This window comes from Mixophyes fleayi, chromosome 8, assembly GCF_038048845.1.
Source record: "Mixophyes fleayi isolate aMixFle1 chromosome 8, aMixFle1.hap1, whole genome shotgun sequence".
Classification (NCBI taxonomy): Eukaryota; Metazoa; Chordata; class Amphibia; order Anura; family Limnodynastidae; genus Mixophyes; species Mixophyes fleayi.
The window spans coordinates 70,486,676-70,558,764 of NC_134409.1; the positions used below are offsets into that span (position 1 = coordinate 70,486,676).

At 43.5% G+C, this 72,089-nt stretch overlaps 1 protein-coding gene across 1 annotated transcript; it reads right to left on the bottom strand.

The window, feature by feature from the left end:
• Positions 1 to 12,705: 12,705 nt before the first annotated feature.
• Positions 12,706 to 58,857, bottom strand: LOC142100244 (volume-regulated anion channel subunit LRRC8C-like). The gene is made up of 5 exons (XM_075184177.1): positions 57,661 to 58,857; positions 57,177 to 57,285; positions 49,139 to 49,278; positions 13,913 to 16,201; positions 12,706 to 12,711 (listed from the first exon to the last, which is right to left on the bottom strand). Exons 1-5 carry the CDS (start codon positions 58,855 to 58,857, stop codon positions 12,706 to 12,708), a joined length of 3,741 nt encoding a protein of 1,246 aa, XP_075040278.1.
• Positions 58,858 to 72,089: the final 13,232 nt, after the last annotated feature.

Here is a 72,089-nt window from a genome sequence, read left to right on the forward strand (position 1 = left end):
CATTTATTATATATATATACACATATATATATATATATATATATATATATATATATATGTAAATATATATATATATATATGGAAAATATGCATTTAAATGGTTATCGAATAATTATAAATTATGCTGTTTAGGAAGAGTGGTTACTCAGTTTTATACAGTGTTGTACGATGAGTTGAAAGAGATATTATTAATAAAAATATGTTCTACTCATTAATAAGTCAGTAAGACATAAAGTGTGTATAAGTATTGATAGTATGTTTACTTATGGAAATTATGGATTTATGAAATTGAACGTTTGTCAAGATTTAATTGATATTGATAATTAATAATAAATAATTGATAATGTGACTGAAATTTATCATGATATCTTTCATTATGTTGGACTTGAATTACAGGTATTTAAATATGAACTTTTACAACATTGAGTAGTTTTGGACTATTTAACGACTCATACAGGAGGATAAAGTTTAATCCTTGAGGCTGAACTTGGAGTCCATTGTTTATTACCTAATCAACGACACTTTCGATCCAGAAGCTATAATTACACGTTATATAAACAACGCCCATAATATGAAGAAGGATTTTGATGACAAAATTATTATAAAGACTTTCAAAATGATTCATTATGGACATGTTTAAATCCAAGCATATGGTTCTTTGGACTTGGAAAGTGGCTATCTAACCTAATGTATATTTACATGAAGTTTATTGTGATAATAATTGTGGCAATATTGTTTCTGTATTCTTGTTTAAAGTATGGATTGTATTGTATACAAATATTTGCGAAAGCCAAACCAATCTGAGAACATCAGTGCTAACAGAAATATATACTCCCATCCAATTAATTATAGTCACATGAAAAAGTACCTTTTTATGTGTATATAAAAGGGTGGAAACTGTCAAAGTAATTATTAACAAAAACCCTATATTACCAATTGGTTCAATAGAATGAACCAATGAATTTGAATTTTGTGTTTGTGCTTTTAAGAGAACGGAAAAACACATATTGCACAATACAGAAATTATATAACAAGAGACATGGTTTTAGTAAGTTTCCAGTAATTCACAATAGCCGGATATGGCCAAAGAAATATTGGCTCCATATAAGGTCAAGATGACCCATCCAAAATGAACATGTCACTTTAATTATAGAGACTTAAAGTGACAGCATTGATGTAAGCTGGGAAGGCGTGTTTCAAAGAAATAAGGAGCAACATTCTATAAAAGAATGAATTAATCAAATATAGTCAATTGGCATTTAATACCCTGGGCGTATGTCTGATTCGTCCAGTATGGCTGTATCTATGTATAATATAATTTTAATAATAAACTATACAAATGTTATATTTTGGAAACCTGCTCGTCTCATTTATTATTTAAAGAGAAGAAAAGAGAAAATCTTACACAAGCAATTGATTAAGGCCTATTGGTATGCTCCATTATTCTTTATACTAGCTACAAAATTCTGTGCTAGCTGTTTAACCTGTTAATAGGCAAATCCTGGACGCACTGTTGTCACAGAGCCGGCACAACTCCCAGCTACAGAGGGACCATACAAGGTAATCCAGACTGATTTTATTTAACTCCCAATGATAAGAAGGTTGCAATATGTTTTGGTTTGCAAGGATTTATTTTCTGGGTGGGTGGAGGCATGGCCCATGACCACAGCCACAGCAAATATAAGTAGACACTCGTGGAGGATTTAAGTGATATAGAATCTTCTGAGTAATGACTACTGCATTTTGGAAAGTGACTTTAGACTTTAAAGGCTATACACATAACAAATGCATGACCTAGGTGGTTTTTCAGTGTGTCATAGAAGGTCAGAAGGTATGTTTTTGAAGAAAGAAACAGAATTGGAACATAACTTAAAAAAATAATTTACATACTGGTACGGGTTACCACAAGTGATACCCTCAGGCCAAGAAACGCATTTCATAGGTAAAGTGTTTAAAATAATGTGGATTTGATGGGTATAAAAAAAAACGTTACACAGCAGGAGGATCACACCCAGAGGACCCTTGCAAATTTCAACTTATGAAGCTCGTTTTGGGAAAATCCCTAATGTTGCAATGAGCTTTTTACTAGACTGACCTACAGGGAATTACTTGACTGTAAAATACTTGGCTCAAGTGATCAGATAAATAAGACAGATCCATGATTCACTGCTTTCTATTCATCCACTTGATATTGATAAATGTCATGATCTAGTTCCAGGTGACTGTGCGATGATAAAGGTGTTTGTAAGAAAAGGGGGACTGTCTGATCAGTGGGAAGGTTCTTATCAAGTTCTCCTGACATCTTCATCTTTGGTTAAGGTGGGAAAGAAGTCAGCATGGATACAAGCCTCACACTGCAAGAAGGTAACTTCTTCCCCCAATACTACTGGAAAAAGAAGACACTTCCCCCAGTCTTTTTGTGACATCAACTCCAGGTACACCAGTTTAGACAGGCATAATAAAACCTAGCCTAGAGTTGCATCAGTCAGCACCAGGTAGATCTGGGGGAACCAAAAAGGTCCCTGTTGTGAAAAAAAGTAAGACAAGGAAACTGACAATAAATTTGTTAGGACCTAATCCAGATAAAATTCTTTGGGCATTCACAATAGCCACAACCATCTTTGTTGGAGGAATCATCTTTTTTTGGATGCATGTTGTCTGTTTCCTGACTCTTGCAAAACAAGTATTTTGACAGACCCACTTTTAAATATCAGAAAAATGGGTCTGGGGAGAAAAGTTGTTGCTATGCACACACTTAATTGCTGCTCAGGTAACCAATGAAACAAATTGTTTGGTATGTTCACATATACCTCCGGCAGAAGGGAAGATACCTTTGTAGGCAGTACCAGTCTCTTGTTCTGAAGTAACAGAGCCCGGTGGGTAAGAAAATGTATTTCACAGACTCAGAAAAAAGGTAATTTAATTTCAAATAAGATTGTAGTTGTTTCTGATTGTAGCTATGCTAATGTATCAGTAATTTTATAAAAACAAAGTGACACAAAGAAATTCATCATACTTAATGTAAATATGACATGCCTCAAACTCCATTGTAACACCTCTTACAAAATTGAATATTTCAAATGGTACAAAGTTGCCCAGACCATAAGTTAAGGGGTCACTTTCCATCATTCATGAATAATTGGCTCAATTCTTCATGAAAAAACGAGAAGCCCTGTGTTGTTAGTAGAGAGAGAGGAGTATGCAAATTAATAGGCCAAGAGTGTTGTACTTTTATTTCAGATCAACAGGATATTGATAAAGGGCATTTAACAACATTAGCAAATTACAGAGACAAAGGAAATTAGCAGACAGACATGGGATCCTCTATCATGGTTAGGTACAGGTTTATCCCAATGGAGATATAGTTACAATATATAGTAATAGGGCTTGTGTTACTATTGATCATTTATATCATTATGAGATGCTTTCCTATACTACTTAGTGCATTGTGCAAGCAAGCAAGGAAAAAGATTAAAATCCAGGTGAGAAAAAATTCGTCCTGAATATCCAGCATTTTATGAGAATTTTGGAAGAGGCGACATACGAACGTAAGCAAATTAGATGAATTGTTTCAATATTCAGTTTGGATAACAAAATGGAGTCTAGCAGCCATGATTGTATTTATATGCGTTTAATGAAACGATGTTTTGCAAGAAATGTTTATGACTTTTATGCTTCGTGAAATGTATGCTTTCCAAGGCCGTACTATTTTGTCTTTGTGCTTATTTAGAAAAACAGTTTTAGTGTCTCCAAAACTCAGAGGCAAGGCTTTATATTTTAACACATTGTGGTTAAGGAGGCAAATTCTTTGAGTAGAGGTGTCAGATCAGAGTCATGTTTGATTCCAGTGCCAAGTTTAAAGGTATCTCCTTAAATGATGTCGTCTTGACAGGACCAGATCTTAACAACAAACTGGAAGGACGCTATTGCCTTCACTGCTGACATTAAACAAATGTTCCATTACTTTCTCGTGAAGGAAAAAGGCAGGAATTTTTTAAGATTCTTTTGGTTTAGAGGCAATGACCCTTCTAAAGACATTGCAGAGTACCGTATGAGGGTACATATCTTTGGTAACAGCTCTTCTGCAGTTGCCATCTACCTACTCAGACGTTCAGCTCAAGAGGTTGCGCTAGAGTATGGTTTAGATGCAACACAATGCATAGAAAAAGATTTCTATGTGGATGACTGTTTTTTACCAACAGATGAGACTGCAATCAGCCTTCTCAAGAGGGCTCAGAAAATGCTTGTCTGCTCAAATCTCAGGCTTCACAAAATTGCTTCTAACAGTAGAGAAGTGATGGAGGTCTTCCCTTCCCAAGATCTCTTCATTTAAGATCCTTAATGAATCGGGCCCTGGGTGTCCGGGACCGGGGAGCCAGTTTAATTACAGAAAGTTGAGTGGTGTCCTTCTAAGAGGCTCTCTCTCTGAAGCGGGTATCCACTCGGTGACAAAGAGAAATTAGAGCGTCAAGAGAGGTAGGCAGCTCTTGGGTGCCAAGAACATCCTTAATATGGTCTGTGAGGCCTTGCCAAAAGGCAGCAGTCAGGGCTTCGTTGTTCCATTGGAGTTCCGAAGAAAGAGTACGGAATTGGATAACATATCGGGAAACGGATTGTGAGCCCTGACAAAGTCTGAGTAGACTTGAGGCCGAAAATGTGACTCGGCCTGGCTCATCAAAGATCTTCCGGAAGGCCGAAATAAAAGCTTTGCTGTCCCGGTGGATGGGGTCTTTTTTTTCCCAGAGCGGGGATGCCCAACTCAATGCTTGTCCAGATAGTAGGGCGATTATATATATAAGCCACTTTGGCATAATCCAAAGGAAAGTTCTGTGGGAGTAGCTCAAAATGGATTAAGCACTGATTGAGGAAGCCCCTGCACAGTTTTGGATCTCCATCAAACTTTTGAGGAGCCAGTAGTCTCAAGGATGAAACGACTGCCGCCGCTATGGGAGATTCTGGAACTTAAGCTGCAGCTTGCGGAGGATGGGGGGCAGTGACTTGTAAATTAACCACTCGACAATCAATGCTTGAAGGCCTTGGAGTAACTGTACCTGAGCGGCGTCTTGCTGCTCAACTCTTGCTACCAGATGTTGCAGCATGTCCCATGCAGAAGGTTCTTGGTCGGGATCCATTTTATGGCCAGATCTCACTGTCACTGAGTTAGAGTCAGAGGACTGCCCATACAGCCGGCTCACGTGATAATACCTACCGAGAGGCGCGGAGTCTAACAGTGAGGGAGGTGTTTGCTAGGGACTCCCGCAAGGGAGTTTGGAGTTAGCTGCTCGTCGCGACCCTACTAGGGGGTGATGAGCGAGGCTGTATTGAGAACCAAGATAATAACTGAAGATACCACGGATGAGAAGTAGTTTAATGACTGAGAGACTAAGAGGCAGTTTTCCAGGGCAATGGTAGAGCCAATGTACTGAGAGTAAGGAACAGCAGGCGAGTATTCAGGTTATACAGGAGACTGGTAGCCATGATCTGCAGGTAGATGTGCTGGAGACTCTTAGAACAGGTAGCAATAGTCTGCAGAGTGTTACCACAGGATAGTGGAGTAGATACAGGAGGACACCTGGAGCACACCAACAGTTTATTGAGGATTTCTTTGCATGGCTCCCTCACTTCTTATCTTCAGACATCCCCACCCTCATCCTAGGTGATTTCAACATCCCCATTGATAACCCACCTTCCAAAGCTGCTTCCAAACTACTCTCTCTAACCTCCTCATTTACACATTTAAATCTCTTCTCAATCCACCCATCCCAAACCCTCAGTCTACTATCAGTGCCCAGGATATTGATTCCTACTTCAAGGACAAGATTGATAACATCAGACTAGAAATGGTATCCTCGTCCTTGACAAGCAATCAGCTCAATTCCTTCCCACTACCCTCTGACACCCTCTCTTCATTTGACCCAACAAATTTCTGCTCTCTTCTTATCTTCTTACTCTACCTCCTGTCCTGTTGATCCTATTCCCTCACAAATTGGTAGATTCCTGTCTCCTGTGCTTATTTCGTCTCTAGCTAAAATCTGTAATCTCTCGCTCTCTACTGGCATCTTTCCATCGCTATGCAAGCATGCAGTGATTACTCCTATTCTAAAAAAAACAGGATTCCGACCCAAACTCTCTCTCAAATTACCGTCCCATCTCTCAGCTCCCGTGCCTCTCCAAGCTTCTAGAGAGATTTGCCTACACTCGCCTGACATGCTTCCTTTCCACAAACAACCTGTTGTATCCACTTCAGTCTGGCTTTCGTTCTCAACACTCCACAGAGACTGCGCTGACTAAGGTTGTCAATGATCTGATCACTGCAAAAAGTAAATGCCATTATTTTCTCCTAATTCTCCTGGATCTCTCGGCTGCATTTGGCACCATTGACCACTCTCTTGTCATACAAACGCTGCAATCCCTAGGTCTTCAAGACACTGTTCTATCCTGGTTCTCATCCTACCTTTCTTACTACTCTTTCACTGTTAATTTCTCTGGGGCCACCTCTGCTCCGCTTCCTTTATCAGTTGGAGTACCGAAAAGCTCAGTGCTAGGTCCTCTGCTGTTCTCTATCCATACCACTTCTCTTGGATATCTAATAAGTTCCTTTGGATTTCAGTATTATCTCTATTCGGATGATACCCAAGTTTATCTAACCTCTCCTGATCTTTCAACATCTGTGTTGTCCCGTGTAACTGACAGTCTTTCTGCCATTTCATCTTGGATGTCCTCTCGAAAACTCAAACTTAATCTTTCTAAAACAGAGATAATAATATTCCCACCCACCAACAAGAGCATACCTGACATTTCTATTTCTGTTGATAACATGACCAGCACGGTGGCGTAGTGGTTAACACATCTGCCTTACAGCACTGGGGTCATGAGTTCAATTCCCGACCATGGCCTTATCTGTGAGGAGTTTGTATGTTCTCCCCGTGTTTGCGTGGGTTTCCTCCGGGTGCTCCGGTTTCCTCCCACACTCCAAAAAACATACCGGTAGGTTAATTGGCTGCTAACAAATTGACCCGTGTCTGTGTGTCTGTGTGTGTGTGTTTGTTAGGGAATTTATACTGTAAGCCCCAATGGGGCAGGGACTGATGTGAGTGAGTTCTCTGTACAGCGCTGCGGAATTAGTGCCGCTATATAAAAAAATGATGATGATGATGATGATAAATCCCACCCGCTGCCTAGGTGTAATCCTCGAATTACACCAATCCTTTGTTCCCCACATTGACTCTATATCTAAATCATGTTACATACATCTAAAAATCATTTCCAGAATCCGCACATATCTCACACAAGACACTGCAAAAACCTTAATTCATGCACTTATCATCTCCCACATTGACTATTGCAATTCCCTCCTTACTGGTCTTCCGCAAAACAGACTCAAACCCCTACAATCTATTTTGCACGCAGCGGCAAGATTGATTTTCCTTGCAAATCGTTATTCCTCTGCTGAATCACTCTGTATGTCTCTACACTTTTACTAACCTACAAGGCCATCAACAAAGCTGCACCTTCATACATTTCCTCTCTTGTCTCAAAATATCTCCCAATTCTGCAACTCCATTCTGTACAAGATGTGCGTCTCTCATCCACACTCACTACATCCTCCCATTCCCGGTTACAGGACTTTTTTCGGGCTGCACTCACTCTATGGAATTCTCTCCCTCGCACAAAAAGACTCTCCTTTGGTCTACAAGATTTCAAGCGTTCTCTGAAAACCCACCTCTTCAGACAAGCTTATAATATTCTTCAACCACCCTCTTAACCTCACTACATTACCCTATTACCACCTGTTACACAATTTCACATAAGACAACTACCCCCTGACCAACATTGTTGTGTGACAGGATCATTTAGCTTATGAGTCACTTTTACCTTTGCAGTCTGGCTGGGCCGAAATGCAAAATGTAGACTTAACCTCATGTATCAAACTCCCATTGTCCCATAGATTGTAAGCTTGCGAGCAGGGCCTTCTCACTTCTTTGTCTGTTTTACCCAGTTTGTTTATTAGTTTACTGTGTTTGTCTCCAATTGTAAAGCACTATATAAATAAATGATGATGGTGATGATGATGACAAGTTGATCCATGCTTCATCTTTCTTTTAGTATTAATTAGTATTAAGGCAATTTACATCCATTAGCACTGGGCTTTATTTTGTGTTTTTGTGATATTCAAAAAATATTTGGACTACCTATAGATCTTGAATAGTTTAATAAAAGAAGGGCTGAATAGATGCACTAATGCTCTAAATTATAGAGGAAGTATGAATCACTTAAAACATAACTTTTATTACTGACATATCAGCGAAATATAAAATAAATTGAAAATCTTAAAACGTGATGTGTAGTTAAAAATTCGCTGGATGCTCTACTGAATCCTATTAATCAATAATAACATCCTTATGCTGGATCCTTATAATATCTCATGCAATATGAACTAGCCCAATGGATCAATTATCTCACCACGTCTGGTTTCGATAATATAAAGTAAATCGTCCTTAGGTAAGATCAGAGGTCACAATAATATAGCCATCGGTTCATTCACTTCCCTCCTGGCTGACTTGATAATACCCTTGGCTGTCTAGCTATCAATGGATCTATGAGGCACGGTAATCTAGCAAGTAATCTCCGTTTTTCTATATAAGGTGTATTGCTAGCTACCTAACATTAACTCCATCTATCTTTGGATCTAATAGGAGCAATGATAAGGATCTGAAATTTTTTAAATAGGTAAGTAGAAGAACCCAGCGAAACGCCGACGCGCGTTTCGCTATGTGTGCTTAGTCGTGGCTGACGGAGGACGCAACTGACAGCTCTTTTATACTGTCAGTATGGGGCTACGTGAATGTCACGTGAGGATTAGTTCCAATCATGTGGCGGGAATAAGATTGATGTCGTTAGCTGCCTATCACAGGTCTCACAAGGTACAAGTCAGTCTTATAAAGATTATCCAATAGAATCCTGCCACGTTCTTGCTCTATGACGATAACTCTTCCCATAGGATATTCTAAAATGACAGGGCAGATAGCATATCGCATCGGTACGTGGTAGTCATGGTAATCATATTGTAAACATATGTCCTCTGATCGGACTGCGATCCTGAAGATTACCCCATTCGGAATTATGGATACCTATCAGATATAATTTATATGAAGATTAGTTATGGCTGCTGATACATTTTAGCGTGATTATTGACCAATTGCAGTGTCGGAACTGACTTCTCGTGTGGCAAGTTCAAACGGCTGGAGAACCTTGCACAACACGGAAATCAGTCTCCACTGCGCTTGACTCAGGCGCATCCCCACTCCTTTGCCTATGTCGTAGGTGGCTGTGTAGGCTTAAATGGCCTTTTGCTGCTCCTCCATCCTCTGCAGCATATAGAGGGTGGTTCCAGAGCGTCACAACCTCTTGTTTGAGGTGATGGCAGGGCAGGTTCAGGCTTTTCTGATGTTGCTCGAGTCTTCGGTAGGCAGTGGCAGAATGCAAAAAGTGTCCAGCAATTTTGCGGGCCACCGCAAGCATATCCTGCACACCCCTGTCACTTTTCAGGTAATGCTGCACCACCAAATTTATTGTGTGGGCAAAACATGGCACGTGCTGGAAATTGCCCATATGTAATGCCCGCACAATGTTACTGGCGTTGTCCGACACCACAAATCCCCAGGAGAGTGTAAGTGGGGTAAGCCACTGACAAATGATTTCCCTCAGTTTCTCTAAGAGGTTGTCAGCGTTGTGCCTCTTACTAAAACCGGTAATACACAACATTGCCTGCCTTGGAATGAGCAGGCCTTTTTAGAGATGCTGCTACTGATGCAGCTGCTGCTGTTGCTGCGGAAGGGGATGCATCTACCCAGTGGGCTGTCACAGTCATATAGTCCTTAGTTTGCCCTGAATCACTTGTCCACATGTCCGTGGTTAAGTGGATAGTGGGTACAACCGCATTTTTCAGAGCACTAGCGTAGCGGTCAGAGCACTGACGTAGCGGTCTTGCAACTTCCCCTCTGGGAAGATGACCGACTCCCAGCAGCAACAGCAGTAGTAGGCGTACCGCTGCAGGATCCTCCGGAAGAATCCCGGATTGAAGAGGACTCAGTCATGCCGGTGACATGGCCTGCAGGACTATCTCTGATCGAGATCGTGGAGGAAATTGACGAGGAGGGTGTTGCTGGTGTAGATACAACAGGACCAAGGGATTTAGGTGTCCCTGGACTGCTGACGGTCCTAGCCACAGTTCCTGAACTAAACACTGAATTATGAAGGGTCTTCAGATGACGTAGAAGGGAGGATGTCCCTAGGTGGCCAAGATCCTTACCCCTGCTTATTGCAGCTTTACATAAACTACATATGGCAATACAATTGTTGTCCAGATTGGGATAGAAATAATTCCAGACCGAAGAGGTGGATTTTTTGGTCTTCTGCCCAGGCATGACGATGGGCTTTTTCATCCCATGGACAACAACTGTTTTCCCCCCTGGTGCCTCATTTAAGATAACCACATCAGCATCCTCCCCGTCAAGTTCCTCCTCAGTGCCAGCTACATCAATATCCTCCTCCCGGTGTACAACATTGACACCTTCATTATCCAAATCTGTAACTGCACTGTGGGTGATCCTTCCAGCATATGCAGAGGGCGTGCTGGAAATGGTGGAAGGAGCCACCTCTTCCCGTACAGTGATGGGAAGGTCAGGCTTCGCAACCACCAACACCCTTGGACTCGCCTTGGGGATTTGTGATGACATCTCTTTAGAAGGCAGAGTTGTTTGCTGTGTTGTTGATGACAGCTTAACTCTCTTAAATTTTTCAGAGGGGGGGGAGGAGGAGGGCTTAGATCCTTGGGTGAAGCTGAACCACTAGTCATGAACACGGGCAAGGGCCTAAGCCGTTCCTTGCCACTCCGTGTCGCAAATGGCATATTGGCAAGTTTCCGTTTCTCCTCAGATGATTTCAATTATTTTTTTTTGATCATTTTAGTGACCTTTGACTTTTTGGATTTTACATGCCCTCTACTATGAAATTGGGCAGCGGCCTTGGCAGACGACGTTGATGGCATTTCATTGTCTATGTCATGACTAGTGGCAGCAGCTTCAGCAGTAGGAGGAAGTGGTTCTTGATCTTTCCCTACTTTATCCTCCAAATTTTGGTTCTCCATTATATGCAGCACAAGAGAGCGTACCCCTAAACCACACACACTCGGCAAAGCCTTTAAAAATTATATGCGGCACAAGGGAGTACCACTGGACTGGAGTTATACAGCAGTACCAATGGACTTATACTGCAGGATCAGTGAACGTAGTTATTATATTGCAGTACACTACCAATGGATTTATACTGCAGGATCAGTGAACGTAGTTATTATATTGCAGTACACTACCAATGGAATTATACTGCAGGATCAGTGAACGTAGTTATTATATTGCAGTGCACTACCAATGGATTTATACTGCAGGATCAGTGAAATCCTATAGCAGTACCACTGTACTGGACACAGGACAGCACCACTGGATTAATGGCTGCACCACCACTGGACTGAGCAGGACAAAGCACAGGACACCACCACTGGACTGAGCAGGACAGAGTACAGGGCACCACCACTGGACTGGCCAGGACAGAACCACCGGAATGACCAGGACAGAGGACACCTAACCTAACACACCCTCCCTCTTCCCTGATCAATGACCGAGTGAAGATGGCGGCGGCAAGCGGGGAATATAAAGAATCCGAATCTCGCGAGATCCGACGGCGAGATTATGATGAAATGCCTCGTTTTCAGTTTGGAGTCCGCCGGGAATACCCGAACAGTCCTCGGATCGGGCTCGGATCCGCACTGTTCGGGGGTGCTCGGATTTACAAAATCCGAGCCCGCTCATCTTTACTTTATTATGTGGTGAGTATATGTATTAACTTTGTAAGGAGATGCAAGTGGAAAGGATTGGATTTGACCATTAAATCATTTCTACCATTGGCTGGAAAGAAACTGTATAGAAAAATACTGTTGAGGAAAAAAAGAGTTGTGTACAAATCAACTACTGTGAACCACTGGTAAAAATAAATAGGTGATCATTCTATTAGTATGTAAATGAGCTTAGAAGCTTTTTTTTTTGCACATCTCCCCACCAGAAACAACTATAATAAACATGTAAAGAGATACAAAAAAAACTAACTTTTCTATTTGACTTTATTAAATATTATTTGGTGTCATACATTAAGGATTAGAAATGTATTTTACACTGTGAAAATATCAGCACCGACTAGTGACATCTATGGGAATGTACACATTAAATTACTTTTAAAAAAAATCAAACTGATGAACGTGTGTGTGTGTGTGTAAAACTTTGAAAAGATGTTGATGGAGCACTTATCTGTTCTCTGGCTTGAGTATAAAGGACTGGAAATGCATTTTATATTGTGGAAATATCAGCTCTAACTAACATGACCTATAGGAACATAAATATCTCTGTAATTTAAAAATATAGACTGCAATTGATGTGTGATGTATAATGTGGCAAATCACACAGCATCATATAGCTTATTTTAACTTTGTAGTACATTTGTAAAGCACCACATTGCTCCACAGCACAGTACAGCAGGGAAAACAGGACATACATAAAACAGGGAAATGCAAGGTAGACAAAATAAATGCAACCATGAAAACAAAGGGTATGGAGGGCTCTGCTCATGAGATAGCATATTCTAAGTGGTAGAGGTCTACACCTGAAAAATGAGAAGCAACTGTGGTTCAGAATAGAGATTGGGAGTTGTAAGGCTGCATTAGTGTGAGTAGAATCATAGGAGATAAGGCATGCTCCATTAAAGAGATGTTTTTTCAGAGCGCATGTAAAGATTTGAAGAGTGTGAGAACGCCTGATTGGGTGTGGTAGGAAATTCCATAAGTGGGGAGCAGCATGGGAGGAGTAGGCATGAGTGAGAAGTTGTTATCATGGATGAGACAAGGCGCGGTCAGAGGGAGTTAGAGTATTATGTTATGACATTTAAAATGCATGACTGGATTCTGGAGGTCACAGGGATTTGTAAAGTGGTGCAGCAGATGTTGAGTGAGGATTAGGATTAGCCTTGCAGCAGCATTTAAAATGGATTTAAGTGGAGATACATGGGTGAGGGAAATGCCAGATGATAGGATGTTACAGTAGTCAAGATAGGAGATGATGGGAGAATGGATAAAAGTTTTGGGAGCATGTTGAGTAAGAAAAGGAAGATGATAAGTTCTGTTTTGGACATGTTGAGCTTTAGGTAGCATTGGGACATCTAAGTGGAGATAGCAGAAATACAGTTGGTTACATGAGATACAGAAGGAGAGAAGTCAGGAGAAGAGATATAGGGGTATATTTACTAAACTGCGGGTTTGAAAAAGTGGAGATGTTGCCTATAGCAACCAATCAGATTCTAGCTGTCATTTTGTAGAATGCACTAAATAAATGATAGCTATAATCTGATTGGTTGCTGTAGGCAACATCTCCACTTTTTCAAACCTGCAGTTTAGTACTAGCCCATGGAATTGGGTGTCATCAGAGTAGAGGTGGTACTGAAGGCTGAATGAACAATGATGAATGTGAAGAAGCATGCAGTTAGAAAAGTAAAGATCCGTGAACAGAATCTTGTGGGACCCTAACATCTCATCCTTAATTGTCACACATCATATACTTGTCAATTAATGATATTTGAGTATGACAAATTATTATGCCCAGCCTTATTCTGATTTGACCTTTTTATACTGACAAGGATTAAGTAATAAAAAGTACACTGTAAAATTGATAAAAGTTTTAAGTGGCGTAACTCACAGAACAGGATTTAACATGACAGACATAATTGAACTTTAATAAATAATTATTATATTTGAACTGCACAACAAATTAAATCATTGAATAATATAAATATAATAAATCAGGATACCTACCTCTTCTGATTGTTTCTGCAATATTTCTCTGACATTATGTGGTAATGTGTTATAGAGTTCCTCTTCAACAACAATTTGACTTCTTTTGAGGAATGGGCAATTGCCTATATCAGCAGGAAGATTATCAAGCTTATTATCAGACAGCTCAAATTGTCTAAGTTGTATTAAGTTTCCAATTGCTAATGGGATCTTTTGTATAAGGTTGTATGATATAATAAGTACACGTAATTTAGTGCAGCAAAACAGCTCTGCTGGTAATACTGATACTTTGTTGTGTTCGATGCTGAAAACTAATAGTTCTTGAAGTTTGGAAATCTCTTCAGGAATGACTGAAATACAATTATATGCAAGAGCAAGATGCTTTAGTCTTCGAAGATGAAACAAACCTGATGGCATTTCACTTATCAGATTTTTATTGAAGTTTAAGTATTCTAAGGATGTTACCTTTGATATGTAAGGCGATATGACTGTAACTGTATTACAGTGTAACTTAAGAGACGTAAATTTCTTGTGATTCTGGAAGCTTGCTACTTCACTCATACCAGTCAAATTATTTTCTTTAAGATCTAATTCCTGTAGGTGGCTTAAACTGAATGCCACACTTGGAATCCTATCTAGTCCACACTGCACAAGTTTCAGAGTATGTAGCACAGAAAGTTTTCTGATATTATTTAAGTATGTTAGTTTATTTTTTTGGTTATGTATACTAAGATGTTGAAGATGATTAGCAATATCGAGTATAGCAATGGGTACTTTAGCAAAGTTTGATCTAAAATGAAGAGACTTAAGATTTTCCAGTTCATGAAATGACTGCAGTGTGATAGCAGTTTTGCTATTCAGCTGAAAACTACCTTCAAAGAAAAGCTCTCTGACATTTTTTAAACTATAGATCCAATTTGGTATCTCTTTCAGTCTTTCAAATCGGACACGTACCAATTGCAAGTTGTTTTTCAAAAATTGCAGAGCTGCTTCTTCTACTTTAACAGTGCTGTTCAAAATCCACATTTCTTTTAATAGTACTAATTTAGAGATTAGTGGTTCTACATGTGCATCACTTATCAGCTCCAATTTGAGAACTTCTATATTCTGTAACTCATAAACAGCAGAAGGTAATCCAGGTAACATGAAAAGATGTAACTCACATTTATTTTGCACATTTCTAATCATACGTTGTAAAAGCTTTTCTTCTGTCCATTCATAATTCAAATTTAATTGGAGCAGCTTATTTTCACTAATGTCTGAAAGAAATATGGCAAAGTTTTTGGCATATAAGCTATCATACTGATCTATCAAATGCAACAAAAATGCAAAATCATTCTTAATGTCAGGAATGTCATTAATGTTTGTTTCTTCACGAACTTTTGAAAAGCAATATTCTTTCAAATTGAAAAGGTAGATCCAACCGAGTGAGTATACACAAGTGGAGCTGTATAATATAATGACTGCAATATAAGCATATGATAACATTGCAAATAATCGCAGTAATCCATGAATGCAGAAGAAATCAGCACATCCTGTTGAGTGAGAGGCATCTATGCAATGGATTATGTAGTGCATCTTTGGTATTAACATTGAAACATAACACAAGATACAAAGTGCTTGAAAGCAGCGTATGACCGTTTGGCGAATGTACATATTATAAAGTATATCTCCATCTTCAGTATGAAGCCGAAATTTCTTTACCTTCTCAAACAAAGCCTTAGCTTGCTCAGCTTCTTTCTTATCCAAGAGAGTAAGAGTTTGATTTCCTGAAATGCCACTGGACTCATGTGTCTGGGTCTTTAAGCCAGATTTGTCAATGGACATTGAATTTACAGGCAAATTGTGTTTTGTCAGCGACATCACTGAAGTAGCAGGATTTACCGTATCTGTTAATGAGGTTTCTAGCCTTGATGAAGCAATGCTACCGAGATATTTGTTATCAGAATGTTCATACATTGTTTGAGATAGGGCCTTTGTTGTCCATGGAGAATCTAAGCATTTATAAAGGACAGCTACAAAGTGTTCAATTTTGGAACTAGTTCCTGGAAATTTAAACCAAAAATTTGCGCATACCATGAAGATCATTGAATGGATAAGTACCAAGTATGGAAAATATTTTGAGTACCACAATGTGGCTGTGTCATAACACCATTGGTCAATCATGACATACTGTTTTCTATCCAAATAAAATCTTATGATTTGTTTTTGCTCATCAAAAGCTTTGGTAATTGTTGCATTCCACTTTAAAGTCTTTATATCAAGTCCATTTGGAACTGGAATACAAAGTATTTTGGCTGCAGATGAAATCTGGAATATAAACAACAAATAAACATATTCAGTTAGACAATTTCATATAAAATTGGAATAATAAAAACCAGCATGCATCTATAATAATGTTTTTTTTTACATTTACAACTCATTTTTAACACTTTTTAACACTTAACTTCTTAATATATTAAAGTACAACTCAGTCATATCCCAGAATTGATAATAAAATAATTTGTTAACAATGAAAAAAATAGCATAAAAGGATAATTCTTTGGCCAATGTAACATCATTTTTGTAAAAAACAAATATGTACAGTAAGATTAGCTGACCTTATGTTTATTAGCTATTGAATCACCTAACTGCACTTGACATGACACAGTGAACTATTTTAATTCTGTTCTGCAGTTCACACAATACATGTGCCTATATGCATCATCTGTCACTGGATTAGGAATCCCATTCTTTCATTTCTGATCCATTTTAATAGGATTTTGGATTGGATAAGAGGGCCACTTAGTTGAAACTGACCAAACTGTCCAACAATATACAGTGCATACAGCTTAACAGTAATATCAAAGAGAAAAGGATGTCAGATACAAGAAAGTGTAGCTTAACCTTCCGCATTAGAGAGTAGTGTTACTATTGTTATGACCCTAAAGACAATGGGCCTGATTCATTAAGGAAAGTAAAGCAAAAAAAAAATTAGTAAACTTTGCATCTTGGCAGAACCATGTTGCATTGGAGGGGGATACAAATTTAAAATGTGATGGCATATTTATAGTTGGAGTAAGGCAAGTTATAGATCAACTTTAAAATTCAGCTATCAAGTGTGTGCTACATGAAAAAACAGCCAGTATTTATCTTATGTGCAAAATAATAAACTAATTTGCACTCCTTGCATTGTAATATGGTTTTGTCCAGGAAAAAACTCATTTTTTTGCCTTACTTTCCTCAGCATTATATAAATTTAATACACATTTCACCAAGAATGTCTTATATGATGTTCCCATATAGCTCTCATTATCTGTCAAAATGATAGCACTGTTCCCACAATCATATATTCCGGTGCATATCAAAGTACATTATCAGGCCAACCAGCTTTGTTTACCTAGCCACCAGAACAGCTCCAGAGACACAAACCAGTCCGGGTACAGACAAATCCCCAGGTGTGACAACCCATCTTATTTTATTCATGTGAATGCTTTCATCGGGATTCTGGTGGTATAGCAACACATATATGCATTAAAACACCTCATGAAAGATCCAAACTATTAGCTTTTCAAAGTCACTTGATACAAGAGACATGATTGACCAGTAAAATACATAATTGTGTGGTATATGTAACTAAATGTTTGTCCTTCTGCAATAGAGGTAATCTGAGCTAATAAGTATAAGCACCGTTCCATTATTCTTACCATCGGATTGCAATTACCGAGGTTGTAAAAATTATATCAACTTTTTTTAATTGTGCCATGTGGGACAGAAACCCCAATCTGCACAGTGCACTTTTCAAACGCATAAATTAAATGTGCATTTATGTGTACTCTACATGGTCAAATAGTCTCAGATGATACCTGGCTTAATGTATCACTCTGTGCTGCACAGCTGGCCTGCCTGTATGCCGTCTATTCAAACTTCTCCTGGGATGCATACCCACTCCTATTTTAGGCTTCCAGCAAGGAAGTGATCCTGAGTCGCTGTCACTCAGCTTTTGGTGGACACACATCTCTCCAAGACTTGGATATGTAGATCAGGACAAAGGCAGTAGTCCATGGACAGATTGTCCCTTTCCCGTCTACAAGCAGGAACCTAGATCTCAACACCAACCTGACTTTAGCTATCACAGGGTAGTGAATGCCCTTTATTTGTTATCAGGAGCTATCTTTTAAGGGAGAAATGAGTATCAGGACCAGCCTGAAAGGTCTTTTTCTGTATTTACCTTTTCACAGATAGCAGATGATTTGCTCTTGACACAATTAGAACAGGTATTGTTCTGTGACTATACAGCAGAGTTTGTTTAAACAGGGAGGTTGATTATATAACAGGAGTTTCAGTCTGTTACACTGGACACTTTCTTATAGGTCAAAGGCCAGAGACAGTCCAAAACTTGGCTCACTATAGGTCAGCTCTTCAGTTCTTTGTTCTTGAGGCGCAGGTCTTTCTCCATGGTAACTGTGTTTGTGACCAACTGCTCATATCCCCAGCCACCCACCAGATACTGGTTACGCAACAATTTCCCCTTAGGCTTCAGCTATTAAAGAGCTACAAAAGCATACTTAATATAAGGTTATTTAAAGTCTGAGTTAATACACAATGAAACAATAACATTAATAAATTGGATATGATTGCAACATACATAGCAACTAACCACAAATATGTATGTTTAATTGCGATTGCATTGTACATGACAATCATAAATATACATTGATTCAGATTGATCTTTCATACAATTTTAATAATTTGACTTTAACAGGTTAAAAAAAGGGGGAGACATTATGGGTAGTTGAAGGGACACAGGGGATATGAGCGAAAATGAAACTGCCAAAAGGAGACATGGGAGAAATTTGGGAACACAGGAATCATTAGGGAAAATTAAGTAACAATGGAGGCATGAGGAATAGGTGGAAGGACACAGAGGAGAGTTAATTGGACACAGGAAAGGTGGGTGACACAGGGTGGATAACTTTGCATCATTTGTTTTACATTATACTATATAATGTTAAAATGCATCTAAAATTAATTTGATCAAAATCCCAAAAAGCTTCTTGGAGACCCTGGCCATTTACTTCAAATATGCTTCCCAGCACTTCAAAACCTCCACTTTGAGCACTGTGTAATATATAAATATATACGCGCCTATCAGCCACAACATTAAAAACACTGACAAGTGAGGAGAATGACATAGATTATCTCGTTACAAAGGCACCTGTCAATGGGTGGAATACATTAGGCAGCAAGTGAACAGTCAGTTCTTGAAGTGGATGTGTTGTAAGCAGAAAAAGCGTAAGGATCTAAGGCTAGAGAGCATCTCCAAACGACCGGGTGTGTGCGCCTCATTTACCTTGGAAAGAAAGGGCACCAGGTGCACTATAGGAAGCAGGCAAGCTGGCAGAGGCAGTGTGATGCTCTGGGCAATGTTCTGCTGGGAAACCTTCATGTAGAAAGCATTCATGTGTATGTTACTTTGACACATTCCACCTACCTAAATGTTGTTACAGACCAAGTACACCCCTTCATGGCAATGGTATTCCTTTATGACAGTGGCCTTTTTCAGCAGGAAAATCCTGCAAAAATTGAGAAACATGATAAAGAGTTCAAGGTGTTGACTTGGCCTCCAAATTCCCCAGATCTCAGTGCAATCGAGCATCTGTTGAATGTGCTGGAAAAAAAAGTCTATGTTATGGAGCCCCCACCTCGCAACTTACAGGACTTAAAATATCTGCAGCTAACATCTTGGTACCAGATACCACAGGACACCTTCAGAGGTCTTGTGGAGTCTATGCTTAGATGGGTCACAGCTGTTTTGGCAGCTGAGGGGAACCTACACAATATTAGGCAAGTGGTTTTAATATTGTGGCTGATCAGTGTGCATATTATATTATTATTATTATAAATAGTTCACTGTGTATGCCCTTCTTCACCTTCACCATACGTTGAATAAGATAACCAACTTATATAAAATAAAGACACGGAGACCTGAGTAAAGTGGCAAACTGACGTATTTTATTATCCTAATTAAACCTGGTGGCGGAGAAAGAGCACTGCGGATCAGCTCCAGCGATACCCAACCAAGCGTGGACATGGCAATATAGCCTTAAGTCCACCCACTTCTCTCATAACCCCACCGCTTGGCCGGCCCTAACCTGTTATCAGAGTAAACTGCACTCACCTCACTACTCACTCCCCCTCCCTCACTGAGCCAGACGAGGCCCCTCCCCATGGAAGGGACAAGAGTTACAGATTGCCTTGTAAGGGGACAGATACTTGCAGCCAATCACGATAGAGCCGCAAATATATCAGCCGCATATCGCAGTGCCTTCCTCCCACGCTGCTGCCCTAGGGGCAAAACAGCCCGCCACCATCCAAACTGAGCACTCTCCTCAACTCCAACCAAATGCTCTCCATAAAAATAAGCAGCCCCTCGTCCGAGAGGTGCACACCGTCTCTCCTATAGAGACTCACCCTATCTGCTGTTATCACCGGGTGATCCACCACAAATCCACCGAGGGACTTAATTACCTTCCGAAGTGCACTATTAAGCTTCCGCGCCATAATAAGGATATTTTTTAACGGTAATGTAGATCTCCAAGACAGCCTTGGGAATATCTCCTCTCCTGATCTCTCTCCCTCCCTCCTCTCTAGGGTGTCCACCTGCCTCTCTGCCATCTCCTCCTGGATGTCCTCTCGATTCCTCAAACTTAACCTTGCCAAAACTGAGCTCATAGTTTTTTCTCCCTCTCATACCCCATCCCCTTCTGACCTCTCCATCACTGTCAACAACACCTCTATCTCCCCTGTCCCCCAACTTCGCTGCCTTGGTGTCATCCTCGACTCCTCTCTCTCCTTTGGCCCCCACATCCTCTCTCTTGCTAAATCCTGCCGCTTTCAGCTGCGCAACATCGCTCGCATCCGGCCCTTCCTCTCCCAAGATGCCACCAAATGCCTTATCCACTCTCTGATCATCTCCCGCCTGGACTACTGCAACCTCCTCCTCACTGGCCTCCCCCACTCTCATCTCGATCCCCTTCGATCCGTCCTTAACGCTGCAGCTAGGCTTATTTTCCTCTCTCGCCGCTCCTCTTTTGTCTCCCCCCTCTACCTAGACCTTCACTGGCTCCCATTCCCCTTCAGAATCCTCTTTAAGCTCCCTACACTCACCTACAAGGCCCTCGCCAACTCCACTGTGCCCTACATCTCCTCCCTCCTCTCTATTCATGCTCCATCCCGCCCTCTCCGCTCTGCCTCTGACCGTCGCCTCTCTTCCCCCCTTATAACCTCCTCCCATGCGCGTATTCAAGACTTTGCCCGCGCTGCCCCCCTCCACTGGAACAAGCTCCCTCCCTTCATCAGAACATCCCCTAATCTGTCCAGTTTCAAACGGGCCCTAAAAACCCACCTTTTTCTTAAAGCCTTTCTGTCTCCCACTTAACTTCCTACCTTATCTTCTGCCTCTGTCCCCCTACTCTCCCTCTCTCCCCTGCGTCTCTCTGTCTGTCCACCCCTCCCCTTAGATTGTACGCTCCTCTGAGCAGGGCCATCTCTCCTCCTGTTTCCACCACTTCTAACTCTGCTCTCCAGCGACATAGCCCTCTTCCTCGAGGGTCCTCCACCCCACGTCCACTCTCGCTCCCTCCTCCCCCCTGGGGGTCTCCCTGTCTTCCGCGCCCTCCTTCTTGGGCCCCGTCGTTTGCGGATCCTCCCTCCCCCTTCCCCGCCCTCTCTAGCTGTGCATTGAGCTTACTGAGTTGCTGTGTTTACTGTACTGTGCTGTCTCCCATTGTATTGTAATTTTGTTTGTCTCTGTACGGCGCTGCGGATGCCTTGTGGCGCCTTATAAATAAATATTAATAATAATAATAATAATAATAATAATAATAATAATAATAATAGCGGACCAGCCAAGTATGATTTTTCGGCCATGTAGTCTTAATATAATGCATGTCCTCTCTCATTTGAATAATTAGGTCTAGGGATTTACCTTTACCTAAATCATTCCCTCCTAGGTGTATAACTAGATCATCAGGGGCTCCCCACCACTCTATCAGCTTCCTTAACCAAGGCAATAGATTGCTCCAAACCAAAGCCCGTTTACCTAAGCAATAAACACAGCTATTTCCCACACTGGTAAACCTCGTCTGAACCCCCGTCTGGTTAGCTGCCCAGAATATGTAAGAGTGCCCGATGATCCAAATATTTCTCGCAGTTACCACAGCATCTAAAAAAGAGATAAGTGTTAAGTACTGCAATATTTACCTGACCATCACACCCAGCACCAAGGTGCACATAGGGATTGACAAAGGCAGCCCATCAGACGAGCATGGAGCATAGCTGGTAAAAGGAAAAGGAAAACGGGGGAGAAATGGATTTGGGTAAGGGTAAGTTACTCACACGAAGGTAAAACCCGATCACACCCCAGAGGCACACCACTAATCAGGCCTCCGGAGAAAAAAACCGGGAGAAATCCCTTCGCGCCCTCGCTCAACACGACGAGCAGATAAGCCTTGAGTAACCGGGAAGGGAGTAGAGGGACCAAACAAAAGGTAATGTAAAAATAGGTCTAGATGTACTTGACAGTGACAAAACAATACTGAGAAACAGCCAAATGGAGAAATGAAAAGACAAAAGAAAAAACAACAACAAGCCAATAATAACATTCACAATACAATTGGTCACACTTTAAACATTAGGCCTAATGTAACCTTGGTAGGCCGCGGATTTCCATCTACCAAGTGATTTTATAGCCTCCACTGATGACCCCGCCAAAGCCGCGGATGTGGCTGCTCCAATTCTAAAAGAGTGAGAACTGTAAACAGAAGGGTTTAATCCTAGCAATTTAACTGCCTGCTTTAGAACCGCGTTAAATTGATATCTTGTCAGCTGCGCCCCATTTTTGTGAACTAGAAAAACTAGATTAACGGGCCTGATTTGAATAAAATGGGTGGTTAATTTTACCGGACATATCTCTTTATCATTTTGGGCCTGCATCTGTAACCATCATCATCATCATCATCCTCATTTATTTATATAGCGCCAACATATTCTGTAGCGCTGTACAATTGGGGACAAACATAATAAACTAATAAACAAACTGGGTAAAACAGACAAAGAGGTGAGAAGGCCCTGCTCGCAAGCTTACAATCTATGGGACAATGGGAGATTGACACATGAGGTTAAGTCTACATTTTGCATTTTGGCCCAGCCAGACTGCAAAGGTAAAAGTGACTCATAAGCTAAATGATCCCGTCACACAACAATGTTGGTCAGGGGGTAGTTGTCTTGTTTGAAATTGTGTAACAGGCTAAAGGTAGTGAGGTTAAAAGGGTGGCTGAGGAATATTATAAGCTTGTCTGAAGAGGTAGGTTTTCAGAGAACGCTTGAAAGTTTGTAGACCAGAGGAGAGTCTTACTGTGCGAGGGAGAGAATTCCATAGAGTGGGTGCAGCCCGAAAAAAGTCCTGTAACCGGGAATGGGAGGATGTAATGAGGGTGGATGAGAAACGCAGATCTTGTGTAGAATGGAGTTGCAGAGTTGGGAGATATTTTGAGACAAGAGAGGAAATGTATGAAGGTGCAGCTTTGTTGATGGCCTTGTAGGTTAGTAAAAGTGTAGAGACATACAGAGTGATTCAGCAGAGGAATAACGATTTGCAAGGAAAATCAATCTTGCCGCTGCGTGCATAATAGATTGTAGGGGTTTGAGTCTTTTTTTGGGAAGACCAGTAAGGAGGGAATTGCAATAGTCAATGCGGGAGATGATAAGTGCATGAATTAAGGTTTTTGCAGTGACTTGCATGAGATATGTGCGAATTCTGGAAATGTTCTTTAGATGTATGTAGCAGGATTTAGATATAGAGTCAATGTGGGGAACAAAGGATAGTGTGAGTCAAGGATTACACCTAGGCAGCGAGCTTGTGGGGTGGGATTTATGGTCATGTTATCAACAGAGATAGAAATGTCAGGTATGCTCTTGTTGGTGGGTGGGAATATTATTAACTCTGTTTTAGAAAGATTAAGTTTGAGTTGGCGAGAGGACATCCAAGATGATATGGCAGAAAGACAGTCAGTTACACGGGACAACACAGATGTCGAGAGAGCAGGAGAGGATAGATAGATTTGGGTATCATCCGCATAGAGATGATACTGAAAGCCAAAGGAACTTATTAGATTTCCAAGAGAAGCAGTATAGATAGAGAACAGCAGAGGACCTAGCACTGAGCCTTGTGGTACTCCAACTGATAGGGGAAGCGGAGCAGAGGTGGCTCCAGAGAAATTAACAGTGAAAGAGCGATTAGAGAGGTAGGATGAGAACCAGGATAGAACAGTGTCTTGAAGCCCTAGGGATTGCAGCGTTTGTATGGGAAGATAGTGGTCAACGGTGTCAAATACAGCCGAGAGATCCAGGAGAATTAGGAGAGAGTAATGGCGTTCAGATCATTGACAACCTTGGTCAACGCAGTCTCTGTGGAGTGTTGAGAACGAAAGCCAGACTGAAGAGGATCCAACAGGTTGTTAGCGGAAAGAAAGCGTGTGAGGCGAGTGTAGGCAAGTCTCTCTAGAAGCTTGGAGGGGCAAGGGAGCTGAGAGATGGGACGGTAATTTGAGAGAGAGTTTGGGTCGGAGTTTTATTTTTTTAGAATAGGAGTAATCACTGCATGCCTGTATAGTGATGGAAAGATGCCAGAGCACAGATAAGAGATTGGAAGTATGTTTGTTTTGCAGTGTCCAGAGCATTTCGGTAGTGGTGGTAGACAGAAGTATATGTGAAGAAGTCATTAGAGGTGCGAGATTTACAAGCAACCTTTTCCTCCCTGATCCGTTTTAGAACTGGTTATTTTGCATCTTAGATGATCCTCACGTATGACCACGTTTTCAGTAAGCAACCCTGCGGGGACATGAGCCTCCGCTTGCCCAACCAACTCGGAAACCCTGAAAGCCCCAAAAAATGTCAGACTAAAAGCAGTACGAAAAAGCAGGACCTCATACCCATCCCTTGCTACGCCTGCCATGGACCGCATAAGTTGAGATAATGTCTGGATAGTAATCGAGTGCCGCGTGTCTGTTGTGATCGACCTCGCTTTCGCCCAACTTTTAAGCGCTTTAGATATCAAAAAACCCTTAGTGACATCTACCACGCCATTCAGCCGTGACATAAACGAAATACCCGCCAGGGCAGATGACATACTAGCCTTAGAAGCGCCCTCATTATACCTCAACCACATGGATTCCATTACCGCATCCCGCTGACCTGCCTCTGACTGGTCCTTGGTGCTGCTGAACTGGACCCACTGCAGCCACGCTGCTCGATATACCCGCAACGTAGATTGTGCTAGGCCGCGTTCCGCCAGACCTCTTATGCGGGCGTGATGATCTGCCAAACACAAGAGGGACAGGGAAGGCCTATACTATTGGCCTGAGGGGCCAGCTCACGAAATCTCCTCCACTGAAAACGAGACAAGGCATCCGCTATTTTGTTTTTAATCCCGGGGACATGACGTGCATTGAATGTTATTTCGTGCTCTAGGCAACAAAGTATCAGGTGACGCAGCAGAGCTATAGACTGCGGGGAGGACGCCCTCTGTTTATTTATGGACTGGACTACCCCTAGGTTATCACACCAAACAACCACATGGCTCTTTGAAACTTATGACAGAAAACCCTACCCATTGTAATCACCCTGCACGCAAAGTTAAAAAGCCCCAGGAGCGACTGAACTTTCTTTAATGAGCTATAAGGGGAAACCAACGTGTAACCAATCGCCTCCTCTAATTTCTTTAACTTATCCTCCGGGAGCCTACAACAACCTGCTACCGAGTCAATTTCAATGCCTAGAAACGATAAACACTGTGTGGGGCTTTCTGTTTTATCGTGGGCAATGGGCACCCCCATCACCGTAAATAGGGACTGTGCTAATTGTAACACATCTAAGCATGCGCGGGACTTATCTGGACCTATGATCAAAAAATCATCTAAGTAGTGAGCTATTCCCGTGTCAGGTTCCAGCCTGAATGCACCAGTGGAGAAAGCTGCTAAACTTCTCAAACAAGGCACATGATATCGAGCAGCCCGTGGGTAGGCAGCGGTCCACAAAGAAACCGCCGCGGTGTCTAAAGCCGATAAACTGGAACGATTCAGGGTGGAGCGGTAACAGGCGAAAAGCTGACTCTATGTCAATTTTTGCCATCAGGGCCTCCTCACCACACTCCTGCACTAGGGAAAGAGCGTCCTCAAATGACTGGTATTGAACAGTACTAACCGCCGGGTCTATGGCGTCATTTACTGAATCGCCTAAATGGTAAGAAAGGTGCTGAATAAGTCTAAACTTACCCTCTGCCTTCTTGAGCACTACACCTACCGGGGACACTACTAAGTTGGGGATAGGTATATTTGTAAAAGGCCCTAACATCCACCCCAGCCGAACTTCTTTGGCTATCTTTTCGTCTAAAACTTCTGGGAATGTAAGGGCCGATTTAAGATTACGGGGCCATGGCAAATCTAATTTTTTTAATACAGGGATTCTGAAACCAAAATGAAAATCTTCCCTAATCGTGGCTGCAGCATCGTTGTCACCATAAAGTTTAAGCCACTTGCCTAGTTCATCAAGCCTAATTGGGGATTTGGCCTTGACCTGGAGCTGCCTGCGCAATTCTGCGTCCTCCCCCCCACCCCATGTCTGGCTTTACCGCATTCTGTGGAGGGGTGGAATCCGTTACAGGTAGAACAGGAGTGCCGGAATCTGCAGGCTGACTCCCTCTGACACGTCCCTGCGTTAAAAGCAAAACACTTTCCTTTGCCAGAGAGGTGCTGCTGCGCCCTCCCCGCCCCAGGAAATCGCCTCGCTTGGGTCTCCTCCTGCCTCTGACTACTGGGCCTCATGGGGTCCATCCATGTATCGATATCTTTGAAACCGAGGGGTAACCTCTCCCGACCAGTCATCTTTTTCCTGAACATTTCATCATACGCCCTCCAAATCACTGGCCCATTATTCAAGTAAACATCTGAAATCAGGTGTAAGTATATCCAGACTTCTACCTGTTCCTCCGGCCTATAGTCAGCGTAGATTGTGGCAAAAACACAAAACCCCTTTACCCATCTGGGGAATGTTTTATAATTCTCCTCCCCCATTCCGTTACTATCCACCGCCGCCTCTAAACCTTTCTTACCTTCGTCTGTCAAGGTGAACATGTCAACGTAAATTCCTCTTTTAATTTTATCCCTGACACTTGGCCTAAGGCCGTATAGCAATGCCTCGTTCTCTACTCTCCCGGAATCTCCAGCTCGCGCGACTATATCAGGACCTAAAGCCTGCAGGGGCCTGGTGGTTCGCTTTCCTATTAGCTGCATATGTAATAGTTTAATCAGCTTGCGGGGCCTGTGCCCCGACCCAGAGGATTCTTCACTCGTTGTGGACACCGGGAGGCTAACATCACGGTTTTTGTGTGTAACAGAAGGAATGTTCTTACCTCTCTCCCCAGTGATTTCGACCTCCCTGCAGGTGCCCGCTCTCGGGCCGACCCCTGGACGCTCATCAGACACTTCAGACGTTGCCCCTAGTGAACGATCCGCTATGCTTGCTGAGGACACATTAGCTGCCGTTCCCGGCTCCTCCTGCCGCACTCCCTGTCCTTGAGGCACCGGATCCTGACTCTGCAAAGCTGAAAATAAAACATTGAGAGTTTCTGGCACCCCACGGTTGACATTCTCAACCACCCCTGTGACTGGTGATGTTACGCTGGTTGGCACGAATGTTGAGGAGGCGGCGGGCCTACCTCGAGTGTCTGCACGGTATCTGGGCTCACAACCCTCGAGCCCGAAGCCCCACCCCCCACTTGCTGCTGCAGTGGTGCCCCTTCCCGTGCTATCCCCACTACTCCATTGGCCACACGACTCGCTGCCAACTGCCGGCTAAGACCCCTGCACTCTTCCGTCAATGTCCCCATGGTAATAGTCAAACACTCTGTCGCTTACCCGCTCAGCACGATAGCCGTACCCAAAATTCGTGTGTCCCCTGTCTAGAGGGCATACGGAAATTGGTGCCGCTGAACCCGACCTAAACTCTGCCCTGCCGAACCTCCAGAGAAAAATCCCTCCTCAGACCTGAGCTCGGGGTAGTCCCAAACGCCTAAATTCTTTTCCGCGCCAAGGTCCTGACTCCAACCCCCAGAGGCGTTGTCCCTGTTTTGGGCAAAAAAGACCCTTCTTTCAATGGCCACGTCCTCACTGCCAGCCGTAGACGGGTACAGTGACCTACGAGCGGACAAGGGATGTGGCTGTAACTGCGCCCCCCATGCCGATCCTCTCACACTACTAGGCAAAAAGGGGCTGGGGGGGAACAGCCAGCACAGGAGGGATTAACAGCAATACTACCCCTGTGCTGCTGAAAAATCTCTCCCCTGCTCCCCCTGGTGGCCTGTCACCCACACTGATGCCTGGGCACTCTGATTGCTGCTGAGGGAGAGGGGTCCATGCCCCCTGCGCCCCTGTCCCAACCTCCCTGTGCCGCCCTGGTGACATGCAGCTTGTCTGCACCCCCTCCCTGGCGCAGCCCCGGTTCCAGCGACGGGAGTGGACTCCCGCGCTGGGGCCCGGGATCTGCGCATGCGCGGCTCAGCGGCCTCCTACCCCGGGTCCCCGGGGAGGCTGGAGGTGCACTGGCCACCAATGAATTGATCCTCCGGTGGGGGGCACTGCCCCCAACCACGCCCCCATCCCCAAGATGGCGACGGGAATTGCCTGGGGAGGGGGACCGAAGCCTAGCCGGCCTCACCACAGCCCTTTTTGGATGGGGCATAACCCGGAATGGAGTGCTAACTAAAAGGGGAAAAGAAAAGGAGGGGGGGAAAGAAAGAGACAAGAAAATGAGACAGATAAGAGAAAGAAAACAAAAATTAAAACAGACACAAAGCAATAAAGATACAGGAAAGAAAGTTAAAATATAAGAAAGCAAACAATTTAAGGTCAATAAGAAAGAAGACAAAAGTTATACACAGCAAAAACAGTTAAGTAATAAAAGTAATCCTTATCTGTCTCCACGTGCACTCCCAAAGGATTTTGCCAACCAAGTGACTCAGACCAGGAAGTGCAGCATACTATACAATGACAAGACCCTCCCTTCCAAATCATTAGTCGGGTCTACATCCCATGTTAATCCCTTCAGGTAAGTGCAATCTCGAATGCAACACTGTCACTATTTAATTGCGTTCGTCTATAGGGGACTCTCTTGTAATTATTATAATATTATAGTGACCGAATGATCGAAGTGGGAATTTAGAACTGAATCTTGCTACTTCACTTTACATAATTCTTTAAAATAAATTTCCAAACTAAGCTGTTGAAATGCAGAATATAGTGCAGCTCCATTGATACTGTATATGATATATACTGTAGATGCAGGAAGAGAGGGGAGGTGCTTCATAGTGTATAATCTTTATTAAATCAGTCTTTTTAAAAACAATACACACGTACCAGTTATACAGTAGCAAAAGCTTACCAAGGTAAGCACAGTTTATGCAGTCCACTACCATCTGCAGGGGAGAAGCAGAAAAGGAGATTGGAGACATGTTTACAGCTACAGCCTCAGTCTTCAGAATGAACTTGAGCCACGTTAAATCAAATATGTCTTCATCAGGGGTGATTTGGAGCAGCGAGCTCAAATCATTGTGTAAGGCGCCATCCTGCACTCCTACCTGGTGCCGGGACGGACGCCTTCTCTACACTCGTCCCGTTGCTTAGCAACGGGACGTCACTTCCGCCCAGCAGACCGGATGTTCGAGCACATGTGACCGAACATCGCGTCTCTGTTGCTAGAGACACTCAGGGCCGCTTCCTGTCGGCGGTCAGACCAGCTGACCGCCGACCTTGACTCCCACCAATGATTGGCAGATGCTACTATTTAAGCCAGACTCTGGCACCCTAGTGTATCTAATCAGCTAGCCTGTTTCTTGGCTCCTTAGTTATATATATATATCTGTGTATATTCCCTGCTTGCACCTCCGGATTCTGACCCCTGCCTGCCTGACCACTCTCTCGGATTACCCCTGGTTCCAGTATTGATCTCCCGCTCTGACCCCTGGCTTCCAGACTTCTGTCCTGCTTGACTCCTTTGTACCTCGTTGCCCGCACGGTATTGACCCCGGATTGTCAACTATGCTTGTTCATCTATCCTCGCTGGTAGCTACCTGGAAGGGCCGCGACCGACACGTCTCAGCAGCTAAGTCCTGGCTAAGTCCAAAACTCCTTGCGGGGTTCCCTGGTGAAGACCTGGGACGTGGTTAGACTCCGTGCCTTCTTGCGTAGCAGCGCAGATACCAGCAGGTAAGGCCTTCCGTCTATCTTGTTTGTGACACATTGGCTTTCAGTGGTATCAACTCTCATAAAATAAATGTGGCAGTCACAAGAATATCACAATTGGGTATGAGCAACAATAATACAGAATTGAATAGAATTTGTTGGTGACACTGTGCTCAAAATTTCAAATCCACCTTAACTAGTAGAGCTGCACACATTAACAAGGTTTCCCTCCTTGATTACTGATGTATAGAAATAATACAAATTTCTAGCTCATACCAGATGACCCAAAAAGTAAGAAATGTTGATTGTAATTAAAATGTTGGTGTGCTAAGGCCCAACTCAGAAGAAACAAAAAGGTGGGTGAAGGTCATTATTATATAAAATGCGTAGGTGGCAGTTGGTTCTGTTTGTAACGATTAAATACCAGATAACATATTTAAACAAATAATGCCCAGTAGATAATATACTGTATGTATAACTCTGGAAACAACTGTAAACAGGGGAAAAATTGCGACGAATCAGATTCAGAATTAGGATGTGTACAAGAAAAGTTCAAATGAAGTGTAAATCAATCGTGAATTCAGATTGAGGGGTACCATATCATCCAGAGCTGGGTCTGCTCAATGTGTCCTTAAGAAGTCCTGTATAAGTGTCTTATGGTGCACAGAACTTCATTTGGCGAAATGTAGAGTGGATCTAGGTGAATTGTCTCTTATATGCGCCTTTGGGTGAATAGTGGGTGTAGATGTCACGGATGGGAAAGAACTTGATATGCTGTGTATGTCTCAAAAGTTTACGGTTTCCATGGAGTCTTTAGAGGGTGCAGTCCAAGACAAATACTTAGACTGACCAAGCTCAATACAAGGAATGTAAGTGACCTTGACATAGGCAAACCGAGGGGGGGGGGGTTCCTATTGCCTGGAAACCCCCTCCAAGCCTCGGACACTGTATAATTGAGGTGGCTGGACCCTGTCCCCGCTTCACATGGCTCTGCTTGAAAAGGGAGAGCTACGTGCACCTAACAGTAGTGCAAGCAGCATTGCCCATATATATTATGGGGATAGGAAGAGTTTGAGAGCAGCCAAGCACTGTCTAAAATTATAGCCACACCCCCATGCATGCTTGTCACGCCCACTGGTGGCGTGGTGTGGAAACCCCACACTACAAATCCTGCGTTTGGCCCTGTTTGAATCCACATTACCTGTCACTCACCGGACTGTGAGTGCTTCTTCCCGGACATTTAGGAACCGTGGCCGTCCGCCATCCTGAGGGTCTGCGCATGCGCAGCCCTTTCTAACCCTTCAGTGTATGTTCCTTTAACTTAATTGGCAGATCAGGCAACACTCCCTATATTAAGCACCTGTGGTCACTACCACGTTGCCTGATCTTGGAGTCTCATTCCCCATGAGCCTCTGAAGGTGTTCCTGTGTTTCCTTGTGTATTCAGCGCTGCTGATTCCTGTGGTTTCCAAACCACTTCTACCTACTGTGGTTTCCAAACCACTTCTACTACTGTGGTTCCCATACCACTTCTACCTTCCTGTTTATCATCGTGACTGTTAGCTGATTCCTATCCGCTGCCTCCGTGCACTACAGTCTGCAACCTGCAACTCGCCTGTGTTTCATCGTGACTGTTGGCTGATTCCTATCCGCTGCCTCTGTGCGCTTCAGTCTTCAGCTCATCTCAACTCTCCCGTGTTTCCTCGAGACTGCCACTACTATTGCTATCCGCTACTCTCCGTGATCATCAGTACCAGCTCAACTCTGCTCTCCCGTGTGCCATCGTTACTGCACCTGCTGGTTGCTATTGGCTACCTCCGTGTGTCCGCAGAGTCCTGCTGCCTCTTCTCCTCATCTCTACTCGGCCTTCAACTGCTGATCCACTCTCCATGCTTTCCTGTGTTCCCGCTGGTCTCTACCCGCCTGTCAGCATTGGATTCGTGTCTCACTACTTACCTCCCCGCTAGACCATCGCTATTCTTCAGGGTCCTCCAGGAGTCCAGTTCCACACTCTACTGATTCCTGTGTATACGTTTCCCTGCTGGTCTACCTACCTGTGCGCTGCACCTACTTGACTACCGCTTCACCCATCCAGGGACTTCGCTTCCTGCCGGCCTCCTGCCGTTCAGGTATCTCTGCACTCCTGTCTGACAGCCTGCTTCTGAACCACGGTATGCATACTTCTCATTGACTGTGCTGGTGTATTGCATATCTTGCTGGACTGTGTTGGTTCTTCTCTGGAGTTTGCTATCCGCTGAGTCTACTGCTATCATTGACTGTGTTATCTTGTGCCGGATTACCTCAAGAGACTTTCTATTATTACAGTGCTGTTCAGTCATTTATATATTGTGCATATTATTGTGGCTCAAGTTTAAGGTGCCCGTGTATCTCCTGTGTTGCAGTCTCTCCCCGTGCTCCTCCTCACATTTATATTCAGTGGTACAACTTGCTAGAGGCAGACCACTGATCCCTGTTCCCAGTGTCACTTGTTCCAGTATCCTTTCACATAGCAGTGGTCAACTTGCTAACGCAGACCACTGACTCCCCGGATACCTCCACTTGGATTCCATTCCTTCACTCAAGACAGCTGTACAACTTGCTATCCGCAGACCGCTGACTCTCATCACCCCCTCGTTTCTGTTGGACATTCCTCCTCACTATAGCAGTGGTACAACTTGCTACCGCAGACCACTGACTACCTTCACGTGTCCTTTGTCCATACAGTTCCTCGTGTATTATTACCTCCATATTACCAGTGCTGCTAGTCATAGACTTTCCTGAGCATCTCATCATCTGCTATTTCCTGTTCCGTGATCACCCTGCTACCAGAGTACCATAATACCACCTATATTGCTCTGGTAAGCCTATCACCTGGTGATCCCTGGGTAAAGACTCCTAGTGCCCGTGACATTACCTCAAAGTAAGCTGAGAAACAAGGTTTAGCAACGTATGCAATGATAAATTGTGGTAATATGTCATGTGGCAACCTATAAATCCACCTGTTAATGGATATATTGGGGGGTAGGGGCTTTTTGTTTTAGGTCATTTGTGTAACGAGCCGCTGCGTCTTCAGGCACCGCCGCGACTCGCTCCTTCAGATGCCCCCACGTCCCGGCCGTCGTCATGACGACCGGGACGTCACTTCCACTTTGTCTTGGCCGTTGCCAAGCCAACGGTTTGGACGCTCTCTGTCTCTGGCGCCGCGTCCCGGCAACTAGAGCAGCCGGGCGCATGCGCAGTGTTGATTACAGTCAGCTGGTTGTTCTCTGCCCTCCTGCTCCCAGGTCAATTTCTATTGGAGCACTTCAGTATTTAAGGCAGGAAGGGGCAAGCCCTCCCTTCCGGTTATAGTCCCTGCTTACTAGCACACTACCCTGCTCATTCTCTGTATTGCCTCCGATCCTGATTACTGTTGCCGACCTATTGCCTGGAATTGACTACGATTATTGCCTGTGACCCTTTGCTTGGATATTGACCACGATTGTTCGCTTGTGACCCCCGACCTTTTGCCTGGATACTGACGCTGCCGGCTTGCCTGTGACCTATTCGACCCTTGCCTGGACCTCACTTCATTTCCCTGGGGTTCCCCCAGTCAGTACGCAACTCACGACCCTCTGTTGTCTGCCGCCAAGTCTGTCGCCACCACTAGGGGCTCCAGCGAACACCAGGCTTCAGAGCAGACTCCGGGTTTTGTGGTGCTGCTGTTGGGGTTCCTAACATTATAACCGGCCCAAAATTTTTGAAGTGAGTGAATTGTCTGACACCGGTCCTATGGAACCAAGTCCGGCTCAAGTGTTGGCAGGACAGATCCAGACCCTGTCTCAAATGGTCCAGGAGTTGTCCCAGCGACAGGCTGCCCAGGAACAGGCGTCCGGAATCTTACAAGCTGCTCAGCCTTCTGTTGTGGAACCCAAGATGCATCTTCCAGACCGGTTTGCGGGAGATCGCAGGCACTTCCGTAACTTCAGTGAAAGTTGTAAACTTTACTTTAAGTTGAGACCACTGTCGTCTGGGTCTCCACAGCAAAGAGTGGGGATAATTATTTCTCTTCTTCAAGGGGATCCTCAATCTTGGGCGTTTAGCCTGGAGCCCAATTGTCCTCAGTTGCAGTCCGTAGATGCCTTTTTCGAAGTGCTTGGTTTAATTTATGATGAACCGGACCGAGTGGCTTCTGCTGAAGCACAGCTTTGATCATTAAGGCAAGGACGACGTTCCGCTGAAGAGTACTGTTCCAACTTCAGGCGGTGGTCCTCAGACTGTGCATGGAATGACCCAGCTCTTCGCAGTCAATTCCGCTTGGGTCTCAAATTAAAGACTCCCTAGTCCAGTATCACACCGCGGAATCCCTTGAGGAACTCATGAAATTAGCTATTCGGATTGACAGGAGATATGAAGAAAGGAAAGCTGAGAAGGAAGACTCTTCATCTTATTCTCCTATGCCTCCTCAAGTCGCCCCCGTGGATCAGGTTGAACCTATGCAACTGGGAGGGTATCCACTGTCATCTGAGGAACGTACCCGAAGGCATGCCTTGGGTCTCTGCTTATACTGTGGAGAAAAAGGTCATTTGCTTCGTACTTGTCCCATTAGTCCGGGAAAAGATCTGGCAAAGTGAACGTGGAGGGAGTACACTTAGGCCTACAAGCCATCTCTCCAACAAATTTTTTACAAATACCTGCGCAACTCACATATTGTGATCAAGTCATTTCAGTTCCAGCATTCGTGGACAGTGCAGCCGCTGGGAATTTTTTAGATTTAACCTTCGCTCATTCCTTGGGGTTCTTAGCTGTTCTCCTAGATTCCATAATTTCTTTGTGCGGTTTGGATGGGAACCGTCTCAACCACGGAGAAATTCATCATCGTTCTCCTCCTCTGCAGTTGAAGATTGGCGCTCTTCACTCCGAAATAATCTCATTGTACTTAATTCATTGCCCTTCAGTGCCTTTGATCTTGGGTCATCCCTGGCTAGCTCTGCATAATCCTCATATTAATTGGATTATGTCACAAATCGGGATCTTAGCCGCACTTACCCCATTCGCCGCTGTCATATCATGGCTACCTGGGTCCCTTTTGGTCGTCTGAAACATTCCCATTCTCCACACCTCCGTTTGTAAACAAACACACACTTTTTGTTCTGCTGCATGGGCACGGCCATCTTGGATGCAGTCAGGTGATCATTCCAGACCAACCAGATTCAGCAGCTGTGATCACATGAACTGATCAGCCAATAGTTGTTTGGGACACCCTATTTAAACCTGCTGCTGTGATCTGTTCATTGCCAGAACAACACACTTCTCTCCAGAGGATAGTTCTTGGCTCCAGTGTTCCTGACTGCATTACAAGTGCAGTGTTCCTGACTGCATTACAAGTGCATTGTTCCTGACTGCATTACAAGTGCAGTGTTCCTGACTGCATTACCAGTGCAGTGTTTCTGTCTGCATTACAAGTGCACTGTTCCTGTCAACATGTCCAGACTGTTCATTCCCCTGCTATATTCTACAATCAGCCAAAACATGAGCAGGAAGATCATCCAGGCTGCTAGGCTCTGTTTCAGTCCTGCTCCTGCTAGTCCCAAGGGTCCCGAATCGGATCAAGAAATACAGACGACCGTGACAGATTAGGGGCGAGATAATTCAATGGGGTCCTAAATGCTCTTCTTCCTGCTTGTCCTTGCCAATTAGGATTACCCATACTAGTTCTGAGTTTCTGCCTCCTCCGTACCGTGAGTTCCGGGACGTTTTTTCTAAAAAAGAAGCTGACATTCTTCCCCCTCACCGGGAGTACGATTGTGCAATTGACATCATCCCGGGTTCTAGATTACTGAAGGGAAGACTGTACGCGTTATCTCTTCCAGAGACCCAAGCCATGGAGTCATATGTAAAAGAAAATTTACGAAAAGGTTTCATCAGGCCTTCCAAGTCACCCGCTGGAGCAGGATTCTTCTTTTTGGCCAAAAAGGATGGTGGCTTAAGGCCCTGTATTGATTACAGAGGGTTGAATAACATAACCATCAAAAACATGTATCCTTTGCCACTTATCTCAGTCATCTTTGACCAACTTAAAGGAGCAAAAATTTACTCTAAAATTGATCTACGTGGAGCTTATAATCGGATACGAATCCGGAGTGGCGAGACGAATGGAAAACGGCCTTTAATACTCAGACAGGCCATTATGAATATCTCGTAATGCCCTTCGGCCTCAGCAATGCTCCCGCTGTCTTTCAAGATTTGATCAATGATGTCCTTTGTGAGTTCTTGAGCTCCTTTGTAGTGGTCTATTTGGATGACATATTAATTTTCTCCCGTTCATTAAAACAGCATCGAGTTCATGTTCGGCAAGTTCTTACGAAACTTCGTCATCATCTATACGCCAAGTTAGAGAAATGTGAGTTCGAAGTTACTAAAGTCACTTTCCTGGGATATGTGATCTCCCCAGAAGGCTTCGCTATGGATCCAACGAAAGTACAAGCAACCCTAGACTGGGTACAGCCCTCGAACCTTAAAGCCATCCAGAGATTCCTAGGATTTGCAAACTATTATAGGAAATTCATCAGTTCCTTTTCTATTCTCGTTGCTCCCATCACTGCTCTGACTCGCAAGGTTGCTGATCCAAAAATCTGGCCACCTGCCGCAGTGTCTGCCTTTAAAGCTTTGAAACAGGCTTTTGTGTCTGCCCCTGTGTTGAGACATCCTAACCTAAACCTTCCATTTATTGTTGAAGTGGATGCTTCAGAGGTAGGAGTAGGAGCCGTGCTGTCACAAAAAGACCCAGAAGATCATCGCCTTCATCCTTGTGCCTACTTATCTCGAAGGTTCTCTTCCGCTGAAGAGCAGTAGGATGTAGGCAATCGAGAGCTACTGGCCATTAAATGGGCATTGGAAGAGTGGCGCCATTGGCTTGAAGGAGCAAAACATCTCATCACCATTTACACCGACCATAAGAACCTATCTTACGTCCAATCAGCCAAAAGGTTTAACTCTAGACAGGCACGATGGTCCCTCTTCTTCTCCCGGTTCCATTTTATTATAACTTTCCGGCCTGGCTCGAAGAAACCTAGGGCAGATGCCTTATCCCATAGTTTCATTTCGTGTCAGACTCCTACCACTGAGCCGTGTCTGATTGTTCCTGCCTCATCGGTTTTGATTGCCTTCACTCAGGATTTGAGAAAATTTCTGTTACAAGCTCAATCGCAAGCACCTCGTGAAAACCCCTACAGACAAACTGTTTGTGCCTATCCACCTCAGGAAAGCATTTTTTTCTGAATGTCACGATAACCAGTCTTCTGGACATCCAGGAATTGCCAAGACCACTGAAATCTTATCCCGGGCGGTATGGTGGCCATCTATGTCTGTGGATATTAAAGAATACATATTATCCTGTGATCTGTGCTCAAAAAACAAGATTTCTCGGAAATCACCTACCGGGCTATTGTTACCATTGCCCGTTCCAATCAGACCGTGGACTCACTTATCCATGGATTTTATTGTCGACTTACCGCCTTCCTCTGGGTGCAACACCATATGGGTTACTGTAGATAGGTTCAGTAAAATGGCCCACTTCATTCCGTTGTGTAAACTACCTTCAGCACGCAACCTAGCATCATTATTCATTAAACACGTATTCCGAATCCATGGCCTCCCTGAAAATATAGTATCGGATCGAGGCTCTCAGTTCATTGCAGCCTTCTGGAGGTCATTTTGCTCCCTGCTCTGTATTAATCTTAGTCTGTCATCCGCCTATCATCCGCAGTCTAACGGACAGACTGAGAGAGTGAACCAATCTCTAGAGCAATACCTGCGATTATATATTTCTAAAAGCCACGACAACTGGGTGGACCTTCTCCCATGGGCTGAATTTGCCTACAACAATGCATGCCATTCGTCATCCCAACATTCTCCATTCTACTGCAATTTCGGATATCACCCCACAACCAACTCATTGTCTTTCTTGCCTACCGATAAGTCGTGTGAACCTAGGTCTACGGCCACCCGGCTTAGTAAAATTTGGAAGATGGTACATCAATCCTTACTCCGAGCCTCTTTTAAGGCCAAAGTTTTTGCCGATCTTCACCGTTCTGCCTGTTCCTTTAAGGTTGGAGACTTCGTGTGGTTGTCAACCCGGAACATCAAACTCCGCCAACCATGCAATAAGTTAGGACCCAAGTTTAGTGGTCCTTTTCCCATCCTGAAAAAATTAACCCAGTATCTTTCAAGCTGAAGCTTCCAGAATCATTAAAGATACTCAACACATTCCACTGCTCCTTGTTGAAACCCGTTTGCTCCTCTAAGAAGTTCAGACATCAACGACCTTCTAAACCTCAGCCTCTATCCATTGATGGACAGCAAGAATATGAGGTCGAGAAAATTTTGGACTCAAAAAAGGTCCAAGGACAAACCCATTTTTTTGTTCATTGGAAGGGGTACGGCCCTGAGGAGCGGTCTTGGGTGCCGCAAAGGAGTCGACATGCTGAAAAGCTACTTTTTGAATTCTTCAAAAAATTCCCGGGAAAACCTGCTTTTCGGGGTTCCCTGACCCCTCCTCAGGGGGGGGGGGTACTGTAACGAGCCGCCGCGGCTTCAGGCACCGCCGCGACTCGCTCCTTCAGATGCCCCCACGTCCCGGCCGTCATCATGATGACCGGGACGTCACTTCCGCTTTGTCTCGGCCGTTGCCAAGGCAACGGTCGGGACGCTCTCTGTGTCCGGCGCAGAGTGTTGATTACAGTCAGCTGGTTGTTCTCTGCCCTCCTGCTCCCAGGTCAATTTCTATTGGAGCACTTCAGTATTTAAGGCAGGAAGGGGCAAGCCCTCCCTTCCGGTTATAGTCCCTGCTTACTAGCACACTACCCTGCTCGTTCTCTGTATTGCCTCTGATCCTTATTACTGTTGCCGACCTATTGCCTGGAATTGATTACGATTATTGCCTGTGACCTTTGACCCTTTGCTTGGATATTGACCACGATTGTTCGCTTGTGACCCCCGACCTTTTGCCTGGATACTGACGCTGCCGGCTTGCCTGTGACCTATTCGACCCTTGCCTGGACCTCACTTCGTTTCCCTGGGGTTCCCCCAGTCAGTACGCAACTCACGACCCTCTGATGTCTGCCGCCAAGTCTGTCCCCACCACTAGGGGCTCCAGCGAACACCAGGCTTTAGAGCAGACTCCGGGTTTTGTGGTACTGGCTGTTGGGGTTCCTAACAATTTGTTGGTAGACCACTGTGGTGGTAGGAAAGCACTGCGATTAGCGACTAATACATATGGCGATATCGCTGATTAGCCGCAGGTCTCTGTCCCCTTCAGGGTAAAGGTGGCTCTTGGTTCTTTTGTATGGAGGACCGCTTGAATTTATTTGTGTTGGCACCTCATTGTGATTCAGATTTCCGTGGGAAGGTGATTGTGCAGTAGAAAGGGGGCATCAACAATATGCAGTTTATATCAATATTAATGAATGCCAGCATTCTGTTCAGTGTAAGAGTTAACTAGATGCACCTTTAGGGCACATACTGCATATTGGCTTCAGTTAAAATATCTAAGTTGAGCTTGGATAACAATTAACTCAAACATCAATTTCCCTAAACAATAGCTATATTCATAAGAATGCATTGATTTTTGCTATATCTGCTGCAATCGATAAATGGTGCAATAATTATTTAATTTGCTGTAAAATTTCTCTTGGATACATTAAAAAAATGAATGCAACTTGTGTAATAGTATGTTATTTTTAGTGTATATTTTCAATATATTTTATTCAGAGTTACTGATTTAGTAGTATCTGACGGTCTAGGTTGATATTCTCTTCCTCTAAAATGAACATAGAACCGGACTGTATTCGGTTTTCTAGGGATATATTTTATCATTTCATTCAAAGTTTTCCTCAATGTACTATAACAAGGATGCCAATTAAAAACCTACATTTAGACCCAACAGTGTGAGGATCCTCAATGTGTAGATCCATTCTGATTCTTCGTGGTTCAATGTTTTTATTGAAATCACCTCCTCTCTAATGCCTCTTAATCGATTTTATAGCCATGAACTTCAGTTCCGAACGGATCCTTTTTGTGATGAATCTCAAAATGGTTTGAGAGGTTATACGTATCCAATCCCATTTTAATATTTCTGATATGTTCATTAATCCTGGTTTTTAATTTTCTAAATGTCCAGCCTACATATTGCAAACAACATGGGCAAGTGACTGAATAAATTACACCCATGGAATCACATGTAAGCCTTTCTTTTATGTTGAAAATCGGTGTACTTACTTTAGATACAAACTGTGTCTTGTGTTTTGTAATATCCGGGTGGTCCTGCAGGCCACACAACTATGGCAATGGAAAAAAACTTTCCTATTTTGGTTTTCCGTCAACCAGTTCTTGTGGTAAATGACTTGGAACCAGTTATTGTTTTAGGTTTCAGGTATTCCTGAATGAGATTTTAGGATTTTCAAGAAGATTTTTGGAAAGAATGTCATCCTTCTGAAGTAGATGCCAGTTTTTCTTAATGATTCTCTTAATATCAGTAGCCGATTCTGAATATAGTGTCACAAATGGAATAAAGATCTTTCCTTATGTATTTCCTGCCATTCTGTTTTGTTTCTGTATTCTGAAAGTTCTTCCCGGGTTCATATGATTGTTTTTTTCAAATGCCTTATCTATTCTCTCCTTTTTATAACCCTTTTCATTAAAACGGGATTTAAAAATGTCTCCATGTTTTTTAAAATCTTCCAAATTCCAGGGGCGTGGCTTGGTGGCCATTCTGATTAGACAGGTTGACTGTCGGCTCTCTGCCACCTAGGATGTTTTCGCTGGCTACCAGGGTCTTGCTGTCCTTAAAGTTGCCCAGACTGTGGCCTCAAGCAGCGCTACTCTCTCCTGCATGCCAGGAACTTTGGATGGTCTCTGAGACTGGCCTATATCACCTGGAAGGTGTTGAGGCCTACAGCCCTCTGGTCCCGAGAACGGGTGCAACTCACCCCTTGGCTGACGGTCCGGATGGGCCAGAACCCACAGAGTCTACCCATCCGGCAACATCTGCCACAGACAGACCAAGGCTATCCATCCCACAGCGCCTGAAGCCGTGAGCCGGGTGAGTTTGAACCCGAGGTCTGGCTCTGTGACAGAGTCAAATTAAATCCTGATCCCCTAGTTCTCCAGGAAATTGCTTCTGTTCGGGGTGAATGAAATCTCTTATTATCCCACCAGGTTGCTAATAAACTGAAGTGGCTCAATCAGCGCTTTTATGAAATGGGCGATAAGGCCGATAGATTGCTGGCCACTAAACTTAAGAGCTAAGATAGCGGCCCGGAATCTCCTGGCTATCAGGGACTCCGATGGAGTTTAACATTATGACCCTCAGCAGATATGTGCTACCTTACAATCCTATTACACTAAACTTTATAACCTTCCCCAGTCCTCTGATCCCTTAGTCTCTCAACAACACTCGCAGTTGATTGAGCCTTTTCTTTCTTTTGCTAAGCTTCCGAAACTCTCTCCACAGGCCAGTACTCTTCTGGGGGATGAACTTACTAGGGATGAGATTGAACAGACCATAACGTCTCAGAAATCAAGAAAGGCTCCGGGGCATGACGGCTTCACTGCTGTTTATTATAAGAGGTTTGCTGGGCTTCTGGTCCCTCGTTTGCACACCCTCTTCAACTCAATCATAACAGGGTGTTCTTGGTCCAGGGATTCCTTGGAGGCTCGGATCTCCGTCATTCATAAAGAGGGTAAAAATGTTCATGACTGCGCTAGTTACCGCCCTATCTCCCTACTTAATACAGATTTCAAATAATATGCTAACATTTTGGCTAAAAGATTACATTCGGTCCTTCCCTCTTTTGTACATTACGATCAGATCTGATTCATATCATCAATACCAGGAAGGCTCCTGCTATTATGCTCTCCTTTGGCGCCAAGAAGGCTTTTGACAGGATGTCCTGGAGCTTTATGTCCCGAGCCTTGTCTCCGTTTGGAATTTTGGGTAGCCTCCTCACTGGTATTCAAGCCTTGTGTTCTCAACCCTCTGCGCGAGTCATGATCAACGGCTCTCCCTCTGACCTTATCACCATATCCAACGGTACTCGCCAAGGGTGCCCTCTGTCTCCTCTCATCTTTGCCCTCATTATAGAACCTCTTGCTGCCTCTAGCCGAGCCTGTCCGGATATATGGGGTGTGAGAACGGGGGATCTGGAGAGTAAGCTCTCTCTCTTTGTTGATGAAGTCCTTTTGACTCTCCTGCAGCCAGAGGAGTCGCTTCCCAGACTCTTCAACATTTTACACCAATATGGGTGCCTTTCAGGTTACAAGATAAATATTGCAAAATCGGAAGCCCTCCTCCTTAATATTTCCTCCCTAGAGGGACTGGCACTCACCTCCCGTTTTAACTTTTGGTGGCAAGGAAAGAAAATTAAATACTTAGGTAAATTTGTTACCAACTCCTATGACTCCCTGTATCGGGAGAACTACCCAGGCCTTTTTGCTAAAATGAAGTCAGAACTTTTCTCCTGGCGCTCATTGATCATCTTGTGGCTGGGTAGGATTATTTCTGTCAAGATGAACCTCCTTCCTAAGCTTCTTTATTACTTTCAGACCCTTCCTGTTAGAGTCCCCCTTTCGGATCTTTCATCTATCCAAAAATGTCTATCTAGATTTGTCTGGATCGGTTGGTCTCCCAGGATTAAGCTAGCTCTTTCAAAGAGACCCACCAGATGTGGTGGTAAAGGTTTCCCAGATTTGAAAATTTACTATTGGGCGGCTCGTTTGAGCTAGATTGTAGCCTCCTCCCCCCCCCCCACAGCACTGTCGTGGGTTGACATCGCATCCGCTTATCTTAAATTTCCAATCCTTTCCTGTATATGGGGTCTCTCAAAAATAGGTAGACCTCCCCTTACCTCCCGATGTCCCACCTTACTATTCTCAGCTGCGATCTGGGAGACCTGCCGGCCCCATCTCAATATTCCGATGTTCTCTCTTACTGTTCTACCTCTTTGGGGTAACCCTGCCTTTCCTCCTGGGCTCTCCTCTGCCTTCAATAGTCCCTGGGTCTCTGCGGGAGTTCGATTTGCCGGAGATCTAATATTCCAAGGTGCATTTATCTTCTGGGATGATCTACACTCTAAATGTCTAAGTCTCCATCCTAAATTCTACGAGTATTTTCAGTTACCACACTTTGTGGGCTCTCTCCTCGTGGGGGGGCTCCTTCCCCATCTCTTGATTCCCCCTTTGAAACCTTATGTCTCTCCTCACCTTTGGGTAGGGGCAAGATTTCCTTTATCTACAGCTTAATTCTCAATGTACTTTTATCTCCAGGCGGTAGGAATGAGAGGGAGTGGGAGAGGGATCTGGGCCCTCCCCCGGGGGATTATTGGGAAATTATAGGGGATCAAGTCGCCACCAGCTCTATTTCCACTTTGGTGAAGGAGAACGCATATAAAATATACTATAGGTGGTACTACACCCCTGACAAACTCACTAAAATGTTTCCCTCTAGTTCTCCATTATGTTGGCAGGGTTGTGGGCAGTTGGGATCTTTCTTACATATCTGGTGGACCTATCCTAAAATTTCCTCCTTTTGGGACCGATTTAGGGCCCTCCTCTCCTCCCTTGCCCTGTCTGGAAAGACCCATGGTCTTTTCTTTTCTGTTATCCTCTGATTGAGAATGATAGACAGTCTGCGAAACTGGCTTCCCATGTCCTTGCAGCTGCGCAATACCTAGTAGCTAAGCCTTGGAAACAAGTTGAACCCCAACTATGGCAGCCTTACAATCCTATATTTGGTTTATTGCCCAGATGGAACAGATTACGTACCACCTACACGATAAGGATGATAAATTCCATCAGATTTGAGCTCCTTGGCTTTACTTATAACCCCTTAGCTCCTGCACCGAATTCTTCCTCTTAAGAGAACTCCCCATGTTTATACGTGGCCTGACTCTTGAAACAAATTGGTCCAACTCAACCATGGTTGCAAACTTGGTCCTTTGTAGCAGATTCATCGAAGATATAATATTCATTTGGAGAGGAAACAAAGAATATCTCTTCAATTTCATTTTGAATCTGGACAAGAGTGATAAAAATCTCCAGTTTGTCATCTCTGTGAGTAGAGAACACGCCATCTTCCTGGATCTGGAAATATTCATTAAAAATAATAGGACAGAGTAACAGACATACTTCAAACCTGTCGACTAACAGTTTTATCTCAATCTACGTCATGGAATCCCCACAGTGTTTAACAGCCAGCATAGTGAATTGGCTGTGAACGGGCTGCCTCGGTATGTTAAACCTGCATGGGCATTTCGGAGCAGGCATCATACACTTTGGTTTATGTATATTCTTCAAAATGTGACTGTTTCTAACAGTTTTAATAATTCATTTGCTAAACAGTATTTTACTATTGGTTCCTTCTCCCTTTCTTATATGCATATCTACTATCAATGGAAGGAGGTGGATCTAAGAAATAACTGCAACATAGATCCAAGCTAAGCGCCACATGCAATCATTAATTAATTAAACATTCATAACTGCTCATAAGTGGACTGTGAGGAATTTCTAAAGCTGGGTACACACTACACAGTTTTCGTCCAATAATCGGCTGAATCAGCCAACATACAACCGCTCGTTCAAAAGTCGGGTCAGTGTGTGCATTGACACGATGGTCGAAAGTCTGCCCAAATGGACGATTGTCGCCTCATTTGGTTGGTCGTACCGTTTAATATTTTCGTTCCAATCTAGTTTCCGTTGTGTAGTGTGTATAAACTTCCGACCGATCCACAACAGTGAGTACGAAATTACAGTCATTGCTCACGACAACATGGCTGTAAAAAGTCGCTAAAGGGACGTCCGCTCTTTCCTTTATCGTCCTAAACAAGACTAGTGTGTATGCAGTCCATGGACCAAGTGATCGGATCATCAACCACATGCAAAATCGCTCGGCATAAAAAGTTGGTCGAAATTTCTGTAGTGTGTACCCAGCTTAAGCCACAGACTAGAGACGCTAACATCTTAATTGAATTAAAACTCAGACTTAACCCTTTGCGAACAAATGAATTTGGGTCTGATTAATTTGGTCCATTATGGGACAAATGTTTAATTAATTTTGAGCAATAGATTACATTACATTCTGTACTGTTCCCCTGACAATTTCTTTATTGTAGGTTTATTATTTGACATGTATTGGTGTAGTGCAACCAACCATAGCACAATTAATTAGTAAAACTGATCAGCTTTATATCCCCTGTCCTTCCCCACCCCAACCATTGAACCCTGTTTCCAATTGTAATTATTAACACACTATATAACACTTCCCAAATGAGAAAATGCTACTGTTAGAAACCTATATAGACACACATTTTTCCTATACACATCACAGACTAATAGTGGACAACAGAGTGCTGAATAAACCCTCAGATTTGTATACTATATAGAATGCTGTCAACTATGGCATCATTTGTTTACCCTCTACTTGCTTAAGGCTCTGTGTCAGGTTAGCTCACGAATAGATGAGTGAGATCCTGTTGTCTCAATAGGCATTAGCTAGACTTCCCTAGACACACAGAGTCTAACAAGGTGGAAGGTATTCACCAGAGACTCCCGCAAGGGAATTCGGGCTTCAGCGGCTTCCACCCTACAGGTCGCGGCCCTCTAGAGAAGTTCCCAGTGAGACAGATGGAGAATAAATTAACAACAGAAGAAATCCAATTAGGACACCCAATGGTGATAATAACGATTACCACTTTATTGTAAAATATAATACAAGTTCATTGAAGGTTGAGTAAACTGCAGATGATGATAACGATAATATACAGAGAATGGGAACCATCAATGAAATTCAATAATGCAGACTGAAGGCCAATAACAAATCACCACTATACCACTGAGGAGTGGAACATAATACAAAGTTCAATTAAGTACTGGAGATAAACAGTTCAATGAATTCCAGATGCAGCAGCGTTGAATCACACATCACTATAAAGATGTAAACGAGCCAGCATAGACAATTAAGTTGATAGAATAGATAGCAAGCGTTGTTCCCACAGGTAAGTGAAACTAATATACTGAGGTCAGCAGAATCAGATATGTATGTAATTTATATATATATATATATATATATATATAGCAACGATGGACTACAGCTCACCACAGGATTATGTAACAAGGCAGCAGTAGTCAATAATGCAGGCTGAATAGGTAATGGGTGTTGATCACAGTGATTACCACAAGTAGTGGAACTGGTGCACAGAGAACAGCAAAGTCCAGAAACATACAGCAATGGGGAGCCACCGCTTACCACCAGGTCATGGAACGAAACAGCAGCAATCATTGGTGCAGACGAATGAATGGCGGGCGGTGAACATAACGATTACCACAGTAGTGGAACTGATGTACAGCAATTAACAAAGTCTAGATACAAAGCAGCAATGAGGCAAGGCTTACCACGGAGATGTGGAACACAGCACCAGTAGTCAGTGCTGCAGGCCAGGTAGATAGTAGAAGTTGATCACAGCGATTACCCGGAGATGTGGAACACGGCAGAAGTAGTCAGTGGTGCAGGCCGAGTAGGCAGTGGATGTTAATCACAGCAATTTATCACAGGTAAGCAGAACAGGTGCGTGGAGATCAGCATAGTCCAGACACAGCAGCAATGAGGTACAGCTTACCACAGAGATGTGGTACACGGCAGTAATAGTCAATGGTGCAGGCCGAGTAGACAGTGGATGTTAATCACAGCAATTACCACAGATAAGCAGAACCGATGTGTAGAGATCAGCATAGTCCAGACACCCAGCAATTTAAGCATAATTACCACAGAGATGTGAAGCACAGAGGAGGTAGGTCAGATATGACTTGAAGAACCAGCAATGCAAAGGTGAAAGGAGGGATCTTATAAAGAGAGGCTGACCAATAGCTGAACTGACTAACACAGGTGAACTAATCACAGATACAAGGCATAGATGACAGCCTGTACTAAGAAGAGAGATTTAAAGTGATAGTCAGTGTTTAGAGGCTCGGGTGGAGATACCCGGGAAATGGAGTGTGACACTCTGTATTGACAGCAATGCACAGTATTGCTGTCAACTATAGCTTAATTTGCTTATATTCTCTTTGTTTAAAGCATTGCATGAACATGTACCTATAACTCAAATTTATGAAATTTACTATGATTTAAATTGTCATATGTTTTTATACATGGAAAATCTAAAAAAAGCTAAAACACTGAGGAAAATTAAAATCTGTCACACTGTCCTGTGTGGCGACTGCAGACACCAGAGACCCTCTGAACATCTAACCAGACGAAACGCATTGAGGAGTGTCTAAGGACCTTTCCATCATCTGTTTGGATATCGTGGTACTAGTGTGGTGGGAGCGCTGCAGAGATCTACATATGAGCTGATTGATATCTATGCATACATCTCTGAATACATCCCAGATGAGTACCTAAAGATACCAATATATGTTTGTTACCTTGTGTTTTTATTTACAGTCCTAACAGAATTATACACTTGGATGAGTGACGTTACTGGTAACAGCTGCTCAGATTTGGAGTTTTCCATTGAACTGATTCATACATCTTCTGGTTCTATCATCTGGTTAATGCACCAGATTGTTTTTATCTTCACTGTTTATGAGTGCAAGAGACCATCAGGATGAAGTTGGAAAGAATCCAATATCAGCATTACCTCTGAGGGCTTGAAAACTTCCATTGTGAAGTAAGCGCATACCCTAAGGGGGATTCAGTTTGGAGTGAACACACGGGTGTGGTGTGCAGTAGTTTTATCTACACACGGGTTCAGATTCCAGTGGGATATTACAGATTGGACAATTTGTGCTTATGATCTGCACTATTGTTTTTTTTCTTGTATCATATATCCTCCTAGCCCAGAGACCTGAAACCTGAACACAGAATTCATATGTGCATGTATCATCTTTCCCAGTGTGTGTGAAGACAGCGCCTAATGTATGTATTGATATTGTCAAATTGTTTGTTTGCTTGTTGGCGAATATCTTCCACGTCTCTCAAGGTAAAGCTGCCAAGTCTTACATAGTTATTTAGTATAAAAAAAGTAAGATATTAGACCACATGGCGACAACGAGACAGAGCAACAAATATTGAAAACATCAGTTTTGGGTTGTAAACAATTGTTTGACTACTGAAGAGAAATCTTGTGACAACACAACAAAATGACGACAAAGCAACAAATATTTTTTTAATTAGAATTTTTAGTCTATTTACCAAATAATTGACATATATATAAAAACTGACCTGCCCAATGCCGGGTGACTGCTTGTCTTATATATAAAATTCATTGGTATGTTTGTTTGCTTGTCTGTCCGGCTATGCATTTAGACACCCCTGCACTGATTGGGATGAAAACAGCTGGTCCAGTTGGATCCTCGGCAGGTTTTAGAGGGGTTAGGTTCCCGGTCTGACCTCCCGTTGCTGTATGTTGGGCAGAACTTTGAACCGGGGAGCCTCTACTGAGCCTTCCACTGGATGGATTTGGATGAAAACTTCACAGTGTGTTAACAATAGAATCCAGAAGACATACTAGGAGTTTGAGGCCTCGGTCGGACCTCCTGTTGGTGTACCCATGGCAGAACTATAACACAAGGAGCCTTTTCTGGGCCTTCCAATGGATGGATTTGCATGAAAACTATACAGAGGGGTGACAATTGGTCTGGGATGGAGTGGTTGGAGTCCCAGGCAGACATCCCGTTGGTGTACGCTGGACAGAACTTTGACAGGGAGCCTGTTCTGGGCCTTACGCTGGATGGATTTGGATGACATTTTAGCTGCTAATTATTTTTAAACTGTTGACAGTTACATCAAACTCATTGATAACGTAATAACTTGAAGATATAAATCTGGGCAACGCCAGGTAGTACAGCTAGTATTAAAATACATATCAAATCACATTTGCAGTCATTTTATTCAATATAATTTGCAATCTATATTAATCACTAAAAAGAAAACTGCTTACCTGTAAGGATATGCCCAAGACTGAAACCATAATCATAAGAATAGTGAGATATTCTGTAAAAACATCCCACCAGGGCTTCAGTATTTTGAAGTTTTCCTGCGGATCACCAAAATATTTCAGATCTGCAACAGTGGCCATACCTAGTAAAAATAGAAAAATAATTACATTAATCTTTTCCCCAAAAAATTAAATTTAAAAATCATATACATCTCATTGAAATATTTATATAACTTACCATTACTTATATAAATACTACTACATGTATAATCACTTTATTTTGAAATATTAGGAGGAGTGTAGATTTTCACAGTTTCTTTCATATTGTTGGTGAGAATTTCCAGGTGATGGGAAAGTGAGAAAAGCATTATGTTTTTGTTTGTGATGGTTTAAAATTTATGTTTTGCTGTCTTGAATATGGAGGTTATTTGGTAATTTAGTGTTCTGGATAAAGCCTCCATTAATTAATAATAGTGTAGCTTTAAATAGACTCTTAAGTTTCAACATTCTCCTCACTGATTGGTTCTCAGGTCATGTGTGGGCGTAGGCACATCAGTCGCTGATCCCTTCTATACCATATCTAAAATGGTTAATTTCACCTCACCTGTCCTTAAAGGAGCATCTATCATTCAAAAACAATAGCCAGCTGTAACCAGGCAGCTAGAGGTGTTACAATGCCGTTCACACACAACTAATCGCAGTAGAAAATGCTGCTGCACATGCTATATAAAAGCTGGAAAGGCAATCATTGAGCCCTGCCATTTTGTGATTCATAACTATATAACCTTTTAGCTCCTGAAACCTTTCAATTTCTCACTTTCTGTGTTGCCTATTGTTGGATTTGCTGGTAAGTACAAGGACAAAAGTGGAACAGTGGATATACAATGAAAGGTTTTTTAAAAAGTACTGGCTTTTTTCTTGTTTAGAATTGTTTGATGATGGCTAAGCCAGAGCAACCTGCCCAAGACAAGGATCAGAAAAGGCACCTAAGAAAAGGCAGCCTAATCTAATTTCTCTGCCAGAGAGGTAGAATTGCTGGTAGAGCTAGTGGTGTAGAAGCTGCATACTACCAGCCAGCAGCTCTCCACCCCAGCTAAACAGAGTATATGGGAGGATACCACTATGCAGTTCAATGCTGTGGCTCCAACTAGATGAGTGATTGAGGTAAAAAGACAAAAAAAAACATTGCTGACCATTTTTCTATGTTGTGTTATTATATACAGTATATAATATATTGTGCTCTGCATACCTATATAACACCCCCCCCCCCACAGACACACACACAACCCTGACAGCACCACTATCCCCCCCCCCAGGAAAATTTCAGATAACAATACATGCATAAAAAATTCAAATCACTAATGTTTTGTTGAAAAGAATATAAATGCACACAACAACAATATAAATATGGAGGGTTTTTAGAAAAATACACTTGCATTTGTAGCGCTTGTCAACGTGAATGCAAAGAAAACTCCAAAATCCTGTGGATTTATACTGCAATCTACCTAGTCTATTGTATAATCTGGGTATGGAAACCAAGATAACTGATTTTCAGAGAAGATTTAGAGATTTAAAATACATGCCTAGCTAAAATTCCCATTAAGCCAAATATATGCACTTGTCTTTTCATATGGTACAATCATTATTTATTATTTTTGCTCTACATGACCACACATATACAAACAGACTTTGTCACACTCCGGTCCCGCTTACGGGCACCTGTCTCGTTACCTGCCTCTCATTTATCTTGAAACTGGCATACCATGGCGTCAGGCTCACACCATACATTGCTCTACTATCAGATCTGAGCAGGTGCAGAGTCTGTTTTCCTTCTGGACCTCCTCCCTTTTTCTTATTGGCTAAAGAGGTTTGGGAGCACTATTTAAACCTCCTGGATTCACCTGTCTGACGCCTGTTCGTCAAGCTCACTTCCTGCAGCCGGTGGTTCTGGTTCCTGTTCTCCCTGTGGATTGCGTGTACTTCAGTCTGCTCTCAGCTCGTGGTCTGTGTTGAACTATCGCTGCTCCAGTATCTCTATTACCATCTCCAGAGTACAGCATCGTGTCAGCATCGGTTCTCCCTCCACTGACGTTCAAGTTCCTATAGTTTCTAGGACTCCTCCGCTGCAGTCCTTAATCTCCACTGCTGCATTCTCCTTTGTGACCATCAGTATATATTACCACAGTTCCTGTGTCTCTACCAGCATTTCTCCTTTGCATCTCCTGGCTTCTCCACATTGTTCTGCTGTTCACTCACTCGCGGGACCACGACCTGCAGGTTTGGTGCCGCTACGACCAAACTTCCTTGCGGGGGTTTCTGGTGAAAACCACCTTCCTGTTAGACTCCGCCCCCGTGGGTGGGCTTAGCCATGCTCAGCAGAGACTAGGGATTTATTTCCAGTAGTGCCAACCGTGACAGACTTCCAGTAAAAAAACTAAAAGATTGTTATGAAATCTACTAATATAATGCAAACCTAAATGTAGAAGCTTATGTAATTTTTTTTCATCCACTATGTTGATTGGAGATGCAGACAGAGAGAATGAAGATGATTCCACCATGGAGGACACTGGTGATGTTTCAGATGTATAACCCCTGGATGAGGCAGTAGGGGGCAGTGGGCAGCCTTCAAACCTTGAACAATTTTATTCCCATATGTGTGCCACAAATCAAAAACACATCAACTTAACACAACCCTCACCCTTATCCTTCACACTAAACCAGACATTACCTTCAATTGGCTCACCAACCTCGTTGCCAAGCATGTCATCAATAACCCTCCTGCCCCTTTGCCACATTATACCACATCTTCCACTATGATACGTTTTCATTGATGACAGACATATTTCCGACGCTACAAATACTGACATAATAAATCCCGCCATCAAAATACCTAACGCAAAGAGCAGATGCAAAATAAATACTGACATGTAAAATGAGGACAGTATGTAATTGGTGACACAATTAAATCCCGGCACATATAATCCCTACACCTGAAAAACACTGACAGTCATAAATCCAAACATATTTATATAGCTGATATAGCAGAAATCCAGACACATATAATCCCAACGCCTCTAAAACACAGACACTTACAATGTAAACCCACAACTATTCTGACATGATAAAAATATGGAGAATGAAGAAATCCAGACATATATATTTAGGAGAGATATAATTCTGCCAGTTAAACCACCGACACATATATAGGTCTACATATATATGTAGACAGATTATGTTTCCGACAAGTATGTAATGATGTAGTGAATTACCACATCTTTAATGTAAACCAATATGCATTCAACGATTGTGCAATGTGTCACCCAGTGTAAAAGGTCCATATGTTCAATTAGTATACCCACAATTGCTACTTACAATGTTTTTACAGTATGCACTGTGTCACATAAGTAAAAATTGCATCCATTTTTTTTCACTAAAAGCCCTCAAACTTTTTTAAACACATCAATGTCAAGTTACTTCCATTTATGATACCATACTCATAAACGAAGTGATGATCTTTTTAACTAAGCAATGTATAGCTTGCATAGAAATAGTTAATGTAGAAGCCAATTCGTTAAAAAGATTAAGGTACAGACCTTCATAGCTAAAGCAGTTCCAATTAGATTAACAACCTATGTGTCAAGTATGAGCGGGTTTACTTCAAACCCCTAGAAATAACTAATTTATAGAGATAAGAGACACAAGAACACGAGACTAGTCTGAAGAAAAAGATTTACAGATGTCTTTGTACAAATGATGATTGTCATAACTACAACGAAAAGGATTGTGTTAATTTCTGTTCATTTATTAGAGACACCACTGAGATTCTAAACCTGCTGGAGAAAACTAAATGGGAAAGTCATTTTTGGTTGGTAACAAGCGATGTCAAAACTCTCTACACATGCATCGATCACAATCAGGGAACACAAAGTGTAAGATTTATGTTGGAGAAAGAAGGAAGATTAAAATCTGACCAAATTGACTTCCTAATAGAAAGTATTCAATTCATACTTACTCACAACCATTTTTGGTTCGAAGATAAACATTATCTTCAGATACGAAGAACCGCCATGGGAACCAAGTTCGCACCCAGTTATGCCAATATATTCATGAGTAGGTGGGAGGAGGAATATATTTGGGCAAATCCATCTCTGGTTGCGAACTTGGTCCTGTGGCGGAGATTCATTGATGATATCATATTCATTTGGAAGGGGAGCGAATAGTATCTTCAAGAATTCATTTTAGATATGAACATGAATGACAGGAATCTGTCATTCACTACCACCTACAGTCGAGATAGTGTAACATTTCTTGATCTAGATATTTATATTCAAGAAGGCAAAATTGAAACCAGAACTGCAATAGTTTTATTGAACTGACAAGCAACCATTATCCAAAGTGGTTACAAAACATACCCTCTGGACAGTTCACTCGAGTTAGAAGGAACTGTTCCAATATATAAACCTTCAAATTACAAAGTGAAACCCTAAAAATGAGATTTGTAGAGAAGGGATATGAACCGGAGGAATTAGATCAGGTTATAGAGAGAACATGTGAAATAGATAGAGAAGAATTACTTACATATAAAGAAAAACAACAGGAGGATCTTATGTCTCAAAAAAACCTTTCATTTATCACGCAATATTCGGATTCAGCCCCACAGGTTAGAAAGATCTTTAGAAAACATTGGCATTTACTTTAGAAAGATGCCACCTTGGGAAAGATATTACCAAAACAACCACAGTTTGTATTTCGAAAAGCACCTAATTTAAAGCAAAAAATGGTACAAAGTCACTTACCCCGGAACTTACCCGGAATAACAACAACAAAAAATTGGTTCACAGATGAAACTACTAGATCCCAATTTTTATACTGCAATAGTTGCATACCATGCAGAACATCTGGGACTAGAAGTACTAAGGCAGTACAAGAATTTAAATCCAACACTACTGGCAAGTGTTTTAAGATAAAGGATAAAATGACATGCAATTCTAAGGGAGTCATTTATTTGATCACCTGCCCCTGTGGTATGCAATATATAGGGCGGACAATAAGGAAATTGAAAACCAGAGTGGCAGAGCATATTCGCAATATAAAATTGGGGGTAGAGACACATAGCTTATCGAAACATTTTAAGGAAGCACACAATTGCAACCCATCAGGATATAAATTTATTTCGATCAAAAAACTAAGAAAGGACTGGAGAGGAGGAGATTTTACAAAAAAACTAAACTGTGAAGAAATTAAATGGATATATGAGATGAGAACATTGACGCCACTAGGACTGAATATTGATTTCGAACTGGCCTCTTTTTTATAATAATTTTTGTGGCGGTAAGAGGTCTCAAAAATGCAGGAAAAACCTCACATCACTCCTTAAGAATCAAAACACTAATGCTTATAATTTTAATTATTAACTAAGGGAAAGATTTTGAGAAATAGGACATTTTTTGTTTTATAAGAGATTTTTAAATTTTCATGTACAGAAAAATATGCAAAATGCATTTTAAATATTGTTATGTTCTGCAAAACTAATAACTATTAATATTATACGACATTTTAGAAATTTTAAATCACTGAGATCTTATAAGAATATTACAATCAAGTAACTAGATACATTGTGATAACAGCAGTAACACTAGTATGCACAAAATGTTTTTAACTGGGCAATTATTGACATGACAATTTGAAACCTATTTGCCATTTTAGTTTGTATTGGTGTAACACGTCAGAAAGGTTTAAAATACATTATATGCTGTACCTGGGGACATCGCTATTAGAGGAATCCTATTGGCTGGAATCCATTATATAAGAACGGACTATGAACATTGTATACACCCAATGATGAAGTCACTCTGTGATGAAACGCGTTTGGCCCAATTGGAACACGACACGTAATAGACCACGCCCCCTCTGATGCTGCGGAGTTTCCCAGGGCTATCTGAAGCCCAGCTGGTTTGATCGTGGCTGGGATATAGCAGCTGGAGACTGCCGTTTGAACGAGGGAACGTATGAACTGAAAGATACCTTTACATGAGCGGTTCTAGTTTTCAAAATGTGAGTGTTTTTTTTTTTTATAATTCTTTATTTTGAATGGTCAAGCGATACAAGGTATACAAGATACAAAATCTGAAAGTTACAGTGTGTGCATAGGAAAACATTTACATTGTACTGAAATCCTGGAAGGACATCCACAGGGAACTTAAGCTGTAAAGTGACCAGTTTTTTATATTATTTCTTGCTTTATCTTACATAGATCAGACAACATCAAAATAGTATTGGGGGGGGGGTTTGTAAGAGAGGGGGGGTGGGAAGGAAGACCACAGAAGTTAGGCAGGGGTACAGTCAGGGGGAAGGTAATGAATGTGTGTTAGAGGGTCAAGGGTTGGTAGGAGCAGGGACTCACTCGCCACACATGGGCCTCCACGAGGAAATCAAGTATCAGAGGGAAACGCGCTTGCCGCCATTTGCCATGGAGCCCAGACTTGAGTGAAAGCGTAACCTCTATCGTGTAGATGGTAAGTAATCTCTTCCATTGCTGCCACATTCCAAATTTGTTTTTTAAGGGCCGAAAAAGATGGAGAGGAAGCACGCTTCCAGTTGAGGGCAATAAGAGATTTGGCGGCTGTGAGGATGTGCGCCGTCAGTTTTTTGGCGAATTTATCAAGATCCGGGGGAGGGTAACAAAGGAGAAAGATCCAGGGGTCCTTTGCAACGGGAATCTCAAATAAAGAATTGATAAAGCCATGGATCGTGTCCCAGAAGGGAACGATAATTGGACAGGTCCACCAGATATGTAGCATAGAACCCCTGTGGCCGCAATTCCGCCAGCAGTCCAGCGACGCGGAGGGGAACATTGCGTGAAGTCGAGTGGGGGTATAATACCAGCGATAGTAAATTTTATAGGATGTTTCTTTTAGTCTGGTCGATATAGAGCTTTTGGCTATCCCCAGTCTCATGTCCTCCCAGGCCTCCTCATCTGGCGGAGGGCCGAGATCTCTCTCCCACTCAGCTTCGTGGGGGAGCTGAGGGTGAAGAGTGGAATTGAGAAAGATACTATAAAGTTGTGATATCATGCCCTTGGACATGGGGTGGTGTTTGCATAGGTTCTCAAATGGAGTGAGGGGACGCAGTATAGAATTGGGTGGTAGGGATCGCAGAAAATGGCTGATTTGAAAGAACTCAAAGGGGCTAAGCGTCCGGTGTGGGGAGTGAAACTGGAGCTCAGCTAGTGGAAGCCATTGGCCCTGTTTCGAGAAATCTGATGGAAATTTAAGGCCGGCCTGAGCCTAGAGACGGTGTCTCAATCTAGAGAGGCCGGGAGGGAATATGGGGTTAAACCAGATGGGGGTCAGGGGAGAGAGGGCAGATGTAAGCTTTAATTTGAAGGAGTAGGAATCCCAAATCTTAACGTCAAATTTAATGGTGGGAAGGAGTTTGGAGGGCGAGGGGCGGTGTATAGGGGATAAACCCCAAAGTGGTGTCAGATCAGGGAGGGCAGTATGCGCCGCCTCTAGATCCAGCCATGACATGGAACCTGAGGGTGCATATGATGCAACAATTTGAGAGAAGTGAGAAGCTAGGTAGTACATCTTAATATCGGGTAGACCCCTCCCACCATCGGGAATAGGCTTCTTCAGGACAGCCACCGATACCCGTGGGGGCCTATGGTTCCAAATAAACCGAGTGAGGGCCTTCTGGATGTTGGATAGGAGGGTAGCAGGGATAGGAACTGGTAGGGTTTGGAAGAGATACAGCCATTTGGGTATGATATTCATTTTTACTGCGATGATCCTACCCAGCCACGAGATAATAAGGCGGTTCCAGGAAGCCAAATCAGATTGCGTTTTGGCGAAGAGAGGTGGGAAATTCTCTTGGTAGAGGAGGTCGTATCGGGATGTGAGGTAGACTCCCAGATATTTTATTTTCCTGGTCTGCCACTTGAATTTGAAAGAGGACCGTAACACTTCGGCCTCCTGGGGGGAGACATGGAGCAATAGGGCCTCTGATTTTGTATAATTTATTTTATAGTTAGATACGTCACCATAGGCCTGAAGAGCGTTATACAAGTTAGGTAGGGAAATCGTTGGTTGGGAGAGTGAGAGCAGGACATCGTCCGCAAAAAGCGAAATTTTAGAGTTGATGTCCCCCACCTGCACACCAGAAATGTTAGGGTCATGGCGAATTTGAGAGGCCAGTGGTTCAATCACCAGAGCAAAAATAAGGGGAGAGAGGGGACAACCCTGCCTCGTGCCGTTTTGGATGGCTAATGGATTTGAGGGTACCCCGTTAATCAAGACTTTAGCTGAGGGTGAGGAATATAGTGCCAGGACGCCAGTGAGGAAGTTGCCAGCGAAGCCAAAGGCCTCAAGAGCCGCGTTCATGAAACCCCAAGAGATCCTATCAAATGCTTTTTCAGCGTCCAGAGAGAGGATTATAGTGGGAGATCTCCTGGTGTTTGCAATGTGTATGATATCAATGGCTCTTCTGGTGTTGTCCCTCGCCTGGCGGCCCGGAATAAATCCCACCTGGTCATAGTGGATCAGCGAGGGGAGGAATATGTTTAAACGATTTGCTAGGATTTTAGCGAAGATTTTTAGATCCAGGTTGAGAAGGGAGATGGGTCTGTAGCTGGAACAATGAAGTGGGTCCTTCCCATCTTTTGGGATCACTACAATTCTAGCTTCAAGCATTTCAGGTGGGAAGGGGGTTCCTTGTAGGACACCATTGTACAGGGAGAGCAGGTGAGGGGCAAGCACACTCGAAAATTTTTTATAATAAGCTGCCGTGAATCCGTCTGGGCCTGGAGATTTTCCATTTTTTTGGGATTTAATAGTAAGCTGAATTTCCTCCAATGTAATTTCCTCGTTGAAGAATTGTAGGGCCTGAGGGGATAATTTGGGAAGTTTAGATTTAGCAAGGAAGTCTGATATCAACGAGGAGTTAGACTGCTGCGGGTTAGAGGCAGGGGGAGATGGGAGATTGTATAGGGCGGAGTAATATTGCTGGAAAGCCTCTCTAATGGCAGCAGGGTCATGGAGGAGCTGGTTCTTAGAATCACGGATTGATATGATATTTTTGTGGGACCTTTCTGAACGGAGCCGTGCAGCGAGGATTTTATCCGCCTTATCCCCCTTTTCATAGAAGGATTGCCGGAGCCATTTAAGGCGTTTGGCTACCTGCTTGGAGAGAAGAAGATCTAATTGGGCCTTAGTCTCGCGGAGGGCTAGCAGAATGGAAGGGTCCGGAGTAGCCTTGTGTTTGGCTTCTAGAGATTGTAGTTCAAGAGATAATTTATTGGTCATGGTATGGGTTTCTTTCTTCCATCTGGAGGCAATGCTAAGCAGGTGACCCCTCAGGACCGCCTTGTGCGCTGTCCATAGAGTGGCCCTAGAGATATCTGGGTGGTCGTTGAGCTCAAAGTAATCTTCGAGGCGAGCCCCAAGTTGGGAGATTATATCCGCATTATGGAGCAGAGAATCATTAAGACGCCAGGTCATGGGGCGGGGTCGGTCTGGGAGGCCGCATAGATCTATAGATATAGGGGAGTGATCAGACCAAATCATTGGGTGAATTTGGGCCGCCTGGATGTTTAATGCGAAGTTGTGGCTGAGCAGGATCATATCAATGCGTGAGTATGAATGGTGTGGTGGGGAGTAATATGTATAGTCCCGAGAGGACGGTTCCTTCACTCGCCAGGAGTCGTAGAGAAGCTGGGATTTCATGAGACTGAGGAGAGATTTAGAGGATAAGGGGTCAGAAGTATTAGGGGGGGCAGCCACAGGGGGGGAACGATCCAAGGATTGATTCAAGACAGCATTGAAATCTCCCGCTACGATAAGGTCCCCTTGACGAATACGGGACAGCAATACATCTAATTTGGAAAAAAAGCGGTTCTGATGCTGATTGGGAGCATAAACATTAACTAACGTACATAGCTTGTTGTTAAGCCTACCCACCAAGATGAGGTATCGGCCTTCTTTGTCTGTAAGGGAGTCAATGAGTTCATATGTCAAATGGCGGGCAAACAAAATCGCCACCCCTCGTTTTTTGGTTAAGTGATCGCAAGCATGGTATGAGACGGGGTATGCTTTGGAACGGAGTTCTGGATGAAAGTTATGTTAAAAATGAGTCTCTTGTAGAAAAATTAAATCGCCCTTATGAAGTTTTAGGGTAGCGAAAAGCTTACCCCTTTTCTGGGGGCTATTTAACCCATTAACATTAAAGGAAAGTGCTCTAAAGCCCATGTGCAGCGAGGAGGAGGAAGATCAGGAGAAGATCCAACACAGAGTGGTCAAATAAGAGAGGGGGAGGGTTTAGAGGGGGAGTGGGAGAGGAAGGGGGGGGGTGTATGGTCACTCGGCGAAATAGGCCGGGACCTGTAGTGCCGACAATGGGAAGGAAAACTATGTGCTGAGGAAGCACATAGGTCAGCAAAAGAGCCGTAGGCTCTAGGGAGGCGTGGCGAGGTCGCGAGGGGGTACATCACCGGGGAGCGAAGAGCTAGGCTCTAGGTGTGCATCCCTCTGGTTCACCTGAGATATTGTAAATATTAGCAAAAGTAGCAGAAATTCACGAGTGGAAGAACCGGGTGGGCGAGTATGGGAGGGGGGGGGGAACGTAGTCCCAAGGCAAAATAGAGGGTAGGAAATGTATTGCCGGGGATGGGGGGGTGTTGCATCGGGAAATAAGAGGGAAGGCAGTTGAGGGGAGTCTATGAGGTAGGAGAAAGTAGTGTGAGAGTTAAGTAACATCAAAAAATTTTTTAGCAAGTTAAGTAGTAGGAAATAAACTTAAAAAAAAAATTAGCAGAGCACAACAGTTTCTTTGAACAACAAATTCACGGCTCGAGTGGGGTATCCCCGGCCGTATCTCACAGTCACCCCAAGGTGGACGTGAAGAGAGTGGTAGCTCTGGTTAACATTGGCTTAACATTGTATAACATAACCTAACATGGTATAAGTTGGGAATCCCAGGCGCCCCAGGACGCGCCCCCTCATAGGGGAGGCATCCGAAGGGAGCCGGGATCCAGCAGCACAGTTATATCGAGACCAAGAACATCAGGAACAGGCCAACAGGTAAATAATACACCTATGATAACCTGCAAAACATTGCGACTAGATACAGTGAGACTTTCAGGTATCATAGCCACACATCATTAGCATAAGGGGGCAAATATTGCAACAAAAAAAAAGAAAAAAATGTAAATGAAAAAAAATTTTTGGAAGAGAAACACAAGACAAAAACCTGGTGCTGCAAGTCAAGTCCCAGAAGGCTCGGTGGGTCGTGGAGAAGATGATGAGGTCGGTGGGATCGTGTTCCACTCGGTCCTGGGAGCTTGACGCGTCGACTGTTTAGACGGCCTCTGGGGGAGGGGAGAGGGTTCAGGGAGGACGGGGAGTCCTGTAGTAATGCCAAGCTTGGGAAGTAGAGCTTGTGCCTCAGGAAGGGTTCTGGCCATGAGCATAGAACCTTGGTGCCAGATTAGGAGACGAAAGGGGAAACCCCAGCGATACTTGATTTCCTTTTGGCGGAGAAGTGCAGTTATCGGTTTGAAGTCCCTTCGTTTGGCCAGAGTGAGTGGGGAGAGGTCTTGGAAGATCTGGAGGGTGGCATTATCGTAGGTAATTGAAGGAAGTCGACGTGCTTCCCGCATGACAGCCTCCTTTGCTGTGAAATAATGCATTCTAAGGATAACGTCCCTGGGTTGAGACGGGTCCTGAGCGCGAGGTCTAAGTGCACGATGGGCCCGATCCAGTAAGAGATGATCCTCCGGGATTTGGGGGGAAAGTTGTGTGAAGAGCTTTTTGAGGTAGAGTTCCAAGTGGGCAGACTCCACACTTTCGGGTATCCCCCGAATTCTCATATTGTTGCGTCTGGCTCTGTTATCCTGGTCCTCCTGGCCCTCCTGCAGCTGGAGGATATCTTGGCGGATCTGGTCCAGATCCGTATCATGTGTTTGCTGGTACGTCACCACCTCTTCGACACGGTGTTCCAGATGGTCTGTTCTGTTTCCAATATTCGCGATATCTGTCTTCAGGGAGTGGAGAGCCTGCACCGAGGTTTTGACGTCTTTCACCTCTCTGAGGAGGGACAAGAAGTCCCGGCGGGTGATGGGTGAGCTATCGTCTTCGTCAGATCCTGAATCAGAGTGTTCACCAGATCTAGCCTGGTTTTTTTGCTTGGAAAGGTAGGGGAGAAGGTCTCCTCCTGCAGATTTTTTGCCTTAAGCATTTTGGTAAGGGGGGCAGGGGAGGATAAGCAGGCGGTACAGGTGAGGGGAGCCCGGTTGTTCCACAGGGTGTAGCTCAGGGTCCAGAGGGACACAATTACATAATTAGAACCAAGTCATTTTAGAGGGTTGGGTCAGGCCACAGAGCAAAAAGGTAAGCAAGTAGCCAGGCTGGTAGAAAGGACCCGTACACCCGGTCAATACTGAGTGAAAAAGACCTCAGGCAGGCACAGGGTAGTGGGCCATCCAGGGGGAAGCAGTACAGAAAGGGGGCATACAGTAGTTGCCAGTGCTTCTTACCCTTCAGTGGGGTCACAAAACCAGTGCAGCTGGGAATCAGGCTTCCGGGTAGGTCCTCCTTAATGCATCCCCTCAAATAGGCAGCCGTAGGCGATGTGCAGCCCTAGGGGTCCGGCCAGGAGCCTCAGGTAGGGGGTGTCTGACCCCTGATCTGTAAAGCCAGCCAGAGGTATCGGGTCAGTGCCACTCAGCGATGTAGCCCCACCCACCGGAAGTGAGCGTCCCGCGAGTCCCGTCGGCACTCGAGGTCTGGAGCCCCGACCGGAAGTAGGCCTGTCCCCGGAGGGATCCACCGATCATCGGCGTGAGGGAGCCCACAGGCAGTGGAGGGGCAGCGGACAGCCGTGGAGGTCACAGGAGAGGCTCGGGAGCAGTGCTCAGCGGGCGTCCCAGGGTCCAAAGAAGCGGACAGCTGGAGGTGTCAGGTGACCTGTTGCCGTTTAGACGGCGTGAATGTGCGCTCTGAGTGTCCTGCTTTCCTAGTTGCTTCTTTGAGGCAGCTTTTGGGGACAAGAAAGCCCAGTTTTAGACTTTTAATTGAATGGGTCCACGGAGCTCTTAGCGAGAACAGCTTTCCGGAATGGCGTCCTGGCCACGCCCCCATGTGAGTGTTTTTTAACCCTATGTTTAAATCGAATAAATGGAGAAACGTACAACACCATGAGTTTTCTCTCTGTTCTCTCCCTATGTGCACTTTGGTAAGGAGAAGAAAAAGGCTTTGAGAGGAGTAAAAGTACATTGTGGTGGTGCTTTTTGAAGCAAGTGGACATACTATTCAAATACTGTATGGAATAGAAGGGATCATATTGTTGCAAATTCATTATCTGAAATATCGGTATAGGTGGAACTAGAAGATTTATAACTATATTGACTTTGGGACTGATTTCCCCTTTGCAATTTCAATTCTTGTGTTTTTTTACCCTTCCCCCCTTTTTGCACCCATCCTTTGTTATTTATATCCTTTCTGATACTTTTGGAGATTACAGGCAAATCTCCTTAGAAGGTAGTGGCTGCATCCCCATCCCTTCCCACACCTCTTTTTGTGCTTGCCAAACGTTTTATTGATTTATTTGTGATTTATTTTCTACCCCTCCCTACCCTATCCAAACAACCCCCCTCCCAGTACATCCACCCCCAACTTAGACATACTTGGATCCCATTACCCCTAACCCGCATCACCTAAAACAACGCACTCAGCTATCTCCACGTATTTATGGAAACACCAGTATACACTGAAAAAAGGAGAGGGAGATCGCGACCCTTTAAGCAAGGGAAGACCCCCAGCCTATAACTTTACCCTACTACTCCTCCAGTACCCCACATCCACCCGATCCACTAGCACCAAATATAAGATCCAAAAAATGTTTTCCCAGAAATATCACCTTATAATTGACACCTTCGTAAACATTCAGTAACTTCTATATTAATCAAAGCATTTCAATATGTATAAACATAAATGAAAGTGATATACATCCACTGAGCTTATCTCTCAAACATTAAAGCTATCAAGGCATATAATTTTTAATAGCATCATTTCAGTCCAAGAGGTCGATACGTCACCAGAAGCATCTTCAATCCAGACGAAGACCTCCAGGAGCTCTCCTATCCAGCCAGTGAGTCGACTCCGACGGCGATCCAAAGAAAAGGGTAGTTCCATCTGCAACCACACGCAATCTAGCCGGGAAAAGCATAGCATACGGCAATTGCATCTCACGAAGGGGACGCTTCACCTGTATAAACTGAGCTTTGTTCTTTTGTACATCCACCGAGAAGTCAGGAAATACAGCCACTCTTTGGTTTTGATACATTAAGGGGCCCTTGGTCCGAGCCAGGCGCAGAATAGTATCCCGGTCCTTATAGTGTAGCAGTTTAGCAATAAATGTGCGCTGCTGCGCACCCGGAGGCGGCCTCTCCACCGCAAACTGGGCCGTGAACTCCCCTCTGCCGAATGTCTGGATCATCCAATTCTCCAAGAATGTCTCCGGAGCATCACCCTCTGACTTTTCAGGGAGACCCACCAGCCGAACATTGCTGCGTCTGAGGCGGCCCTCCATGTCTGACATTTTTTGTTTAACCGACACCATCTGAGCCTCCAGACCAGCAACCTTCTGAGGTAAAGGAACTGTAGTATCCTCTAATATTGAGATGTGGGCCTCCGTCTCAGCCACACGCTCACAAATCTTCTGAAAATCCTGCCGCATCAACGATAGGTCAACCTGCACCTCTCCAATTTTATCCATTAGCTTCTTTTCAGAGGCAGCGATAGCTTTCAGGACCTCCTGAAGAGTAGAATAAGCAGGTGAATCCGTATCTTTGGAAGGCTGGGGTGCCTGCAGTTCAGACGCAGGAGCTCCTCCCGAGGCCGTGGCAGGATTAGAACGGGCATATTTCCCCAATCTGCCTGCGGCAGTGGTATTCGCAGAATGTTTACCCATACTAGGCCTTTCTATTCACAGGTGCTGACGGGTGCACCCTAGATGTTGTATATGTAGCTTTAGATACAAAAAGGGGCCACAGCAGAGTGTCCAGCAGCAACTGATGTTATAACCAGAATTTGACCAGTGAAGGACCAATTACTGCACACAGTCCAGCCAAAATACACACTTAGAGAGACGACAAGAAGAATGGGCCTCCAGGCAGCATCAACAGCAGCACAGAGTATTTTCCACACACAGAGAGATGACAGGGAGAAAGAGCTTCCAGACAGCCACAAAAGCAGCACAGAGTATATTCCCCTTACTGCTCCAGGAACAGGGTTTTTACTGCTGCAGATAGGGATTGATATTATGTCAGCTGCCCCTTCAGTGCTGTCAGACTGTATGCCAGTCTTTTTTTTATCGACAGTTATGTCCAAGATGGCACCGCGGCCCGCTCCACGGCGGGAACTCCAGGACTCAGAGACTCCTCCAGCAGCAGACAGGCAACCTGTCACCACCTAACAGCCTCCCCAATGGACTGGCAGTTTTTCAATCACCACAGATCAGCAGACCAAGCACTGCCGGAGGAATGAATGAACAGCTCCTTCCTGCGCGCGCGACTCCAGCCACAACACAGCTCTGGGGGATGAGCGCCACTCACAGCTGCCCTGAACCGCGACTACAGCCTGGACTTGGACCAGAGAGTACAGAAGGGACTCCCACACAGGACCAGGTAAGTTGTAGCAGCCGGCACCACAGGAGGATAGTTACGTTGGATATTAAGGCTGAGGAGCTCCGCTGCAAGCACCCTACTCCATTTCCCACCAGGCCAAGCCCCACAGGTACCTTTTTTTAATTAATTTCCCTCTCCCCCACCACCTTTAACAATGTTCATAGAAAATGTCATGCTTACTTAAAAATGTCAAAATCTATAGTTGAAGTCACTCATGTACACTGTACATAAAAATTTTACTTACTGCTTATTTACTCAACTCACTTTGTAATATGTATTGCCTCTCTTTAATGCACCTGTTTTTACACCATATTCCTTTTATTTTTAATTTGACTCCTACCATCTATTGGATTCAGACATTTCAAATAACAATCCTTACTTAAGGTTGACACATCTCTAAATTAGGTTTTATTTTTTTTACAAATATTCTACGTTTTTTGGTCAGCTTTTGTTGTGTCCCAATAGGTAAAACATTAGCTATATTGTAGAGCTGTGATATGTTACTTATATATTTGTTAATGGTCATCTGTTACGCTATTTAAGAGGAAGGTGACACACATTTGTTTAGTCTGTTCATTAGAAATTTAAGCTGCGCTGGCTTACTTTTATGGCTTTTAACCTATTTTTACAATAGTCTATTTGTGATATGTAATCTGTTAAACAATGTAGTGGCTTTTGACCTCATGTCAATCTACTTAATTCTGGGTGGTATAACTTTCTTTTTTGATTTATAAAACAAAATTTTATCTTGAGATTTTTTGCTAAATTAAAAAAATATATATATTTTTCAGTATGCCATATCAACAATGTCAATATCATACTAAATATATTGTAAAAATGTATTACCCTACATTTAGAATTGGTTTTATAATATTTATATCTATTTTTTTTAGTTAATGCGAGTCAAGGACACGGTTTTTGACAAACAGGGTCAGCTAACACATAAAGATCTGGAATTCAGTCGCCAAAGTTGTTTCGGCGCTCCATGGTACAGCTAGAAGCGAGGAAAAATTTAAGAAGAGGTTCCATGACTGTAGGATGGGCACCAAGGCCAAGATTGTGAAGAAAGCACAAGTGTCCTTCAGTAAGAAGAGATCCAAGGTCCACCTCAAGCAATGGGGGGGTGGGGGGGAGTTGTGTGATGACCTCAACACATCTGATAAAGATATTTTGCCAGTAAAAACCCCAAAAGGAGCCTACAGATCTCATGGTAAGCTTCGTATTAATGTATGCTACGTGATAAAGATAATGTCCCTGATTCATTAAGAAAAATAAGGTCAAAAAAGCTGAAATGTTTCTCCTTGACAAACTATTTTACAATGCAAAGGGTGCAAAACAGTTTATTAATTTGCACTTAAGTAAAAACTGGCTTTTTCTTAATATAGCACAAAAATACTTTTTTTTTAACCTGACATTTAAAGTTGACATGCCATACCCGATTTGTTAATCTGTACCCACATTTTAAGTTTACTTCCTCCCCCAATGCAATATGGTTTTGTAAAGGTACAAAGTTACTACTCCCTTTTTGCTCTACTTTCCTCAATTAATCAGGTCCACTGTTAATATTAGAAAAATTACACTCTATTCGTGTAAACTATGTTTCTTAAGTACAGCTACCTTGTTATTATACTATGGTAATTCTTCATGTGAACAGCAGTATTACATCCTGAAATCACCCAAACCATTAACACATATTTGTGCATGCATACAGTAATTACATTTTTTTTGGGGGGGTGGGTTATTCAGGCATACTATTTACCACATCACATATATGAAATTATTCAAACAGTACTCACAATTGTTTTATGAAATGTATTCATTCTTTGTTCTTTAATTTTCCACAGTCAGAAAAGTGACGTCAAGCATGAGGAAGAAGTCAACTGAAACCTTAACTGGTAATTGTACTTAATTTAGATTTTCAGTGTAACCATTTAATAAAATAGCTTCTAAACTAAATGAATTTACAATTTCAGATATGCCCACATCAAGGATCATTGAGTAGTCCATACATGACCCAAAAGAAAATAGACAAATCATTGTGAAAGAAGAATCCTCTGGCTCCTCATTTTCACCTGTGAGAGGTTTGAACCTTATTACATACTACCAAGAAACCCCTCATCTTACCAAATGTACTCACAAAAATATCATTACTAATGAAAAAACTTTGTCTATATCATCAGTGAAGAGAAGATGACTGTTTGTCAGGGAAGTACCGGAGTATGGAAGTACTGAAGAGACTGTGATCGATTTGGAGCATTTATCTCCTGAAGTAAATCCAACAAAAGATGTCTGTACCATGGAGTCTGAAGCAGACTGAGCCACAATTGAGGGCCAGGACACCACATGAATCAGGCACAGCCACAATTCAGGTCCAGGACATCATGCAACCTGAAGAGGTGGACACAGCCTCAAAACCGGAACTGGTGAACACACCTCCAACAGAAATTGAAGTTGAAATGTCACCTGAACTAACATAGCATGAGGAAGGAGTTCATCATGATGCGGGTGAACATGAGCCAGTTACTTGTTCCTCTGTTATTTGCATGCTTCTGGGCTATCATAGACAACTTTTGGCCAATCACAATCTGTTTGCACAATCACTTTTGAACCTGGGAATGCATTAAATGGAGCAGTCAGCAGCACTCGGAAATGTACAACTGGTACAGTATCAAATGTGGGCCACTTTGAATGAAATTTTGATCACACAGCAACAGGCGGCCGCTGTGAGTCTTGCAGTTTCAGCAAGTCTTCAACTGATAGTCAATGACATGAATGGAAAAAGTGTCCAACAGAGTGCTCTAACGGCATCCCAATCAGCTCAGGTACAAACCTCAGATGCATCAACACAGGTTGATGGAACAAAAGGTGAAGAAACAATAACATCCTGTTAGAGATCACGGCGGCCGCGGGCGCCGACGCAACTCTTCCTGCTTCGCTGGGGACGCCCCGTCTGTTGCTACGGCAACCGGGGCGTCACTTCCGGTTTCAGCGTCCCGGTTGCCTGGGCAACAACCGGGAAGCAGGGGAGCTTCTGTCGCCGCGCCCGGCCAGCTGTCAAACAGCTAGGCGCGTGCGCATAGGGAGAATTTGAGTCAGCCGTGCAAGGCTGTTGTAGATCAGTCAGTCAGGGCTGATTAAGGAGTTAGTTTACCGCTGGCACTCTGTTGTTTCCATTGGCTGCAGGATCTGCATTTTTATTATGCTGCAGCTGAGGACACATTCTGGACTGTGTCCTGATTGGCCATCAGTACTATTTAAGGCAGTGAGGACTTAGCCTCACTGCCGGTTATAGCATTCTGTCCTCAGTCCTGCTGCCTGCTTGTGCTATCTGTTTCGGTTCCTGCTACCTTGGATTTGACTACCCGTGTTTTGACCCCTGCTTGTTATTGGACCTGTGACCCTTCTCTTCTGACCTCGACCTGTTTTGCCTGGACTTCAGATTTTGCTTCTCTGCCTGTGTGTTTGACCCTTCGCTTGTCTTTGGATATTGCATCTGTGCTTGTGACCCTTTGACCTAGGATTCTTCTTAACTACAGTCCGCCAATCACTCCACTCCTGGGTACTCCTTTAAGTCAGTATACTTTACTCGACCCTCGGTCGGCCCGCAGCCCAGTCTGTCCCCACCACTAGGGGCTCCAGCGAATACCGGGCCTTCAGAGTAGTTCCCGAGTTTCACTGTACTGACTTGGGAGTTCCTAACACATCCACAGAAGAAAATCATCATCATTGAAGACAGAAGAGCCACAGCTTGTACTAACTTCCCTGTGTGACTGCATATTAGGTAATGACATTTCTGCCTGCACATTTCTCTCTCTTTGTCATTTTTTCAAACTTTTACTGTGTGTGTCCACACTTTGCCTTTTTATGCTGAAAAAAAGCTGTTTCACACGTTTTCTTCTTTTGTTTCCATATCTACTTCATTTATTGGCCTGGTATTGTTCTAATTTTTTTTAATCTATTTGCAGCAGACTCTTGAGATTACAGTCAAGCCTGTTTATAAACTGTATCTGAAGACTGTTAGGGCCCACGACCACCAGGATGAGCTTTTAGAACAGTAGTGTAGAGATCTTTACCTTTAGCAGGCGCCTTTACCGTAGAGCTTCATGTGCTCACAGGTACTCAGATGCCCCCAGAACTTAGGCTCAGAGTAGTAAAAGCTCATACAAGATGGCCGCAGCGCAGATGGCACCGGGAGTGCTAGCCCAGATTGGAGCTGGTGGTCAGAGTCAGGCTGAGGTCAGAGGTCAGTAGTAAAACAGCGGATTCTAGAATACCAAAGGTCAAAAGGTCAGGGTCACAGGCAAACAGCAAAGTCCATAATACAAGCCAAAAGGTCAGGGTCACAGGCAAACAGGCAAGGTCCAAGGTACAGGCAAGGGTCACAACAGCAGATCAGGAAAATAGATATCCAACAGCAGGTCAGCACAGCACAGGACTGGAACGCTATAGCCATCAGGGAGACTAAGCCCTCCCTGCCTTAAATACTAAAGGTAGCCAATCAGGACCTTGCCCTGAAAACCATCCCCAGGCACTGCCTAATTAATAAATACAATAATTAATTAGCCCGCAGTTTGTATAGCTTCTGCGCATGCGGCCGGCTGCCCTGTATTGCCTGGACGCGGCACTCAGCAACGGTCGGCCCGTGATCCGGAAGTGACGTCTCGGTCATCAAGGAGACGGCCGGGACGCCAGACAGTGAGGAGTGCGGGCCGCGGCGGCTATAGACACCGCCTCAGCTCGTAACCCCTTGAGGAGGGGTTAGGAAACCCCAACACCCTGGCTTCCTGGGGAAAGTTTGAAGACGTCCTTAATAAGTCTATCGGCATAAAGGCGCTTCCGTGGAACCCAGGCACGCTTCTTCTAACCACGGCCCTTCCACTGGACCAAAAAGTGAATCTGCCTCTGGATTCTCTTAGAATCAAGTATTTTTTCTATCAAAAATTCCCGGTGTCCTACCACATTAACAGAATGTGACCTCCGAAACTGAACACGTTTAAATTTACTAGAAGAAAAATCGCAGGTTTAAGCAAGGAGCAGTGAAACGTGTTAGGGATTTTTAGAGAGCTTTAACTTAAAGGCCACAGGATTGCCTTGTTTGATGATGGAAAAATGGCCAATAAATCTGGGTCTGAGTTTTTTACAGGGTTGCCTGAGCCTGATATTACGGGTGGATTACCAAACCTTCTGACCAACCTTGAAAGAGCAGCTCCTACGGTGTTGATCCGCAAATTTTTGGGATTGGAACGAGTTTCACTTTAAGGCAGAGTGAACTTCCTTCCAGATATTCTTAAGACTAGAAGCCGTGGAGCAAATTCCAGGGAGACCAGAAGGGTTAAGCAAGGCCAATGAGTTAGATCTAGGATGGCAACCAAGATTACAATAGAACGGAGAGATACAAGTGGAAGAATGGCAAGAGTTGTTGTATGTGAACTTTGCCCAAGGTAACAAAGCTGACCAGTTGTTGTGGAATTCAGAAATGTACAAACGTAGAAATTGTTCCAGGGGTTTGTTAATCCTTTCAGTTTGTCCATGAATTGTGGATGGTATGCTGAAGAAATCTGATGTTTGTTCCAAGAAGTGCACAAAAGGACTTCCATAAATGAGCAATAAACTGAGAGCCACAATCAGAAACAATATCTACAGGTAAACCATGGAGCCAAAAAATATGCTGGACAAAAAGTGAGGCCAAGGTCTTTGCACTAGGAAGTCTGGTTAACGGTATGAAATGAGACATTTTACTGAAACGGTCAACCACTACCCAGATAGTATTGTGGCCTGCTGAGGAAGGGAGCTCCACAATAAAATCCATAGACAAATGTGTCCAAGGTCTTGTAGGAACAGATAATTGTATGAGCTGACCAGAGGAACGGTTCCTAGGGGTTTTGTTTTTAGCAGATTTCACAGGACATAACAAAGTCTCGAACATCTGAAGACATGGTGGGTCACCAAACAAAGCGTGATATGTTTTCTATGGTTTTACAGATACCGGGATGTCCGGAGGTTGTATGGTCGTGGGCCTCAGGGAGGACAGCCTTTCGAAGGTGGACGGGCACAAATAAGCGGTTTTCGGGTGTCTCTCAGAGGGAGCCAATTTTTGGAATCTGCGAAGGGTTATACCGAAGTCCTGGGCTAAACCTGCGTGGATAATTGAAGGTGGTATAATTGACAGTGGTTTTGGAACTGGTGCATGATGAGAGACAAAACTTCCGGATAAAGCATCAACCATAGTGTTCTTAGATACTGGTCTATAACTGATAACAAAAGGGAAGCAAGAAAAGAACAATGACCTACGGGCTGGCTTTGGATTCAGCTGCTTTGTTGATTCAATATATTGAAGGTTCTTATGGTCAGTGATGACTGAGATGACATGGATGGCTCTTTCCAGCCAGTGATTGATCATTCTTCAAAAGCCCATTTGATGGCTAAGAGTTCTCGATTACCAACATCATAGTTGGACTCTGCATCAGAAAACTTGTGGGAGAAGAAGGCGCAGGGAAACAGTCAGTGATTACCAGGATCTTTTTGAAAGAGCACAGCGCCCGCACCAATGCCAGAGGCATCAACCTCCAGAATGAAAGGCAGCTCAGGATTAGGATGTCTTAAGACAAGGGCGCCTCAAAGGAATTAATAGCTTCTGAGGACCAATTACCAGGATCTGCCACTTTTCTAGTGAATGCAACAATGGGAGCCATCAAATCGGATGAGATTGTATGACCCGTGAAGGTCAATTTTGGTGAAGATGGTAGCACCTCGAAGTTGGTCAAACAGAACCTAAATGAGAGAAAGTGGGCAGGTGCTTTTAATAGTGATTTTGTTAAGACCTCTGAAATCAATACAGGGACATAGTCCATCATTCTTCTTGGAGACAAAGAAACAGCCAGATCCCACTGGAGATTTTCAAGGCATAATAAAGCATTTTTGTAAATTTTCCTCAACGGATTCCTGCATGGCCTTGGTTTCAGGACTGGAGAGTGAATACAGTCTTCCTTTTGGTAATTTAGAGCCTGGAATTAACTTGATGGCACAATCAAAGTCCCAATGTGGAGGTAGAGTGTCAGGCGCTTTTTTAGAGAATACATGCCAGAATTCACGGTACTGAGGGGGAAGTAATTCAGAAGCAGGCTGCAGCATCCGAAGAGGCAACCGAACAAGTCTGAGAACACAAGGAACTCCACTGGGTAATCTCCCTTTGTGCCCAATTAATTACAGGGTTATGAAGGTGCAGCCAGGGATGCCCCAATATCACCGTTACAGACGGGCAATTAGTAAGGTAGA

Bases quoted from the DNA above. Each gene is read 5' to 3' on its own strand.
- LOC142100244 (XM_075184177.1), bottom strand. From the start codon at position 58,857: ATGAAATCCCAGCTTCTCTACGACTCCTGGCGAGTGAAGGAACCGTCC. The intron at 57,286-57,660 runs GTGGGATTTATT...TCTGGTGTGCAG, and splicing joins CGCTGATCCACTATGACCAG to GTGGGGGACATCAACTCTAA. The intron at 16,202-49,138 runs GTAAGCAGTTTT...TTTATATTCCAG, and splicing joins TCTTGGGCATATCCTTACAG to ATTTCATCTGCAGCCAAAAT.